The sequence below is a fragment of the Denticeps clupeoides genome, chromosome 16 (assembly GCF_900700375.1).
Source record: "Denticeps clupeoides chromosome 16, fDenClu1.1, whole genome shotgun sequence".
Lineage (NCBI taxonomy): Eukaryota > Metazoa > Chordata > Actinopteri > Clupeiformes > Denticipitidae > Denticeps > Denticeps clupeoides.
This window is the reverse complement of record NC_041722.1, coordinates 6,449,033-6,510,441: the sequence shown is the minus strand read 5'-3', so window position 1 is coordinate 6,510,441 and position 61,409 is coordinate 6,449,033. Positions and strand designations below refer to the sequence as shown.

Sequence of the window (61,409 nt, the reverse complement as noted above, 5' to 3'; positions counted from 1 at the left end):
GTGGAATTCTAATAATCAGCTGACTATCACAAAAACCCAACATTGAAAACACAAGCACCAAAAAAAACCTGTTACGGTAACTTTATAAAATGACGAAGCTCATCAGATCTCATTTGAGGTCAAATTTTTTTTCTAAGAGTGTCACATGTGCATATGAGGGTTCACTGGATTAAAGAAGAAGTTCAAATCAGCTGTCAGTCACAACGTAGCATTTAGCTTCCTCTGCATCTGTGAAACGGCCCCAGACCGTGACCCCCGGGCTTTAAGCTCCTCACCCAGAGCCAGCAGTAGAACGGTGTGGAACTTGTTGCCCCGGCCTTTAGCGCGGTCCACCTGGATGCGGCTGTAGTTGCGGTGTTTGGTCAGCAAAAGGTATTGCCTGTCGAGAGGCATCACCCAGTCCTCCATCTCAGGATGGTTCTTCATGACCTTCAGTACCTCCGGACTCAGTTTATTGCTGTCGGCAACACACTGCAGACATAAGGGGGTGGGAGGTTAATTTAGTTTGAAATGAAGTTCCATCAGGTTCTGAAGCTGGGCATCCTACCTCTCCAGGCCGCTCTACAGGTTTTGGTCCGCTTTGACCTTTAACTGCCGAACTTGTGAAGACGCGGTCAATGTCGTCCATGGTGTAGACACACACGGCTCTCATTTCCCTAGAGAAGGACACAGTTTAGGTTCTTACTTCTGCCCATCCCTGCCTGTCAGACAGTGGAAGTCAGCTGCTTTCAGCGACTTTGACGCTCTACTTTTAGACTTCCCAGCCGCAACGTCTGTCTAATGTTCATGTCCTTGTTTGGTCACATGTGGGCAGAGTTGTCATGATGTCGCAGTACCAGCCATTTTTGAAGAGGCCGTAAACTCTGGTTTGTTCCTCTGTCTCCAACAGGGCCACGTCCAGCAGCTCAGTGAAGTGCAGCTTCTTCTCACAGTCTCCACAGAAGAGTCGGGCCTTCAGCTGGGACGTCCAGCTGTACTGCATGTGGTCTTTTCGGCCGCCGAGGTCAGACTGCGGGCATTCGTGGCTTAGATATCATGCAAATAGAAAACAGGGGGTTCCATGTAGGAGGTTCCATGCTCACCTCGCAAACTTGAGACACACAGGGAATCCAGAGGTGAGACGCCAGGTTCTGGTCGGAGTTCTTCTCGTTGTAGAAGGCAAATATTTTGTTCTGCAGAGGATTCGTTTCTTGCTTTCTCTCAAAAAGCTTCACATACCTGTGTTCTACACGACAGACAGAAGAAACTCGTCACATGGTGCCTGCTTATGGTTGGTTACAGAGTCGGCTCACTACCTATGTGGTTGTTCTGCTGCCATAACTCATTTCTGAAGAACCTTTGGATTCCGACTCCGTCACCTACACCCGATCGTGTGGCGTAGAGCTGATCGCCTGAGGAACAGAGAACCTGCATCAGTGAGCGCCATCCTGAGAACGATGACATGTGTGCTGAATTATATATAACAATAAAGCCATGTTGCCAGGGCCGGCGAGAAGCAGGTTCAGTACCCCACTTTTGGGCTTTGAACCCACTTTGAACCCTTTGATAGAGCAAAGGGGACTTTAAAAAAAGAAGAAGTAAAGAAGACTTTACCATCAAATACACCGAATGGTGGATGAAAAAGGTTTGCATCGCGAACAATGACATGTTTGCTGTATTTCCTGATAATTTACTGTTGTGTTTGAATGAATTCGACTCACCGACAAGTAAACTTGGATCGTCCTCATCAATAGCAGTTCCTTGGTGTTCAACGCAGTTTGCGGCTGATCCATTTGAGGTCTGTGATGAAACAATTTTAAACAATCTCTCTCTCTCTCTCTCTATATATATATATATATATATATAAATAAAAAGACCATCAAAGACAGTATTGAGATGATATTTACCACATCGCAGCACCGGAACATGTTTGCTTCTGTTGTACAGATGTAGATGGGGTGTTGGCCTCTGCCTGTTTTCATCAGGACCACGTTTTGGCAGCTCTGGATGATAAAAAATATCCATATTATATATATATAAACTCTTTTATTACTCCTCAGTATTATCAGTCGACGCTGAGAACTCACCGACGTGAAACTCTTGCAGTCGCTGAACACCTACACAAATGGCCGAGCGAGAACCAGAATGTGACACTTTAAACCACTTTTAAGCACTTTGGGGACAGTATGTCGCTTTACCTCCTCATGGAGCCACGAATTCAGCCGAAACAGGTTCCGTCCGCGGACGTAGACCAGTCCGTCCGTCCCCAGTGCCATCGGCCCCGCCAGCTCGTCCATCTCCACCCGCGGCACGTCGCCTGACGGCAGAAAAGCAGCGTTTTAACGCGACGTCCCCGTCGCCGCCGCGCCCGGGGGGACGGCGTCTTACCGCGTCGCACCACGATCCTCGGGTGATGTCGCCTGTGCGGGGACGCCAGGAGCGGGGACAGCAGCAGCAGGAGCGCGGCGGGGTACATCGCGACGGGAGTGACAGCTGAGAAGAGGCGCGACACCGACGGGAGGAGGGACGGAGGGAGAAGGAAGGACGGAAGGACGGTGACACCAGACGCGTCTGCCATTCTGCGGCGGGGGACAATAAAGAAGCGGGGTCAGTACCCCACTTCTGGGCTAGCGCAAAGAGGACTTTAAAAAAGCGAATGTTCAAATTCACGGTACGATATGCAGTGAAACGATACAGACCACAGTATTGCAAATATTGCAAGTATACAATGAACCAATATGCAAATATTGCAAACATAACTGTAAAGACCAACAAAGTAAGACTTACAGTAATATAACGTAACCGCTCTTATTTTGATACGCCCTGTGAGCGGAAGTACAGTAAGTACAGTAACAGGACTGAGCTCGACGTAAGACTGAAGGCGCGAAGTAAAGCAGGAGAAGGACAACCGAAAGAGTTAAAAGCAACAAATCTAGCATCAGTTGATAAGGGAACAAGGTTTGTAACTATGACTAAAGTATATTTGAGCATCTTGTAATGTTTGTGAGAAAAGACGTGATTGGTTATGCTAAGGGAAAGAAAGATACTAAAGTAAGGTGCTGTGCATGACGGGGGATGGCGAATGTGATCGTAATTTTTGGTATCTGCTCTTGCTTAGCTCTTACGTTGGTTGATGACACGGACGGCTTCAATAAATCATCATTTGACCATCAGTTCTGGCCTTCTCAATATTACATTTACATTTACAGCATTTATCAGACGCCCTTATCCAGAGCGACTTACAATCAGTAGTTACAGGGACAGTCCCCCCCTGGAGCAATTTAGGGTTAAGTGTCTTGCTCAGGGACACAATGGTAGTAAGTGGGATTCGAACCCGGGTCTTCTGGTTCATAGGCGAGTGTGTTACCCACCAATATTGACTGAATGCTACAATAACCAAATATTACACATAAAACACCAAATATGTGTAACAGGTCGGGTGAAGATGTGCAAATGAGTGAAGTGAAAGTAAAAAGTAAGAAAATAATTGTGCAAGTATTCTGGGGGGATTGAGTCCAGAAGTGATTGAATGTTGGATGAAAGAGTTTAGCATGGCGCTAAGTTGGGGGGGGGGGTATGCGCTCTGCATTAGATGAAATGTTAAGATGTGGTGGTAGTAGCCTAGTGGGTAACACACTCGCCTGTGAACCAGAAGACCCAGGTTCAAATCCCACTTACTACCACTGTGTCCCTGAGCAAGAGACTTAACCCTGAGTGTCTCCAGGGTGGGACTGTCCCTGTAACTACTGATTGTAAGTCGCTCTGGAAAATGCTGTAAGTGTAAATGTCTCAACATCCTCCGTGGTTTCACACAAGCAACACTGCTTTTGCAACGTTGGTGTTACTGCGTGGCCTTGCACACTTGCTGCAACTCCACGGTTAGTTCACAGCACACGGTGTCCAGAGAAGGGGTGGGATCTTTTCCCACGCCTCGGAGCGTTATATCGTACGAAATATCATCGTCCCTATGAGCCGTGACAGCTTGCCGGTTGAAACCAGGCCGGTGTGATGATGACAAGGTGGGACCTGAGACACGGACCTTCACTTTGTCCAAAGAAGCACAGTTTCCCCAGCAAGTGGAGGACATGCTGACTAGTCTCTGTTTAAGGTTGAAGGGTTTTAAAGTGATTTATAAGGCCTTACAGCAGCATCACATGAGGCACATTCACGGCCATTTGCAGTATTAAATAAACGAATAAGCACAAAAATTATTCGATATGTGGTAGCAATGTAAATAAAGGGAATAATGAGTTTTATATCTCATTTCACGCTGAGGAGACCAGGCTATGCCGTGAAGTAAACGGACTCTTCAGTAGGTGGCAGTGTTCACTTGGCAAATGAACACGTCAGAACGGATGGAGCGCTTTCCAGCGGGGTCAGAGGTCGGCTGTTCAGCGGTTACGACCCTAAAGTGATCCAGGCGGCCAAGAGTGGAGGGGAGAAAAACACACTTCCTAACACGCGCAGTCGTTGTGCTCAGGTCAGCTCTGCTGCTCAGTGTGGGTCCGTATGAAGGGGGAAATGTCGCTGTGGAAGATCCGGTAAGTTGTTCTTGGCATCAGGTGCACGGTTTGACCACGGAGCAACCAGTCAGCGTCACGGCATGATGGGCAGGGTCTCGTAGATCCCGGCAGTCAGTCGAGGGAATGATGGAGGCCATCCTTATCCTGATCTTCACCTGGCTTCCTCTGGGGAAGGTATACCCCCTCCGTTTTCACTCTTCTTTTGGGGGGGGGGGGGTCATGCATTTCCCTGCTGTTATTGTTCAATAAAGTGTGAGCATCACCCTGCATTTAGGCATTGATCATGGAAACTTTTCACTCTGGACTGTACTGGCTAAATAGCTGAAAGAGCACATTATTTATTGCATTGTGACAAATGGGAAAGCCGGATCAAAAAAGTGTGTAATCTTCAAAATATCAAAATCAAATTGCAAATCGGAGGTCGATGTACATTCCACATTCACACCACTAGCCCGGCACAGAACTGTGCAATGTAGCAATCGCCATGCGGAGCTGTTGAAGTGCATTATTGGGCGCACAAGCACTGATTAATTGGATGTGTTATTTTTGAGTGGACCAACAACATGATCTAAGGGCTGGGGTAAAGCACACACACACACACACACACAATTACTCACCCATAACTTAACAAATTCAGGGAAGCGTATCCTCTGACCAAAAGTGATTTGTTTCCTCCCCGGAGCGAAGCAGTTTCTTAAAATAGTTACCCTCAGTCTTTTCATATGACGCACTGAATTGGAATTTGAAGTGGCCGCCTCATGCACAGAATCAGAATCAGGAATATGATTTAATGGCAATAGCAATATAGCTAATGATTACAATAATGTATAATATCAATACTAATTGTGGTTAGTATTGTTAGATGTGCCCATATATGTACAGCTTGCTGAACAGCATCACAACCCAGGAACAGTTGTAGGTGGTAGTAGCCTAGTGGGTAAGACACTCGCCTGTGAACCAGAAGACCCAGGTTCAAATCCCACTTACTACCTTTGTGTCCCTGAGCAAGACACTTAACCTTAAGTTGCTCCAGGGGGAGACTGTCCCTGTAAATACTGATTGTAAGTCGCTCTGGATAAGGGCGTCTGATAAATGCTGTAAATGTAAATGTAAATGGAACTGCTGACACTCCAGCCACATGAGGTCTAGTACTGTCTTGCATCAGGAGGACCCCAGGGCCAACCGCACCAGCATATGGTCTCACAAGGGGTCCTAGGATCTCATCTTGGTACCTGACGGCAGTCAGGCTACCTCTGGCGGGCACAAGGAGGTGCTGTGTGGACCCCCCCCCATGCTGTGTGGACCACCCCATGCCAAACTGGTCATGCTGGAGGATGTTGCAGGCACCAGAATGTTCTCCACAGTATCTCCAGACTCTGTCACATGTGCTCGGTGTGAACCTGCTTTCGTCTGTGAAGTGCACATGGCGGCTGCATGGTGTTGGGCTATAAGCACAACCCCCACCTGTGGGCGTCAGGCCCTCATACCACCCTCATGGAGTCTGTTTCTGACCGTTTGAACAGACACATGAACATTTGTAGCCTGCTAGAGGTCATTTGCTCACAATTATAATTTAATATCTAATTTCATCAACGCGGCAACTCACCTGTCTCCCACCCGAGGGTCGTCGCCGCTCTCCGGCGGCTGATATTGGCTGAAGTCGCGCTGGCGGGTCTGCGCGCGCGTGCCCGTGCGCGTGCCCGTGCCCGTGCGCGTGCCCGCGCGCTCTCTGGGTGACTCAGTGCGGCCAGACTGCGCGCGACAGAGAGATTATGGGTTCACCGCAGTCTGCTGTTGCCTCGAGTAGCGCATCGCACTGATTCCAGGAACATGGAGTGGGAGTTTGGAGGTAAGATGATTCGATGATGGTGCGTGTGAAATTACATTTCAATAAAAAAACAAATGGTGTCTGAATGATCAAATTAGTGGCTAAATAAGAGGATGTGTAAAAATCTGTGTTGATATTGGTTACCAGGGTTGCTTTGAACAAATTCTACATAATGTTATAAAATCAGATTATTTATTCATGACTACATGCATAAGTGTTTTTTATCGAATAGTTTAATTGGTTTCAATGATGGAATACAACCTGTTGGCAATAAAAATAATGTTTAATACTTATTATTATTTTGGCTTTGGACCATGCCTCACTGATGCCCAGACACGGAGAGAACTGCAGACGTGCCCTCTGTCGCTGCTCTGCTTCAGATCAGATCACATGAAAGTCACGACTTTACCGGCTTTTTGTGTCTGAGATGGAACAGTTGCTTACGATTAAGGTCCAAGGACATTTCCTGCTGCCCATAATTAGATAATGGACCATGGGTGTGGATACTCAGGAGAGTGATAGTTGTTGAATAAATAAGATAAATGGTCCTTATCCTGTCTCTGGTAAAACATTTAAGTGTGCCACGTGTCTCCTAATAAACAGCAATAGATGGATGGATGAAAATGTACATTAAATGAAGCGCTTGCTGATGAATTGTTGCTATATAGACCGAACTCTGCAGACTGTGTTGCGTCCGCAGAGCACCTTCAGATCCTGCTGGCTGTGGGCCTGGCAGTGTTCTGCTTCTGCCTGGTGCTCGGCTGCATCCTCTGCTGGTGGCGAAGCAAGTCCGGTCCCCCGGGGGACAAAGAGGCGGATCTGTCGGTCCCATCGATGCCCGTCGATCAGGTCAACATCACACTGAAAGCGTCCCCTTCAGTGGACGCTTTGCCCATCCGTCAGCAGTACCAGGAGCTGGAAGGAGAAGTTCTGGAGTTCCCCTCGTCAGCCGGCGCTTCCACACCCTCAGAAGACGCCGCTCCAGGTCTTCCTCTCCAGCTGCGTCCACGCTCGTCCTCGGACCAGAAGGAGACGCCACATTCCTGTTTCCCTTTGCGGGGCCTCAGTTCGCCCGCTGCACCCGCATCCCCTCACAAACCAACAGCCTACGGCCGCACCTCCCTGCCCTCCGTCCCCAAGCTGGGCCTCGTGTCCAAGACTCGAAAAGCGCTGGGGCGCCGCAGCACGGTGACCGGCGACCTGCTCTACACCGAGAGCAGCCACCTGACCGGGCTGCCCGTCGCACGATCCCTGCCTACTCCGTCTGAGTCCCCGCAGACCCTCTACGGTTCCGGTCTGAGCTCCACCTCCATGTCCTCCAAACCTCCACCCCTGCTGCACTTCACCCTGCTCTTCTCCTCCCCCACTGCTACTCTCACCCTCACCATCCTGGGCCTGTACGGAGCTTCCCGCCGGCTGGGAGGAGCCTTTGCTCGTGTCAGTCTCCCCCCGGTGTGTCCCAACCCCATGCAGGTGTCCGGCCGGCGCCGGAGCCTGAGCCCCGAGTTCCAGAGCCAGAGCTTCCTGCTGCCTGTCGGCACGGCGGAGGCGCTGCGCTCGGCCACGCTGCGGCTGGCCGTCATCAGCAGGGACTTCTCCGGCCTGAGAGAGGCGCCGCTGGGAGAGCTTGAGCTGCCATGTGGAGAGATAGACTGGGAACCCGACACCACCATCACCTGTATCCGCGAGCTGAACCCAGCTAAGAGACGACTGAAAAAGGTACCGTCTCGTTCTAGTGACAAAGATCGTTTGTTTTAACCAGATTAAATTAAAAAAGTATTCAAAAAGTATTTTAAGTTCATTATCAGAAATGGTCACGATGGCTGGACATGGCGAGGAAGAAGGACGCATATGCACAATGTCACGACACAGGTTTAATACATGGTGAACAGGACAGGGGAAACATCACCAAGCAGACATGAACTGGGCAGCTTTATACAATCATACACAAGTGAACACAATCAGGAAACATAATAACAGGACCAACATGAAACTCCGGACCCGGAGTGGCCCCTGCCGGACCAGATCGTGACAGAAATATTCATAAGACAGAAAGGTCCTTCAAATGAAAAGTAGGGAGTTGTGACTGAAGTGTCCTGAAGTGTCCCATACACTGCTCCCCGGTGTTGATAGGTTAAATGCAGAGGACACATTTCATTGCTGCACTAGACATCACAATGACAAACACAGTCACTCTCACAATTTCGTTATTTATCCTCAATACTGCTGTAGCTCTTTGAATTCAGATCTTTTCACCATACTGAAGCGCACCAGAAAGTGACTGTCCCTGTAAACCTGTATCATTCTTCTGCAGTTATTGTTTGGCAAATTCCGAGCGCACGGCCGGCTTTAGAAATAAACCACCGTATCTCATCAGACCTATCGGGCATGTGAGAATTCCAGCTAACGTGATAATCAGAGCTCTGCGTTGTTGACACTGTCTTTTTCCACTTGTGCTGAGCGCAGAGATAGAGCGGCCAGTCTGGCCAGGTGCCCGCGCTTTGCCCTCCACAGAGACGTGCAGACAGCACCAGAGGGCGTTGGGGCCAAACTCTGTCCCCGCCGAGGCCCCCACTCTGATCCCAGGGGGTGTCAGGGGAACGCTGCCCTGTCGAATTTTAATGATCCTCCGTAGCAGGTTCAGAGCAACAGAGTGGGCAGGAGCATGACCGGCCACACAGGGTGTCAGGACAGGTTAAGTACAACTATTGTGCGTATGATGTAATATAACGAGTCATACAGAGAGGTGTGTGACAAACACTCACACACACACACACACACACACACACACACACTTATTATCATCGTACCAGAATCAGCATAATCCAGTGAGTAATTCACCGCGCTCACTGTCCACCGGTGTAAATCCGCCACAGTGCACACAGGCAGCCACCAAAAAGTCTGGCCCACGGCAGTCTGCCCCAGAGCCGCTAATAGAGATAAGAGCTTTAGTTCTGAGATAAATTTCGGGTAAAAGATTGCTGCCTTGGATCTGTGGGCTGCGAAAATCTTTATCAAGCTGCAGTCGTGATTATGCAATCTGAGCTACTGCATTAAAGCAGCTGTCACACGGCACTTTAGAAAATTGGGGTTTCTCTTCCAGCACGCTGGCTTTCCAAGAGCATGAGGTGATTTGCAAAAAGCCAAGTGTTTCTTCCAACATAATGTGCTTTTAGCGAGCATTTTCAAGCAACAGATAAAGCCGGAATCATTCACTGTCTATTGGCTGCCCGTTCTAAAAATGAATTAAACTGGGCTCATTTGAAAATAAATGTTACTTCAGCCGGAACGAGCTAATACATTTGAATACATTTTGAATTTTGACGGGGAACCTGTCGACATCTCGCTCTTTCTTTGCTGTTTTACCAGAGCATGAGCTCCCAAGATGCACTGAGCAGTCGGAGGATTTCGGTTGGTGCTCCCCAGGCTTTGGGCCAGCTCTTTATCCTCCTGCAGTACCAGACACTGGCCCATCGCATCAAGGTTATGGTGCGCAAAGCAGAAAACCTGGCCAAGATGACCCGGATGCCTGGTGCACCAGGTACATAACAACGGATGACAAGATATTCCATTTACACAAATTACACACTAATAACATAATGACCTCATATTGAGTAGATCCCCATTTCTCTGCCCAAACAGCCCTTATTTTGTTGAGTTCTTTCTTCCCATAATACTTTTACGAGCCATTTCTTGTAAAAAAAAAAATCTTGATTAGAAATGTATTTCAACAGCACTTGAGGTCAATTTGTACACAAGAGACAAGACTTTTGTCAGGGACTGTACAGTTGGCTTCTTTTTGGCCCCCCTCTCTCTTAGAAGAAGGAACCTGAAGAGAGATTTCCGTACATATAAAGCTGGACGTCATTTGCCATGTCATTGTTTCCTACAGATCATTACGTGGTGATCAACCTGCGGCACGGAGGCAAAGTAGTCTGCACGAAGGAGACCAAAGGGGCAGCAGGACACAATGCCGTGTGGAACGCACCCTTCCTGTTTGATCTGCCGTTGGGTGATATAACTCAGCTGCCCCTTGTTCTGGAATTTATAATCATGCAGGTAGGTTGGCAGCAAGGTAGTAACACTTTTCCATTCAAGCAACTTCCCTAACCCTTGTCATTGTAATTTCTATTTGTTATAGGGACGTCTCTATACAAAAAGTAGCCTCCTGGGCCGAGTCCTGATTGGCTATGAGGGTCCGGAGTCAGGGCAGCAGCACTGGAAGGAGATGTGTAGCCGGGGGCAGGTAGAGACTGCACGCTGGCACACCATCCAACCGGATTCCCAGACAGAGTGACACTTCCCTTCCACACACCAGACTGGGCGGGGACATCAAAGTTTCGCACAGAGCTGAAGATAGACATTTAGTTTCAGGATTAGTGCACTGGAATGGACGTGACATTATGGTTTGTTTGTTTATATATATATGTGTTCACTGCCATAACTGAAAATATCAAAACATAGATGACCGACACATTGTGGGTCCACATTTTTATTCATATTATTCTTTGTGCTGAATGTGTAAAAAAGTTAAGAAAGCAGCACTTATCTTCTGAAGACTCCAGACTATTGGACAAAGATGAGCTGCTTCTGTTTGGTTTAAAGTGTTTTAGCGCTGTGTTGCATTTATTACAGTTTCAGGTTTGCATGCTATAGATGAACTCTTGTGTATGAGATGAGCTTTAACTGTGATTTCCCCAAGACAGTCCCAGCTTCTGCTGTTATTCTTTCTTGATATGTATTTGTTGTAATTTGTTTTAGTTTTTTCTTGCTGTATTTCTTGATAAACTATTTTTTTAAACAAAAACCTATGGCATTATTATGTATTTTGTGCTAGAACATACAATGGTACTGCAAAATCTTATTTATTAAGGCATTACTAATAGTTATTGTAAAATAAATGTACTGCATCACAATAAGTCTGTGTATGTTTCACATTTCATTTTCGGACAACTCTGAAGAAGGTTAACACACCTCAGTGTTATTAACACTGGACAGTTCAACTCATCGGCCCATCTCTGACATGAATTTGCATCCTGCATCCATCTACTGGTGAGCATCCGCACCTCATTTCCGGGTTATTACTCCAGTCGCACTAACATGGAACTGGAGATATTTTTAAACCTTGTAAGTTAGTAGAGATAAGCTCACTCACTGGATAACATTATTCGCTTCATCTGAACGCATCACAGCTTACTTGCTTCTCGTTGCATAGAAATAAATGCAAATATCCTCCACAATTATAATTTGTTTTCCGGTGCACTGGTTTAGACGGAAACCCATTTTGAATGGTTGGCTTCATAACAACTGGCCGTCCATAATTTTAACATAATTTCTGCCAAACACCATGAAAATAAATATTATAGTCTTAGAATATGGGAAAAATGAAAATGTTGTCTCCTGTCTAAACTAGTTTGTGCTGCTTTTTTTATTCCATTAATGGTGGAATTAGAACATTATATCAGGGGCTGGGTTGGAGGATGCATGTGTAGACATGGCAGGGTGGCAACCTTAAACTACCCATAACCCTTACCATGAATAAAGTTGGCCTATGTGTTTTGTCTATTGATTCCGTCTACTGTGGAGATCCCCCGTTTCACATTACTGTGGATGTGATGTGTTTCCATCTACTGTGGAGCTCCACACCTCATGCTCTTGGCCACCATTAGGGTCGCTCCCTAATTTACAGAAACAATAATGTAATGTCTGATTAAATGAGTGTCATTATGCTTTTCTTTTTATCAGAGTCAAGATTACGTTTATTGACCAAGTATGTGAGCAAGCACGCACAAGGAATTTGATTCTGGTCTATGGTTTCTTTTCAAGCACAATAGTATAAATGAACAAAAACTATATTTCATTAGACTGACAGTAAAAGAATATATATAAACCCAACAGCAACATAGCCTCTTCATGATTTTACAGATCATGATGATGTATAATATCTGCGCTCCTCTCACACTCTGATTCACTCCTCCACGCCTACTGCCCCCTAGCGGCAGTTTAGCACCCTGACACCTCGACCAAAACTACCCACTCTGGTTTCATGCAGATCTGTCCTGTGTGGCTGGGCTCTGTTTCAGAATAGCATTTAATGTTTAGAAGTTGGGGCTATTTGGCCGAAGCATTCATATTTAAAGCTTCAGGTTAGTTTTCTAACCACATACCAAAAAAAACTCACCACATACCAAAATTTAAAGTTTTTGTCTTAAGTAAATAAAGAAAGCCACACAGTTGCCTAATGTAGCCATCGGACTTAACCTACTGCATGTCACAAGGATCATGTGCGTTGTGGCAGAAGTGGAACTTGTGTCTGCCATGTGTTTATCTTTTGGTGTGACCATTTACTGCGTTATTACTGTTTTCCCGTAAAGACGATGAGTTCCACTTCCTTGGATCCTTTAGCTATCGATCCCTTGGGCTGCTGGTCCGAGGTCTGAGTCTTTCACCACCGGCCGCTTTGTAATTAATTATAAAGATTAACTGGATGGTATGAACACAGTGACTCTTAATTCTACTGTTTGTCAATTTATGCATGTTCGTTATAAGAGGTAGTTTGCATGACATAACCATGTAGTTTGTGAATAAAACATGTCCAATATTGCACAAGCTACAGAACAGGCCAAAGATTTTGGACACACCTTCTTGTTTAATGTGTTTTCTTTATTTTCATGACCATTTACGTTGGTAGATTCTCACTGAAGGCATGAAAACTATGAATGAACACATGTGGAGTTATGTACTTATGGTCTGCAGCTGTTCCAACATGCCTCAAATCCACCTCCATTGTACCAGTGCCGAAACATTCTAGTCCAACATGCCTGAATGACTACCGCCCTGTAGCACTCACACCCATAATCATGAAGTGCTTCGAGCGGTTAGTCCTGGCACATCTGAGGGACTTCCTCCCACCAACTCTGGACCCACACCAGTTTGCGTACCGTAGCAATAGGAGCACAGAGGATGCAGTCTCCATAGCGCTGCACTCTGTACTCACACACCTGGACAAGCAAAACACATATGCACGGATGCTGTTTGTTGATTTCAGCTCAGCATTTAACACTGTCATCCCCTCTAAGCTAATCTCTAAACTTAGAGCCCTGGACATCAACACCTCACTTTGCAACTGGATTATGGACTTTCTGACCAGCAGACCACAGCATGTAAGGTCAGGCCACATCCGCTCCACTACTGTCACGCTCAACACTGGTGTACCACAGGGCTGTGTGCTGAGCCCCTTCCTCTACTCCCTCTTCACCCATGACTGCCGACCTATGTATGGATCAAACTCCGTTATTAAGTTTGCAGATGACACCACGGTGATAGGTCTCATCGACAACAACGATGAGACTGCCTACAGGAAGGAGGTCCAGCATCTGGCCACTTGGTGCACAGAAAATAACCTTCTTTTAAACACCACCAAGACCAAGGAGCTCATTGTGGACTTCAGGAGGGAGAGAAGAGGCTCGCATGATCCCATCCACATCAATGGGATGACTGTGCAGCCTGTTACATCCTTCAAGTTCCTGGGGACCCACATCTCAGAGGACCTGTCCTGGAGCATTAACACCTCCAGCCTGGTCAAGAAGGCTCACCAGCGCCTCTTCTTCTTGAGAACATTAAAAAAGAACCAGCTACCCACTACCATCCTGTTGAACTTTTACCGCTCTACAATAGAGAGCATCCTTACCAGCTGTCTCACAGTGTGGTATGGAAGCTGCACTGTTGCTGAGCGTAAGGCGATGCAGCGGGTGGTGAAAACTGCCCAGCGCATCACAGGGACTCCACTTCCATCCATTGAGGAAATCCAGAGGAAGCACTGTCTGCGTCGAGCTCACAGTATTCTTAAGGACTCCTCCCACCCGGCCCACGAACTGTTCTCTCTCCTGCCTTCAGGCAGACGGTTCAGGCTACCACGGACAAGAACCAGCAGACTTAGGAACAGCTTTTTTCCCAGAGCTGTTTCCTTGCTGAACTCCTCTGCCCCCCCCATTCACTCTTGATAATCACTGCACTGCACATATCACTTTGTACTGCACATATCACTTTGTACTGCACATATCACTTTGTACTGCACATATCACCTTATGTATAGCACATATCACTTTATGTATATATATATATAACTTAACTTATTTGAACTGTATCCTGCACTTGCTGCTTATTGCACTTCTGGTTAGACCTAAACTACATTTCGTTGCCCTGTACTTGTACATGTGTAATGACAATAAAGTTGAATCTAATCTAATCTAATAAAATGGAGACCTGGCCTCCACAGTCACCGGACCTGAACCCAATCGAGATGGTTTGGGGTGAGCTGGACCGCAGAGTGAAGGCAAAGGGGCCAACTAGTGCTAAACACCTCTGGGAACTCCTTCAAGACTGTTGGAAAACCATTTCAGGTGACGACCTCTTGAATCTCATCGAGAGAATGCCAAGAATGTGCAAAGCAGTAATCAGAGCAAAGAAACTAGAATATAAAACATGTTTTCAGTTATTTCACCAAGTACATAACTCCACATGTGTTCATTCATAGTTTTGATGCCTTCAGTGGGAATCTACCAAAGTAAATGGTCATGAAAATAAATGGTCATGAAAATAAAGAAAACCCATTGAATGAGAAGGTGTATCCAAACTTATGGACTGTACTGTATATTCAGTTGCATCATTTATTTCTTTTGCAAGTTGGTTTATCAATACTAGTGAAGATGATTTGTAAAGATCAGGCAATTACCGATGGACCGGCTCCATCGGTAATTGCCTGAACAGTGGGATGCAGTGTAATGGCGAACCATTTCCTTGTTGGGGGGCTTAGTGAATTTGTCACACTGCCAGCAGAACGAAACCTCGCTGCTGATGAGTCACCATTCAGAACAACCTTGACTCTCCACCAACCCACTCACTGACATTTGCAGCTCATTTTACCAGCCGCCTCCTTTTAGGTCCTCGTTTCTCCATTGAGGGGTAGAGGTGGGGGTGGAGGCATCAGACACTACATTGAGTTGACACATCCTCGACCTCTAAACCCCACACCCACCACCCACCCCAGATGAGTCACAAGTTAAGAGAATCGACCCCTGATTGATGTGCGTGTCCCCCAGCAGCTCACCACAGTGCGAGAAGTTGTCACTTCCATGTATTTCTTGGTGCTGCAGCCCGCTGCTGACTGGGGAAGGGGTGACAGCTCGACTCCTCAAGCCTGTTGAATCTGTGTGGGTGATCAGTACAGGAGGAGAGGGAATTTGTTCCACCTTGTCTTACTCATTTAATGTCTCACAGTGGACCAAGTCCTACCCCTGACTGTCCACGCATCTACAGTCCTCAGAATCAATAATGTAGAATGACTTGATTTAATGGACTGCTCTATTACAGGCAAATAACCCTTTTTTCTACTAAAGTAAATCAGGGATCCAGTATGTCTGTCTTTGATTATTGGAACTTGCTCAGCTCTCGTTTCACCTCCACACTTGTGAGTTAATATCAAAGCAAATTTCATTAGAGGCAACGGCATTAGTGTAATTGGCAATTTAAGTCGGGGTAATGGATAGACAGTAAAGCTGACCAGGGCCTGCATCTAATGACTGCTGTCCGAAAATTTAAGGGGCATGGATGAAAACAGCCCCGTTGCCATGGCTGTCTGGAGATAATGGGATGTGGTCACTATGCTAATTTGTGCTAATGCTTACAGTGACACATGAGGGTCCTGGTCTGTATTTATGTGTATATCTTTGAGGAATAGGGAAATGCATTTTTATATATGAAAGTGAAAGTGAAGTGATTGTCACATGTGGGGCAGTGGTGGCCTAGCGGTTAAGGAGCGGCCCCATAATCAGAAGGTTGCTGGTTCGAATCCCGATCTGCCAAGGTGCCACTGAGGTGCCACTGAGCAAAGCACCGTCCCCACACACTGTGCTGCTGGGTTAAATGCAGAGGACAAATTTCACTGTGTGCACCGTGTGATGTGCTTCTGTGTATCACATGTGACAATCACTTCACTTTTTTTTTACTTATTTGATACACAGCAGCACAGCACATGGTGCACACAGTGAAATTTGTCCTCTGCATTTAACCCATCACCCTTAGTGAGCAGTGGGCAGCCATGACAGGTGCCCGGGGAGCAGTGTGTGGGGACGGTGCTTTGCTCAGTGGCACCTCAGTGGCACCTTGGCGGATTGGGATTTGAACCGGCAACCTTCTGATTACCATATCAGGTACCAGGATGTCTGGGTCTTGGGGCTGGGCAGATATGAAGACACCGGAGATCTGCAGCGTCCCATTCCAACATTCAGATGGTTATTAGTGTAGACCTGTAGGTATTTCCCTAGTGTACATAACTCCACATGTGTTCATTCATAGTTTTGATGCCTTCAGTGAGAATCTACCAATGTAAATGGTCATGAAAATAAAGAAAACACGTTGAATGGGATGGTGTGTCCAAACTTTTGACCTGTACTGTATTCAAAGTCATGTTTGTGACGGGGGGTCCAGCTGTGAGAACGGTGCAGGCCCGGGATCTGGTGTCTTCCCCAGGGGTCTGGGGCGCTGGTCAGCTCCACTCAGCACATGACTCACGCAGGGCCTGGAAATTGCTTTAATGGATGTTAGCAAGCAACTTCAAAGTGCTCTGGCCTGAGTTTCTGCTGCCGAACAAAGGTTTCCATGCCTCCTTCCTTTTAACCTGACATCCATGCCCTGGTTTTCATTACTATAATGCCACACTAGAATCAAGATCAGGCAAATGGACTGGATTTGTTTTCATGCTTTGTGGTTGATTATTTTTGTTATTTATGAAGGGCTTGTGAATGATTGCTTTCCAGAACAAGTAGCACAAATGAATGAATACGTATGTGCCATAACCTCCCTGCATCCAGGTTGCTGTCTCAGGCTGCATCCACATGAGAACACTTTTCTCAAAAATGGGATTTTGGTTTCTAAAAAACTTGGGAAGGTTAATTGAAATGTTGTCATCCAGACAAAGACACAGAGAACATCCCGAAATGTGCAGAGAGGATTTCTTGTAGTCACTTTATGAGGTTCTGCAGCTGCTGCAGCACAACCCCGAACGTGTTATCTGCCATTGTCGTATGTATGACAGGTTTGGGGTCAAAGGTCAGGTTGGAGGTTGGACACGGAAAAGAAAAATTCACTCTGGAGCGTTCTGTTGTGGACGGGGCCTCAGAAGCCCTCCTCACGTTTCCAGCAGCCCCGTCCATTTTGAGGTCACGAAATAAGAAAATGACTGAATAAGGAATCGCATCTGACATGTGCGTGACTCTGCCGCAAAGCAGAAAGTCAAAGCGGCGTAAACACATAAACAATCATCTGATTACTTCACCGCGACAACAGACACATCTCGGTGTTGGCATCCTGCTGTTCCTTTCTCTCTCTGAGTGCCTCCATGTGCAAGAACAGCAAAATGTGGTTCGGCTTAAATAAAATGCAGCTGTCCCCTCTCTCACTGAAAGACTTTATTCAGATTTTTTTCAGTCTTTAGTACCGAAGATTTTTTTGTCATGACAGCAAAATCCTTTGTAACCCCTTTAGGGATATATACAGCTGACTTGAGACCCCAACTTTGTTTACCACCTGGGGTGAAACAAGGCAGCCATAGCATAGCATAGCATTTGTCTGATATTCACAGACCATTCCTTTTTGTTCTTTCGGGAAAGATTTTTACAAGGACTCAGACATACAGTGTCTGGAAAATATGTTGCCTCTGAGGACATGGAGCATTCAGGGACAAAGGCTTTTAGAGGCCTGAACCACAATGCTAAGCCTGAACCACTGTGTCTTGTTTATCACCGCAAACACATGGACCTGGGCCATTCCCATCAGCCGACTCAAACCCACAGGCAAACACACTCACACACACACACACAAACAATTGTGAATTTTTTATTTTTTTTTACTGTGATTGTAAACGCACAGATCCATTTTTTTCCTGACGTACGCGGCAGGTGATGAACAGGTGCTGGGAAAACATGCAGATGTGGAGAATCGATGCTCTTTATATGGATAATCGTTATTGTTATCCGGATTTGGTTCCTGTCAGTGTGGTTAAGTGGAGCTGGTTTCACCCAGATTGTCCTCCAGCATATGTGGTAGTAGGAAGATTATGCCAAAATCAAAGTGTGTGAGCGATTACCGAATGCTCTGTGTGCATGGCTGTTAAACCTTTCCCACTGCCTGTCTCGATGACATCTTGCAACCATTACATGAAAAAGTAAATCCTTGGGTGAATAGTCAGGAATAAATTTTCCACTTCGTACAGATTATGACGTATGTATTACAAAAATGGGTTTATGAATAAAGTAAATGCTTTTATATTTCCAAACTGTTCGTTCTCACACTAGTTAGCTTGTGGGCTAGGCCATTTAACTTTAAATAAATGTTTCCTCAATGCAGGGCCGGCTCATGGCATAGGCACAACAAGCAAATGCTAAAGAATCCATCCATCCAGGAGGTGCCTGAGGAAACGGAGGAAAAAAAAGTGTATCATTCCAATATTCTTAAAAGGAGTTGGTGTAAATGTGTCTTAATATGAAAAGAACCAGCCCACATGAATTTACCTGCTTGGCAAAGAATATCAAGTCGTAGTAGTAATAATAATAATGATACGATCGGGTGAAATCTAGGTTGAGATTGCCAACTTTGTGGGTAGGGAAAGACTTGCCAAGAGATTGGTAAAGACTGTGACTCTTGTCATTAGGAAGATTTTTTTATTTAATTATTTTTCTGGCCTGTCAGTAACACAGTTGATAGAAGATAGAAGTCAATGAGAAAAACTAGCATAGGGTCATCATCGGGAAATAAAGCCAGGAAGACAGAACTCTTTAATGAGGTTTCCCTAATGAGCCAAGGGATGGGGAGATACAGAACAATGATGTGTTTAACTAGATATGTATTGATAACAGAACAGAATTGGAAGGAAGATCAGTTGGATTGTGCATCCTGAAACAAACCGCTTCGCTTTGCCTCTACCAGTAGTGCAAAGAGAGTATGAGAAGGTTAAAGCAGAGGAGAGAAAAGATGGGCTAGCGCTGTTCTCAGGAGAGATCCAGGTTTTGGTGAGTGCCAAGAAGTCAAAAGAGTGAAGTGATGCCAATCCAGAGATGAAGTCGGCCTTCTGAACTGTGACTGGCAGTTTCATAAAGCACCATGGGCCACTGTGGTGATCGCTGCCAATAGAAGAGGCTGGGAGATGTTCCTGGAATTTCATCTCTTCCGATGTGGAGTGTGTATGTGTGTGTGTGTGTGTGTGTGTGTGTGTGTATATATATATATATATATATATATATATATTAGAGGTGAGCATAGATTAATTTTCTTAATCTACATTAATCTCACTGTAATTTTGGAATTAATCTAGATTAATCTAGAGTAAGAAAATCTAGATTAGTCTAGATTAAAATGGCTCATTTGAATTCTGCCGAAGGCATTCAGAATATGTGTGCTACCCAAATAATGACTAAAAGTAAGTCTTTGAGAACGGGTTTCTCAAGCCAGGTGGCGCATTAGACCAGGGGCTCATCTCCTGTTTCCAAAATGCATCACAAACTGCTTGAGAAAGCTGTTCTACTATGATAATTGGTGATGAAAATAAATTATGTTCAATAAGATGTACTTGTGTTTACCAACTGTTTATTCAGTTAAAGAGCTGCATCCATGTTACCACGTCACGTTTGATGTGGTAATTTCACAGTTCGAAGACTCGTTCTCGCCCCCTACAGTGCAATTCGGCTAGGTATACATCCGCGCTAAAATATCAAGGTGCAAGTAATCATAGTGTAGCGGTTCTTCTTCTGCGTTGTGTAACTTTTTGATTTCGTTTCTTGAACCACAAATGATGAGCTGACACCCAAGAGATTTTCTTTGCAAAGTGTATTCTGTACAAAAAGCAAGGTCACGTCAGAACATCGCGTCTTTCTGCACCTCTCTCTACAATATACAGTATTAAAAGAACAAAAAAATATTCACAAAATAACAGACATGCAAAATATTCCTAACATGTACATAAATTAAAATGAAAGAAATAACTTTTTGCACACAAACCCCACGCACCTCTCACAGCTCACGCCATGTGTCCAAACGACCTGAACCGGGTCTCAAAAACAAAATAAAAGTCTTAGATTAACGGCGATAAAAAAAATATCGCCGTTAATCTATTCACAAAGTTGGGTTGGGAGCTGGGTCTTTACTACGCAAGCTATTGTGCCGGAGTTCAATGGTTACACTAGATTTATAAATATATTTCTTCTTTCTTGTGTCTTTTAGTTTCTTATTTCCTGAAGACTTTTATTTTGTTTTTGAGACCCGGTTCAGGTCGTTTGGACACATGGCGTGTGTGTGTGTGTGTGTGTATATATATATATATATATATATATATATATATATATATATATATATATATATATATATATATATATATATATATATGGTGGGCCGTCTGCGGGATAGGTAAACAGAAATCTGCATGAAACACATTTTGACATAAATAATTAACGTTAATATAAAACAAATTAAAATTATGAATTTGTAATGATCTATGTGCATGTCCAGATTTTGAGATGGATGTGATAATCCAGCAATCTGGGTATGGTACCAACCATCTCCTAAAATCTTCTGTGTTCACACTGTCTGTTCAACTCATTGTGCTTCATTTCCTCTTACTTTCATGTCTGATCAGTAAAATAGTTTTTTTGTTTACAAAGATGAATGCAAAAAATCTCCAAAAACTCCTCAAAACTTACAAATATAAGTTTATAGGTTTATTTAAATATAAATATAAATAAACCTATAAATTAATTCATTAAAACAGAGAGACTTAAATTGTGCATACAAAGGTAAGTCTCACGTTTTGCTTTTTTCCTGATATATATGATCACAAACGTTCCCAGACAAGGCAGGAAGAAGAGTCACACGGAAAGGGCCACAATCCAGGCCAAGGTAACATGTTCTCTACTGCCCCCTACAGCACACCAAGCAGCAGTACATACCAGCAAACATGAATTTCACACCCTGGAAGGTAGGTCTTTTGTGAAGTACACACACATGGTAGATATATTGTGCACATGATAAAATGACCACACATTTGTGCATTTTTGGTGATAAAACAGTACAGTCTTAGCAGTAATTTTACAGTATTTGAGATAGGGTGGTAGTAGCCTAGTGGGTAACACACTCGCCTATGAACCAGAAGACCCGATTCCCAACACACATTTGAAAGTGAAGTGTCATTGTGGAACAATGCAACACAGCACACGGTGAGACAACAATATGTGTCCTCTGTTTTAAACCATCACTTTGGTGAACAGTGTGTGGGGACAGTACCTTGATCAGGGGGCCCTCAGTAGCACCTTGGTGGTTTGGAATTTAAACACGCAGCCTTCTGGTTCCAGGTCCGCTTCCTTTCCCACTAGGCCACCACTGCCACATTGGCTGCCCGATCTGCACTACTCGGCTCTGTGTGTATACGATGCTGTATGAGTTGTGAAATGATGTCTGGTGGACTTTAATGTGAACATTGAGCAAACAGGTAGCTGGAGTCAACTCAGCCTCTCTTATTCTCTGACATCTCAACATGTATCACACATCTCAACATTCACATATTTACATCCGACCTGCTCATTTCTCTGGACATTTCCTTTCCCTCTTACAGTCAGGTTGGCCACAACAATGTCGAGCAGTAAACAGGTTTGTACTAGTTGGGCTTGGGCCAACTTGGGCTTAACTGTTTAGGCCCAAATAAAGCTCTGGTAGTGACTGTGATTGGTGAAACTCACAACATCATTGCAGGATTGTCCAGAATTATTGTGCTGAATTCACACGGGCTGGTTGAATTTGCATTACGTGTTTTTGCATTACAAAATCCGACATAGAAAGTAAATATAGTGTTGGAAAGTATCCTTGAATAGATTGGGCATTTTATATTTTCTAGACATGCATCATTTACACCTTTACGCGCTATAAATGTATTTTTGGTGATCTGGCAGAGGACCACAAAGGTGAAAGTTAGGAGAGATGTCCAATAGTGAAACCGAACATTTATTTAATAAGACCTGGGCTTCGGATGAGGTTACTACACCAGCCTCCATCTGTTTTTGCTTATCGTTGGCTTTACTGTTGGAGCAAATGCTTCTCACCCTGTTCCGAACGGACTCTGAGACTCATCTAATAAAGTCAGCCTTGTTAAAGGCCCAGGGATTTATTTGTTGCCTGCGGTCCAATTTGTTCTGTATTCATTTCTGTTACTGCAGACATGCAACCCATCAAAGCACAGCCTTCACTGCCTCGCTTGTTCATGTCTCCTTTGACAGTAAATTGTGTTATGTGCCTGTAGCCCTCAGCTACAGTTTCAACACAGTTTTAAAGTCTTTTTTTATTTAAAATGTTATGTAACATACATATTTTCCTCAAAAAGACAAATGTTGGTTATTCGCTTCTGAACTAGAAAATAATGAATCCCTGATTACTTCTTAAAGTAACTGAGATGCCAAGAACTAAAATAAACCCTTGAGCCTGGACAGTAAGTTTCCACGATGATGAATGATGCATCTGACAATGAAGAGGAATGATGAAGGAAAGGATGTGTGTGATAAGCCTGTGAGTGACAAGCATCCTGTTTTGTTCCCTCATCATCACGGCGACGGCCTGTCATCGTTCAGTCTTTACCTCATTAAACCCCCGCTGCTCTGCGCCTTCGCTCAATTAAACGGCGACGGTGAGCCAGTTCTCGCTGTCCTTGGCCCACACTCAGAGGCTGCAAACGAGAGATTTCATCACACGGAGCAGGCTGCATGGACCGTGTTTAACAGGTTTTCTGTACTCCTGGTTATCAGCAGCATCTGCAGCAGTCGTCCGTGCCTTTTTCTGTCACGTGTCTTGATTCACGGTGATGTGAATCATTAGGAGTGAGAGAATATTTGCTCCCTGGGGTGTTTCCCTTCTCGGTAAGCAGTGGAAGGAGACCGTTGCAGACCTCTGCTCTTTATTACTGCATATTATTTGTAATTGTATTCAGTCTTGTATGCGGTTCAGTATCAGTATGAAACAGTTCCCGACTTGGTTGGGATTAGCTGAAAAAAAAAAATGCATGGAAAGGAGCGTAAAGAATCACATCAGTTGAGCGCGGTGGGTATACGCCCTCTCTCCAGGGGGTCTGAGACGTCCCCCCAGTCCGGTGGGGGAGACCAGGGTCAGGTTGTCACACCAGCAGAGGAATTCCAGACGAAGGCAGCGCTCGACTCGACTAAGCCGCACTGATCGCCGCACACACACACACACACAAAGTGAGACGTCGCCCTGCGGCGCTACTGTGGGTTCAGCCCCGGGTTCTCCAGCCAAATGCCACCATACATCATGTGAAAGGTGATATGGCCACACGGCTCGTGGAAATATGAAATTGATGCACCTGGCTCCAATCAATAGGAGCTCAGCTACCGAGAAAATGAGGGGAAAATGCCTGGTGATGAACAACGGTGCATGATTTCATTGGGGGAACTTGAACGCATTGTTACCGGCCGGTCGCTTGCTTAATTTTGCCCTGCGTACTGTAACTGGAACATTCTTTTCTCGCTGCCAGTAACACACGGCATGTGTGCTTGGGCTTGGCCTCCAGATGAGCGGAGCTGCTCCCAGTGGCAGGACACCTGCGGGACCCGGGGAATTATCCTCCTCGGAAAGCCTGCAGTATACATCAAAAGATAATGTGGAAGACATCCGACTCACGGGGAGTATGGTGGAATTGGGAAGATTAGAGCAGGACTGTGACGGAGCACTGTGTCTCTCTCTCTGACCATGTACTCCTTTTTTGTGCCTTTCTTTCGCAGTTCTACTATAAACTCCATAATGCTTCACTGCAGTGACCTGTATGCAGGCCTCTGGCCCCAAGTCATGTTCCAGACGCCAATCAAACTCTGGGTTATGCCAGAAGTGTCATAAAACGAGCATCTGGAGGATAGCCGTAGAATCCAGATGGGATGACCAATGGCATTCAGAGCAAACCTTCCAATAAATCCGACGATTCACAGATATCTGGACAATTTTCAAGTGATATAAATACAAATGACCATGACCAGAACAGATTTTCTGCACAACTGCCAGTAATATAGGTACCTCTGGTGAGGTTTACAGGTGCTGCAGTTCTGTAGTACAACTCAGGTACTGAGACATCGATGAATCGGGGGCAATAGACCTCTGAAGGTCTCTGCTAGTCCTGTATGATGTGAGGTGGCACCTCCATAGATCAGACTTGTTCCGATACATCACACAGATGCTGTTAAAAGAACTGATCTCTGATTGGTCAATGCATTTGTGACACTAAGCAGTTCACGACGCTGCCAAAAATCACACAAGAGATTTGTAAATACACATGAAATGAAAACAACAAAATTAATACAAGTATTCAATTCTAAAAAAACATTTTTTTTTGTGCATGAAGCACAGCAGTAGCAAGTCCTGTATGTTGTGAGGTGGCACCTCCATAGATCAGACTTGTTCCGATAAATCACACAAATGCTTGATTGGACTGAGATCTGGAATTTTTGGAGGTCAAGTCAACACCTCAGACTCTATGTTGTTTTCCTTTCTCCTTTCATTGCAGTGTGGCAGGGCGCATTATCCTGCTGAAATAGGACACTGCTGCCAGCGAATCTATTGAGGAATCCATGAAGAGGGGCCAACAACAATGTTTAAGTACATGTCAAAGGTCAAAGTAACATTAATATGAATACAGAACCAGAGCCTTCTTTCCGTTCTGCATCCTGGTGCGATGTCTTCCTTAGTGATGCAGATGCACTCAGCCATCCACATGATGTCAAAGAAAACATGATTCTCCAGACCTGATCACTTTTACATTTACATTTACATTTACAGCATTTATCAGACGCCCTTATCCAGAGCGACTTACAATCAGTATTTACAGGGACAGTCTCCCTGGAGCAACTTAGGGTTAAGTGTCTTGCTCAGGGACACAATGGTAGTAAGTGGGATTTGAACCCGGGTCTTCTGGTTCATAGGCGAGTGTGTTACCCACTAGGCTACTACCACCCTTTGACTTTCTCCCATTGCCATGGAATTTCATGCATAGGTTTACATGCCAGTTAACCATCTACAATGGTGTTAAAAAGTGTTTGCCCCCCTCTGATTTCTTACCCCTTTCCATGTTAGTCACATTAAATATTAGTCAAAGACAACACAAGTAAACACCAAATGTGTTTTTTAAGGGAACGATAGTTTTACAATACCTCAATACTACCTAATACCTCACCTTCAATGACAAAATGTTCACCAGCTGTCTGATGAACCACACCCACTGCCAGGTGTCAGTGTGACAAGAAAAACATCATTGTTCATTTCATCCTGTCAGTGGTCATAATGATATTACAGTATATGTGTCATTCAAAACCAGCTGTCAAAGTCAGAGCTTCGTCTCCCAGGACAAACTGCCATTTGCCATTAGACACCAACACAATGGAGTGTTGAAACAGAAAAATACAGTACAGGCCAAAAGTTTGGACACACCTTCTCATTCAATGTCTTTTCTTTATTTACATTGGTAGATTCTCACTGAAGGCATCAAAACTATGAATGAACACATGTGGAGTTATGCAGAACAGGCTGCAGAAAATAGAAATCAGATCCTCTGTACATTGTGTGCCTCAGACAAATGCGACTCAGCACAACCCACTGCCAAAACAAAATATTAATACAATACAAGTGTAATATTAGCTAATTTAGTCAGCGACAAATTTGTCTAATTGCATAGCGATATGCCGACAATGTTGAACGTCGACCATGTTCCTCAACGCCTGCCCGGCTGCAGAAGATGTGCAGAGACACTGGCTGTTAAAAGGACTGATCTCTGATTGGTCAATGCAGTTGTGACACTAATCAGTTCAGAAGGCTGCCAAAAATCACACAAGCGATTTGTAAAAACACATGAAATGAAAAAAACAAAAATCATACAAGTATTCAATTCTAAAAAACATGAAGCACATGATGCATTATTGTGAGCATTGCTCTGTGCTTTTGTGGCCACGATTTAAATGTGTGGATTTTGGTGTGTGCATGTTTAATGGCTGCGATCTGATTCCATACGTTAACACATACAGGTAAGATTCATTTCATGCGTCGGTTTTCATCCAGGCCTCCGCTTTTCGAACAGCTACTCAGATTTATTAACCACGTTGACCTCAGGGTAGTAATTGTGTTTCATGTTGGCTCTTTCTTGGGAAATGATTTTAACACGGAAAAAACACGTGGGAAACCAGTCGGGCAAAGGCCTGTGGTTTTTTTGTAATGACCATGAATGGGAGTGTTTCAAATATTTCCTTTGCACTGTGGTTGCGTAATAATTCTTTTCCCTCCGCATTATTCGTTTATTTGATTCTGGTGGGAATACAACGATGGGCAAATGGGGAGGCCATTGCATCCAGCGCGTTCCAGCAGGCAGGCGTTGCTGTGGATAAATCCATCTGCTGCTACTGAACACTGGCCAGTGCTTCCAGTTAGAAGCATCTGAGGAGGCGATGGAGGGCTTACCTGACACTGCTCTCCCAGGCGGCCGAACCCTCAACTCAGACGGTCACTTAGACGGTTTCTAAAATTTACACTCGTCCCCAAGCCAGGACTGAAGCCCACACTCGTTCAGTTGATCTCCTTTACCTCCTTTTAAGAAACTGATTCAGTGAATCAGTATCCCTGCAAGCAATCCCAGATCTTCCATGTTTAAATCCCAGATCTTCCATGTTCAGAAGATTTTTTAAAGAAATAAAAAAAAGCTAATTATTTATGTATTTATGGATATATATATATATATATATACACACACACACACATACACACACACACACACGAGCATTTCTTGTTCTTAAATCTGCTTTTATGGCTGACTGACAGCGTTTAATCCCACTTTAATAACCCCGCCCCGCTGCCCCGCTTAGTCCGAAGACATTTGGTCCACAATAAAGACCAAACGCGCGGCTCCCGGCACAGGACGCGCGCAAAAAGGGGGTCCACGCAGGAGGACGGCGCGGAGGTCCAAATCGCCCCTGGAAAGATGGAATGCAAATCCGGCGGGGATTAGGCGTCCGAAGGGGGGCTGTCCCGCCACGGCCGAGCAGCAACTCCGCGCTCCTCCGCGGGACCCGAGACCGACGTGAGCCGGGGACGCGGGACATGGGTCCGTTTTACTGCGCGTTCGCCGTCGCCGTTTTACTGCGCTGCTCCGGCGCCGACACCTCCGGGGTGAGTAGCGGTCCTGCGCGAACTTTCATTTCAGACCAACTGTTGTCGCCTTATAAAGATTAATTAAGCAATTAACAACATGGATTTCTTATTTTATCCCACAATCACGTACCGCATGTCTTTATGGGCTTATGGTTTGTTCTGAAGGATTTAACTCACACAAAGTGACTTTTTTTTTCAAAGTCTTGCATCACAAACATAAGTGATTTTAAAAAGCTGAATGTGGTTCCTGTCAAACACATTTTTATACTTTCAAAAGATCGGTAATGTTAACAGTTCTCGACCGCAACTCCTACGTTTCTGACCAATTCATTGCTCCAGCCAATTATGCAGTTACGCAGCCAGACCCATCAAAAGTTCGCAAAAGCTGCTCATGTTGTTACGGACACACAGTTCACTTTTTTAAAGAGGGCCTGCATATCACTGTGACACTCGAACCCCAGGCACCGGCGCGCCGCTGGGCTCCACGTGTGAGCTTGGGCCGTACGCAGATGCAGCGATAAACATCTCTGAGGAGGAGCGCCACGGTACAGTACGGTATGGGGAGATCCATCATTGTGCTGGGGTCAGCGACACTTTGGACTGCAGAACTGCGGTTAACCAGAGGGGAATTGTCATCTGGACCTTCAGATGGAGCCTGATTTCGGTCGGATCACTTTAAAAGACGCCGCTGTGTTGTTTTCTGCCGGCTCCGCACAGGGAGGAGTGTCCGGAGAACAAGATTGTGACAGAGGAGTACACGTGCGTCCGTGCCGGAGGGAAGAACAGCACCTGCCTCAGGTAAAAGCCCCTCCTCCCCGTCCCACCGTCTGTTTCCCATGACCCTCTCCTGGCCTCCGCTGCCTGTCTACGAACCGCAAGGTATATCCGGCATGCCAGTCTGGGCGAGAGTTAGAACGCCGCTATTCTGTTCTCCGTCAAAGCGGCAGGGGCCGTCTAGTTTTGATCGATTCTTGGCCGAGGAGGAGTTGGGCTGCTCTCGCTCGCCCTCTTTCTCGTTGCATTTCAGGGTCAGGAATACCTTGAGACAGACCAGCTCTCCGAGTCCAATTACCCACCGCGGCTGTGCGTGAGAATGGCAGCACACTGGCGGTGGGCTACCAGGCTCCCACGTCTGACCACAGCTGACATGCCGGTGCGGGCATGGGCCGGGTTCAACAGAGGCCGTGAGCACTGGGCCCACCCTGTTCCTCCACCCTCCCCTCACGTGGGGAGAATCAGAATGCTGCCATCGTGTAACGCTGCCTATTGGCAGAGCCGAGCCAGCCTGGCACAGCTGCTCTCTGCGTATTGGGTGTGTGTGTGTGTGTGTGTGTGCGCGTGTGAGAGAGTGTGTGTTTGTGTACACGCTCTCTCTGTGGCTGAAGAGTTTCCCCTGGAAGATGGCAACTGCACTCCGATGAGCCGTTTCCTGGCCGGGTCTCATGTTTGTGACGCTGCTCTTGTTTAAACACGCCGCACGGGTCATTTTCTCGGAGGAAGGCGTGGCGCATCGGCCCTCGAGACATGGCACACGAAGACAAAGACTTAAAAATGCGACTCAACCCGCAATATAACATTATTGTAACACCTTCATGTAAAAGCCTCCATAAAATTAAGCCCAGCGCAGATTTATGTGCTCCCTGCTGATTCAATTTCCTGAAGATCTAGTTCCCCCTCAGTACCGGCGGCACCTGAGGCATTTACAACCGTGCAGTTCAGAGTTCTCTACTGTGTTCGTTTAATATAATTAATTTATTTCTCATTTTTACGTCGTTTCATGAAAGCTTCAAAAGGCATTTAGACTTTTATATGGATGATATGCAAGATAATTATGCAAGTGAGGTTCACGTTTCACTTTGGACAATAAGATAAGAATGGCTTCTCACAGCCATCCTGCAGATCCATGTCCTACACGGCAGTGGTGGCCTATTGGGTAAGGAAGCGGCCCCGTAATCAGGAGGTTGCCGGTTCGAATCCCGATCCACTGAGGTGCCACTGAGCAAAGCACCGTCCCCACATAAAAGCAGTAATATTCGGTACGTGTGATGTCCAAATTGGTCACGTGAAAATACGTGCAGCGTAAAACATGTTGGCTCTTTCTTGGGAAATGATTTTAACACGGAAAAAACACGTGGGAAACCAGTCGGGCAGAGGCCTGTGGTTTTTTCTAATGACCATGAATGGGAGTGTTGTGGAGTAATTTGTGAATCAGTATCACTGCAAGCAATCCCAGTTTGTGACATACCTTGTTAAAGTACAGAGAACGAAGGAGAAAGGGAGGAGATGTCATGTGACGTATCGACAGGGCGTTGTTTAAATTGTCCAGAATGAGAAGGCAAGGTGTGTGAGAGCTGTCAGTCAATGCTCTGATCTCCAAGTGCAGATTGACGTTACGCAAAGATCGGGTTACTTATGCAGTCAGCGCGACTGGCGAACTTGCTATTTGTGCAAAGACTGATTTCCTCTGGGAACATGGCTGTGAATCGAAAGAAAGAAATAAAGGAGAAAAGAAAGACCCCAAATTGGTGTCCGCATAGTTTTCTTTTTGCTCTCTCTGGGCGAACTTAGCTGAACTGTACCAGCGCCGGGCCAGCCTTTCATCCAGGCCCTAAAACAACACCCATTTACATAATGCACGGCCCCGCCGCCCGAACCATCTCCGCTACGAAAGAGCTGCCAGCACTGCTGTGGGTGTGGATTACACACACACTCTGATGCACAGTGACACACGCATACCAATACGCACACTGCCGCCACGGAGAGACACTTACATGATCATACCCCCGTCCATCCTCCTGCGCAGTATTCCGGCAGGGCAGGGGGTCGTTTCCCCGCTTGGGCAGACGAAACCCAGATCCCTGCCTGTGTGGATTCGTGCGAAAGCGGGCCAACCCCGTGGGGCTGCCGGGACGGGGATGTTGAGAGGGTCAGGTGTCATTGTCCCTCCGAGGGTTGGAAGATGTGTCGAGTTTCAGCCATTAAACCCGGAGATTAAACCCCAGAGGGAGACAGCGAGTCTGGGGACGGAGAGAGAGAGGATGGGGGTGAATGGCACTTGGTCTCTCTCTCTGAGAGGGTCTGGTGTAAAGAACCGGGGTCTGGTTTTTATAAAAAAGACAAATTAAGCCATCAAAATGGGCTTTTTTTTCCCTGTGAGTAGATCATTTTAAGGGTGATTATAACCACTGACTCTCTGGATGTGAAAAGGAGTTCAAGATGTATTTAAAAGACATTAAGGAAGGAAAAGAGCGTTTGCTGCATTGGAGATGCTTTTGCCAGGGAGAAAGTGAAAGGGGCACTCGAGTGCGTGTTTGTCATTTTTGGCCCTGACAGTCGCTGACAGCGGGAGATGGAGGTGTTGATAAGTGTATATACGCCTGTCTTTACTGGCTTCCTGTCAGCCTTTTACTGCAGCGGATCAGGATTCTCGAACCCGTTGTGCCCTAACCTCCAGCAGAAGGGCGCGCTGTAAACAGGCCCACGATACGTTCCGTGCAGGATATAGAAGCTGGGTCCAAATAAATGGATGGGGGGGGGGTTCAGTTCTGATCCAAAAGAAATAAAACAGTATCCTGGCGACAGTAAGCCGACTTCTACAGGAAAAATATTGATATCGTCATAAAGAGAAGCATAGTGTGGGGGTCCTGCCACTGGGATAGATGGTACAAACTAAAAGGGACAAAACCAAACCAAATGATGACAATAAAACACAAACCACACATGCATGCTTACCACAGAACAAGACAAAAGACAGAGCAAAGACAAGACATGAGCCTGGACAAATGGACAAATTAGGCAATCGGTGACGACAAGGCAAAGCACAAATGGCATTGTGGCTTCTTGGGGGAGGCCGGTTTTCCAGAGTTCATGGTGACTTCAATAGTCACATTTATGCAACTTACTTTAAAGCCATCCAATCAGCCATCATGTGTCATAAGTGAGACACATGAGCGTACATAAACAAAACACGGCTGCATTAATTGTGTTCATTCATTTTAAATGTATTTACAATATTTAAAATTAACTGCAAAGATTTGACAGCCGTACTAAAAATATTCTATTGCTGTTGCATGTAGTTGATAAATTTTATGGCATTTATCATACGCTCTTATCCAGAGCCACTTATAGTTAGTAGTTACAGGGACAGTCCCCTGGAGACACTCAGGGTTAATTATTATGGTAATAAGTGGGATTTGAATCTGGTCTTCTGGTTCATAGGCAAGTGTGTTACTACCACCCAAATAGCTTATTAACACTGTGAGTAACAACAAATTGATTTATTTTCTGTTTCATGGGAGCCAAACTCCCCTGAGCTTCCTGTAATTAGTATGTTGGAGTGATCTTCAAGGCCCTGGTTGCCTAGGTAAACTCATCTGTCAGTCATCAGAATCCTGTGTTTTCATTCATAGTTGCCTCAACTGCATTGCATGAAGTGGAAATTAGTTTTACTCACCACACCCATCCACTTTGCATTGCCAGTGATTAGTTGCTGCCTTTCCTGTTCACTCCCCCTACTCCTGTTCACTGCCCCTACTAGGGGTAGTGGTGGCCTAGCGGTTAAGGAAGTGCCCCCGTAATCAGAAGGTTGCCGGTTCAAATCCCGATCTGCCAAGGTGCCACTGAGCAAAGCACCGTCCCCACACACTGCTCCCCGGGCGCCTGTCATGGCTGCCCACTGTTCACTCAGGGTGATGGGTTAAATGCAGAGGACAAATTTCACTGTGTGCACCATGTGTGCTGCTGTGTATCACATGTGACAATCACTACACTTTATTTAAACTTTAGTATCTTCGTGTTTGTGAACTACATAAGGATTGTAATTTTAATGTTGTTATCCTTATTCCTGCATTTTATTGTGGGATTCTCGTCTGAAGACCTTGAAGGGGTACGTAATATGTCATAAATAACTATGACCTCTGCTCTTAGACTATTTAGCAGCAGTAGAATACAGCCCTTCATCTCACTACCTTTGTCCCATGTTCTCCTTTAGTACTCAGCGTTGCCCTCATTGTGGCTGCGCAGCGTCAAAACTGCTTGTTTCAGAGAGGAAAATTCTCTAATTCTCCAGAATTCTCCAATTCCCTTGACAGAGGCAGACACTAACATACCTAAAAAGACAGAGTCGAGGTGGGTGATGGGATTTATTGTTAAACAGGATGCATTTCAGGCTCATTTGTGTTTCAGATTCAGTATCCTGCGCTTAAGTGTATGTCTGTGTGTCCGTGAGCCTGTGTGTATCCAGTGGTGACTCTTGTTGAACAGTCTGAAGGACATCTGTGTTTCAAAGGCAAGGAATAAAACAAGCTTTAATTTGAGCAATGCATTATGGGTTGTCATCATTGTAATAGTGTGTTACTAGACCACATGGATGGGTCTGACATAATGAAATAAGGTGTTAAAACTACTCACGTCAGGTCTTAGGCACTAGAGAGAGAGAGAGAGAGAGAGAGAGAGAGAGAGAGGGGTGGAAGATGGAGTTGATTTAGCTGCACAGGCTGCAGGCTACTAATGAACACCACATGTGTGTTGTGTATGTGTGTGTGTGTATGTGTGTCTGTAGTCATGTGCATGTGATCCAAAGGAATAAAGGGCAGATGGTCTTTTAACTTCAGTTTGGTGTGAATTGCACAAAATGTGTTAGCAGTCAGTGTCTCACAGCCGTCAGAAACACTCACACAAACACAGTTGCGGGGACCATGGGAACACATATAATGTAGCATATTAAAGATTCAAGATTGGTTTATTGTCAGTACAACAGTATACACAGTGTACCGTGTATTGAAATAATGTTTTACACAGACCCCCCCCATAGTGTAATCATAAAAGAAGAATATATACTTATATACACACTAAACTAAACTATACTAACTAAAACTAAAGCTCAAATACTGTACAGGTTATCTCTATCGGTGAAAAGTGCAACATGCAATTAAATTTGTTGTTTTGCCTAAAGAAAATCCTTTTTTTTTTACAAATTTTATCTTTGTAAAATAAGTCTGACAGCATATCTGTGGGAATGAAACATCCCGTATTGAGACGCTGTCTGAATTATTAAGAAGAATGTTTTCAATGTATGTTTTATTTTTTATATTTTTTATTATTTTTCTCCTCATTTGTTCTCATTCTGTTTTGATTTTAACTAGTTTTCCCATGATGCCTGGAGATTTATTGGTAATCTGCATTTTCTTTTTTTCTCTTTAAGGGCTGAAATCACACAGAAAGGTTCCACATATTTATGTTTTCTGTTACAGCAAAATCCCACATCCAAATCCTGTTCACACTGTGGTTATTAGTGACAGGCCATCGCTGTACCCCATTACCCACCCGCTTTCATTTCCTGCCTTCAACTAATGACGTCTAATCATTTAAATTTTTATTGTTTTTGGAACCATTAACAATGTTCTTAAAGGGAACAATCATCACTTCAATTCCTTCACATCTTTCTTTCATTAACTTCCACCCGATTGGCTCTCCCCTGCTAATACTTATTTCTCAAAGTTGTTTTCCTGAGAATGGGCCATTGACACAATAACAGCACAATCAAAGTTAAGTACAGAACCAGCAGCAGAGCAGTTGTGTTTCAGGCATGGGTTGGAGTAAAATCCAAAAAATCTCACTGAGGAACCATCAAAAACATCAGAAACAGATTCGCGTCCATGATATGGACCAAAAAACATATTGTAAAATAGTTTTTTTGCTGAACACCAATTGTTATCAGTTTTTTTTCTTCGAAGTGTAACCCTATCATGTGATATGTCATAGAAATGTTAAAAACAATACAATTCAATATTTTTTGCCATGATTTTCTTGCTGGTATGTGTATTACAACTAGTAGAGCCCCATGTTGCCGGGTCGTAGCAGCTTGCCTAACCTCGGGATGTATTTTTATGTACAGGTATACAGCAGTTAACTGGTTCAAAATGTCATTGCTTAGTATTAGAAAGTTATACTTATATATTAAAAACTTCCCATTCTGCCAATTTAGCTAATTAAGCTCTGCCACTTTGAAATCTATGCCGCAACAGTCTATTTAGTTGTATATGTAGATACTTACTAGTTGAACTTACTGACATAACAAGCTTTTTATACAGTTAAACGGCAGTGTTTGCTGATGAGATTATATTAACACGGTACTGAAATTACAGTGTTATTTTTTTATTTGGTTGTGGAAAATGAAAGAAACTGGAACAAAATGAAAAACCTTTTGCCTGTGGTCCCCGGTTCCAGGAGCCATACGGCTGTGATTAGGGGGCTGCTGAGACGGAACAAATCAGTATAAATCCATCCGCACACGTAGAGACGGCTGCCTCAGAGCCCAGACGTTCACTCCCCTTTTCTCCGGAGCTCAGACGCTCTTATCAGTTCATTAGCGTTGAGTGAGAGTGTTGAGCTCCTGTGTGTCCCAGACCTCAGCGTCACTCCATCAGCTCAGACGTGCATCACCAGAATGGCTCCCGCTCACTGTTCTTTCATCTCAGCGCAGGGAACGCCATCTTTCGCTCAGCCACCCACTCGCTCAGTTCAGGTATGACACCAGACCTCGGTGCTGTGAAAGGGCAGGTCACATGACTGCTGTTTAGGGTAGCAGAGGGCTTGCTGTGGTCAGAGTGGGGTCGTCAGTGGCACATTCCTGGTGTGCCAGGGGCTGAGAAGCTCAGAGGGGACAGGACCCTCTTCATCCTGAGTAAGGATTAGGACGAGGAGCCCCAGGGGGGACAGCAAGAGTGAAAGAGTCAGTGAAAGTGTGTGCGCATCTGTGCAAATGCAAATGAGTACTGTTGTATTTGTACAGATCTCTCTTCACGCATGTGAGTGTGTTTTCTTTGTGTGTGTGTGTGTGTCGATAAAATTCAACCAATTTTTAATGAAATTAATATGACGGTGCTGGTAGTGCAGTGATTAAGGAACCTCAGACCTCAGGAGGACTGATCCTGTAACTGGTGATTGTAAATGAGTGTGTGTGTGTGTGTGTGTGTTATTTGCATCTGTTTACATGTTTGTTTGTAGGGGTTGTGTGTGTGTAACTGGGCTCTTGGGTCATGGGGGAGCCCCCAGTGGGCGGATGTGATGGACGGAAGGGGGGGGGGTCAAGGTGGAGGAACTCAGCCACGGCTGGTGGCGCGCTGCTGAAAGCCTCCTCTGTTACAGGGACAGCCCCCCTCGACTCTGATGGGTCCCATGAGCCCAGCATGTTGGAAGTGATCTGACAGAGTAAATAAACACGCGAGCACCCTCACACACACACACACACACACACACACACACACACACACACCAATACGGGCGTCACCACACATCTTAATATAACTGTCCCAAAAATTGGATTTGCATATTTACAACCGGTGAACCATACTTGATTGGTGACAACCCCACCTACTACCATTGTGTCCCTGAGCAAGACACTTAACCCTGAGTGTCTCCAGGGGGACTGTCCCTGTAACTATTAATTAAATGTTGCTCTGTATAGGGGCCTTTGATAAATGCCATAAATGTAAATATGAAGTGCATTTGTAGCAGGGGGACGTTTGAAATATTTCAATTTACACTAATTGCTTTGATCAGATCGTGGCGAAATCCTGCATGGTTTCACATGAGTGACCCAGAATGATTCTGGGCATTCAGTGTGACAGTGGGGCAGTGGTGGCCTAGCAGTTAAGGAAGCAGACCAAAAATCTTAAATTTCTAATTCGAATTCCGAATGGCCAAGGTGCCACTGAGGTGCCACTGAGCAAAGTACCGTCCCCACACACTGCTCCCCGGGCGCCTGTCATGGCTGCCCACTGCTCACCAAGAGTGATGGTTAAAAGCAGAGGACACATTTCATTGTGGCACCGGGAGCTGCAGTGTTTCACAATGACAATCACTTCACTTTCACTTCACAAACACGTCCTCTGGTCCTTCAGTGTGGAGGTCAGTGACCTCCTCAGACTCCCACTTCCTGTGCTGACAGCATTTTCTCCTGGCATCCGGCATCCTCTTTCCAACTTCTCCAAGAATGTCTCTCTTCGCCCATTTTCTTCTGCCATCTCTTTATCATTGTTGCCATAACAACCTCTCCTCTCCTTTTCACTCCCCTCTTCCCAGCTGCTGCAGTTGAGTGTTAATGTGACCCTCGCCTGAGAAAGCCCAGATACTGACAATCCAGATCTGAGCTCTGTGTGGTATGAGAATGTGTTGAAATGACGGATTTTAGTCTGAGGGGCGCTTTTTTATTTTCATCTGCGTAAGTCTCGCACAGGACTGTGCACAGGACATGGTGTCTACAGTCTAGAGATGGGGACGGAGTAAATGTAACAGGGAGCGAAGGACAGTATCTGTGCGGAAGAGAGAGTCTCGGGCTCATTCACTCATTCTTCCAGATTGTTCCGTATATTGTCCTCACTCATAACTCTAACATAACATAACATTAACAAGCTGTCCCCAATCACTGCCCCGTGTCCCCAGCAGCTAACAGGACACACACTTACAGTGTCATCGGCCTAATGTGTGACGTACTGAAACGAGACACGAACACGTCTCTGCCTGTCTCTGCGCTCAGATCAGTGAAATGCTCCCCGGCCGGCGACCGATCCCTGACATTTGATTTCCATTACTGTCCATTCCTCGATTACTGTCTGTCTGTCCGACCGCTGGATGCCGTGTCATGTCTGTGATGCCTTACGCCTTTACAGGTTATTTTTCATTGCGAAGGGGAGGAAGGAAGCGGGGAGAAGAATGAAAGGGAAGAATGATTTAGGGTTGTGCTGCATGGATGCTGGAGCTGATTTAAAGCAACTTGTCATGTCGGAGGAAACGTTTGGACAGGGCAGTGTGCTAAATTACCCTTGACAGGAGCATGTGATGTGCAGGAGAGGAACAGTGGAATTTTCCAGCCTCCCCTCGTATTCCATCTGTTTTAGTATGAAAGCAAGAGACGGAAATAAACAGAGTGAAACGCTGACGGCCGGAGAGACAAACAGTCCGAGCAACAAGTTACTGAGAGAGAGAGAGAGACAGATGGACAGATGGACAGATGGACAGAGGGAGAAAACAGGCAGACAGACAGTCAGACACAGTTGAACAGGCAGACAGGCAGATTGACAGGAGAGAGAGACCAGCAGAAAACACATACAGATAAAGTGATTACTGATGGACAGACAGGGAGAGAAGACACACACACACACACACACACACACAGAGGTATAAAGACAGCAGGGCAGCCAGACGCAGATGAAGAGATCCAAAAGTAGACAGATAAATGGAAGAAAACACAAAGACAGACAGACACACAGACAGACAGGTAGAGAGAGTTTACACACTGACAGACAATATAGAAACCTGATTAATCTGCAGTGAACTGTGTGTGTTTCAGGAGGAGATGCTGTGAGGGCTACAGGTTTGTCATGGGCCAGTGTATACCCGAAAGTAGGTAAACAAGTTACTTTTCACTCATACTTACAATAATCACTCTAGCCTGTAATATCAGATCACATACCAATATAAGTGTGTGTATTTATACCGGTTACATTTTCACTGATGCACTAACACAGTGGAACCACGAGAGGGAACTATTACATCAGTGGCTGATGACTTCATTAAATACATAAAGCACTAAAGCTGCTATTGTGAAAAAAGAATACATATAAATACATATAATGCATGACATGTCTCACCCCCCAGCTGTCGATGTGTGTGCCGGGTCACCGTGCGAGCAGCAGTGCACTGATAACTTCGGGCGGGTGGTCTGCACATGCTACCCTGGATACCGCTTCGACCGAGAAAGGCATCGCAACCACCGGCACCCCTACTGCCTGGGTCAGTCCTAGCTCACATGTAACACACACACGCACACACACACACAGCCTCAGTGATACACTCCATGAGCTGTGACTTAACAAAACATTTGTGTTCTGCGGGGGGAGGCCCGGCTTCACCATTCATCCGTTCCACCTTGTCATGTTGTGTGTGTTTTGGCTTTACAAGGAATGACACATAAAACCATACCGCGAATCACATCAAACGTTTTCTACATGACTGCGGGAAGTGTGGTGTTTTCTTCAAGCCAATGAAAATGATTTGACCTACATTTATACTTTTATATTTACAGTAAGGGCAGGAATCTGGTTTTACAAGAAATCATATTCATATTTCAATATTTGGTTGGAACTCGATAATCCCAGACAGCTTGAATGAGATGTCGGCGCTCATGGCTTTGTGAAAATAGAACGGTCAATGGTCCAGTTACATGAATGATGTTTAATGATGTGCTGTGTTTATCCCGGCTCCATCAGACGTGGACGAGTGTGAAGAGTCCAACGGGACTGTGTGTGAGTACCAGTGTGAGAACACGGCCGGGAGCTTCCGATGCCGCTGTCCCAGTGGCTATTCCCTGGCCCCAGACCAGCACTCCTGTGTTCCCATTCAGAACTGTACGTTCACATGTCTTCTGCACAGTTCTGCATCGGTTTTCTGTGCTGACAGAAGTCTGTGAGCCATGAAAAGTAGAGCTGGAATATTCCACAGACCTCACAGCACATCATATTTTTTAGTCTTAGATCCATGTTTTGCAGTTTTTGCTTTTACTTGTGTAATTATTTCTGAATATGAATAAAGTTTAACGTATTGCAAGACACATTATTAGAATGTTTGACACAATTGTAAGAAAAAACATCCCTAAAAATGTCTGTGAATAGATAACATAGCAAGCAATTGATCCCCAAAAATATCAAATTCAGATCAGCTCAATCTACTAGCAGAAAGTGCAAGGTCCTGTCTCCTCTCTTCCTCCTGTATGCCCCTTCATTTTATTTACTCTTTTATTACTCTTCTTCACAGCATCCTCAGTGGACAAATCAAATCAGAATCACGTCAACCAAACCAAACATGCAGGCATATTATCAGAGCTTTATTCAAGGATTCTGACAAATAGAGAAAAAAAATAGAGCCAGGTCAATGAGTTGGGCCAGTATATGAGGTTGTGTTGCTAACTGTACCCTGATTGCATCCTCCACCCGGACCCAGTGAGCTCTTCCAGCAAGTCTGACCCGTCGAGGAACGCTGGCTCCTGCTCTCTGACTTGCCAGGACATCCTCAGCATGAAAAACAACCTGCTGCAGCTCAAAGTCCGGCTGGCCACGCACTCGCCTGGGCAGGTAATGCAGCCGTGCACACGGGTTACATGGAGGACAAGCAACACGCATGACACCTTACACTGTTCACTTGGCGAAAACCCAGGTAGCTTCACACCCATGAGCATATATACACATAAAAAGCACCACTAGAATTCACTTTAACATTGTGATTCATACAAAGTTTGTAGCTAAGACGTCTTCCTTAGGGTATCCTGGGTATCTGGGTTCTGTCAGAGTTGGACCTTCTGTCCATGTTGTTTCCACTGAGCGCTCCAGTTGCTGTGGTGTTTTTTCTGAAGGTGCTGCCGCCCAGTCTGCTGAACAGCAGTGATAAGCCTCCTATAGGGAAGGTGGGGAAAGTTTCCGAAAACCAAAGCCCCCCTGGTACACCGTGTCTTCCTGGACCACCTGGACTACCAGGTTCATAAGTCTGATACAGTTAAATATGTAACTGTTCTGTAATAACAATAACAAAAATAATAACTAATTTGCCTTATCATAGGACTTCCAGGAGAGTCAGGTGAGAAAGGTGAGCCTGGACCCATGGGGCTACCTGGCTCTCAGGGCCCAAGAGGCGATATGGGCCCCATGGGTCCACAACCAGACCTGGATCACATTAAAAGGGGTCGAAGAGGGCCAGTGGTATGTGGACTGTGACATTTTTAGTTTCACAACGATCGGGTGTGAACGTGGAGAATGATTTTCTCAGTTCTTCTGCGGTCTCAGTGTGTCCTGAATTTGTCCCCACAGGGACCTCCAGGTGCTCCTGGGAGAGGTGGACTAAAGGTTAGTGAATTTTCCTGCAGTCTTTTGTTATAACCTTATGATTGATAGTTATGGTACTGAGTGCTCTTGATGTTTGGATGATTAAGACATTTCTATTGTTGTGAGGACATTTACTTTATGACCATTCAGAATATTTACTATTATTTACTAGTAGATGCTTCTATTTTCTAGGGAGACAGAGGTCCACCTGGACAGAGAGGGCCACCAGTAAGTCTGCATAAGACTGCTTCTATTCATAGTAATAATCTTAATAAGCATCATTATGTTTTCATGCAAATTATAAGACTCATTATATTAATATAATATAATATTTCTATGCAAGCAAGAAAAAACATATTAGTAATTTACAGTATTTTCCATAAAACTTTGGGGATTTTGTTGCATTAATGTTTGCCATCATAGTCATTCCTCATTGATTTCGAATATCCAGGGTCCACCAGGCTCCTTCGACTTCTTGTTACTGATGATGGCCGACATTCGTAATGACATCATCGAGCTGCAGGAGCAGGTTTTTGGGAAGAGGCGGGGCCTGTCTTTGGATGCTCCTCCCACTTCCAGTGGAGAGGATGGATTTGGTGACTGGTCTTCAGGACAAGGGGAGCTGCTGCTGAACACATGACCACTGCCTAAGGTTCACTGTTTATCTGTGAACCCACTAGTGAAGAGCCAGGATGGATTTTACTGTTCTGCCATTCCACAAATCCATGAATATTTCCCATTCTAATGGGACGAGAGTGGGGCTGTGGTCACTAAGGAAATTAATCTCCAGTAAGTTGGAGCAAAAACACTGAAATGTGTGTGCAGTTCTGCTTGGCTTCAAACGTTTCTACACATCTACTGTGAACAGTCTTCTAAATTAGGCTTAGAAATGTAAAAAAAAAACATTTCAAAACATAAATGTCATTGTATTTTATGATGAGCAAACACACTTGCCAGTATCTCTGGAACTATCTCTGGTACATGTAGATGAGCGGTTGATAGCAACTCACTGCAGAGCTGCAGGTTCTGCACAATGAACTTTCAGCTCAGTTCTGTTTCTTGCATTCACTTTATACTATGGCTTCCAACCTCTAGGAGCCAACAGGTTGCAGGCTCAATAAAGGTGTTATGGAATATGGGTATATTCCATTATGAAGGAAATTGTGCTAAATTTAGGCCTACATACACTTTGATACACATGCATTAAAATCTGCAATATTATTATATTTAACGTTGCCTACTATTATTAAATTAAAACTGTGTTATTGGTTATATCTCTCAATCTTTCTAAAACATCAACATCATCTTTGTCCCAGCTAAGCCATTGCAAGTGTCCACAATGGAGAGTACAAGATAAATGTCCTGGCATTCATACACACACCATGGCAGTCCAGCATGGCTTTGCCACACGTAGACTTTAGTTTCTGCATTTTTGTAATTCTTGCTTGTCTACATCTCCAAAATCATGCTGCTGCTTCTAAGTCTGAACTTTGCGACCTCTGTGACCAGTAGGGGGCATTACATCACAATGAATGGCCTCAGTTGTTACATAATGTAGATAAGTGGTATACCATGTTAGCAGCAGTGCCTTAAATCGTCCTCATGTGCACCTAGAAACCTTTTACTACAAAAAATGCACCCAAATAACAAAGATTCTGGTATCCCGTATGGAAACCTCTTAAATAGAAGTATTTAGTAGAGGTCAGAAATGGGGGTGATTACTGGATCTTATTTAATAAAAAAAAAGATTTAATTTAATAAAATAAATTTAAAGCAAATTCTATAAATTATGAGTGATGATGATAATAATAATAATAATAATAGTACAAATATAGTGCTGTACTTAAGGAATCTGTTTGACAGGCCCATCACCTGACAGCTCCACCCCCTTCCGTGCCGCCAGGCCTTCAAGGAGATGTCGCCAGGCAACAAGGAATCAGGAAAAAAATACATGAGACAATCTGAGAACTATGTCAGCCAGAAAGAAAGAGAGATTATCTCACATCCTTCCCAGCATTTGTCATGCAATCGCTTTGTAGTACAGCTTCCAGCCGTTCGGAGCAGCAGAGTTCACCAGCTCAGGTTATATGTGTGGCCAATAGTAACACAAGCAGCTGCCTCCGCAGGTCTGGAGTTCTTCACATCTTCACTTGCTTGAACAAAGTGTGCAAAATGAACGGGAAAAAAACATTAGTAAGAAAAATCTAAGAATCTAAAAATATTTCGGCATAGAGGAGATTTAACTTGTTTTACACTTTAATTCATATAAAGTACAGGCCAAAAGTTTGGACACACCTTCTCATTCAATATGTTTTCTTTATTTTCATGACCATTTACGTTGGTAGATTCTCACTGAAGGCATCAAAACTATGAATGAACACATGTGGAGTTATGTACTTAACAAAAAAGGTGAAATAACTGAAAACATGTTTTATATTCTAGATTCTTCAAAATAGCCACCATTTGCTGTGATTACTGCTTTGCACACTCTTGGCATTCTCTCGATGAGATTCAAGAAGTCGTCACCTGAAATGCTTTTCCAACAGTCTTGAAGGAGTTCCCAGAGGTGTTTAGCACTTGTTGGCCCCTTTGCCTTCACTCTTAAGTACATAACTCCACATGTGTTCATTCATAGTTTTGATGCCTTCAGTGAGAATCTGCCGATGTAAATGGTCATGAAAATAAAGAAAACACATTGAATGAGAAGGTGCGTCCAAACTTTTGGCCTGTACTTTATATGAATTAAAGTGTAAAACAAGTTAAATCTCCTCTATGCCGAAATATTTTTAGATTCTTAGATTTTTCTTACTAATGTTTTTTTCCCGCTCATTTTGCATTTGTTAACTTTTGGTCTGTACTGTACATATGCCAAAAAAATCAGTAATGCTATATGTTTGGGTGAACAGAATTATTTGACTGTAATATGTCATTTTGGCTCATCAATTTAATCAGTAATTTTATTATCCATATATTAAGAATAACAGTGTATTTATTTGACATGTTCTAGTGCATTGTGTCATTTAATCACACACCCACAGCATATTTTTAAATCTTTTTTTGGTCAGATTGTTTTGTAACAGTTTTCTGACATCAGTTTCTATTTCTAGCTCGGCTATAGAGGAAAAAAAAAACAACAATGGAGAATAGCAGGTATTTGCCCTGGCCCATCTCGCAGTTATGCATTGATTTGAAGGTGATGGCAAAGATAAGCTCATGCCAGCAGGGACAGCAACCAATGCAACTTCAGGCACGGAGCACACGTTCCTGCGCCAGGCAGAACCCTCACACACCAAACATGTGTGTCTGAGGAGCTTCCCTGGCTCTTGCTAAAGCATTACATTTGGGTTAGTATACTGGGAGAACCCAAGTGTTTTTGGCTGAGGTGAACCTTCATTGACCCAGTGTTTGGGACACCTTACCTCATCACACATTCCTATATATTCCAATCTCACCATCACCAACGTAACCTCTGATTCCAAGCCTGACTACTGAATCCAGCCCATTTTTCAAGTCCTTTGTTCGATTGTTCATTGAGTTCCAGTGCGAAAGAAAATGATTCTTCAGTTTTAGTTGAAAAGAAAAACTCTTAGAACATAAAAATCTCCTGTCAATTATCTTGTCTCAGTTACAGCCCCTTTTCAACCTCTTGAACATCAAAGTCCCAGAGCCACCTGTCCATAAGGGAAGGTCTGAAAGAAACAGGAAGCTAACCTAAAATCAAAGGCACTCCAGAAATGATTTGTTGTTCCTCTGCTCCACGCATGGCTAGAAGAATCTGCCATTTGTGCCGCACTACCATCACCAGCTTTCTATGGTGTTTACCTTACATGAACATAGGTGCAGTAGGGGCTGAGGGGCCAGGGGACGGTGTGTAGGACGAGCCCCGAGTTGGGGGCCATCAAATGACCTCTGTAGCTCAGGAATTCACCTGCGTGCAGAGAGAGCGATGGAGAGCAAAGCAGCGGAGAGATACATTCACTCCCTTTCTGTCTCGCTCTCACACACATACACGTAAAGGCACACGAACATGACTCCCTGCACGGAACACAGGCATGCCAGCGAACACCTGACAGGTGCAGGCGTGGTCTGCAGCGAGACAAGCGATCTTGACACGCTAACTCATTCTTAAATCTAGGCTTCCTGCCTGGGGCTTGCTGGGCTTCTCTCCGCCCCCCGACCCCACAGACACACCCACCGCCGGGCACTCCGCACAGGCCAGCACAGGCAGTGGGCACTTCATTAACTTTCTCCTCACCATGGCTACATTCAGGTCTCAATGGAAACTTTTTAAAGGTTTAGAACTTTTTACCAACCGGTAAGATCCGACCAAACTTTTGCAAACTGGTTGCAGGTTCTTGCACCACAATTTGGTAAAAAAACATTTCAAAAGAAGTTTGTAAGCATTTTTTTTTTTTTTTTTTTTTTTAAGGAAGTTACACTTCAGCACATGCATGATGTTTAGTAATAAAAAAAGTAAAGCTGGGGCGTTGTGTAAACTCCCCTACCCTCGGGCGATCCATCTCTACACCTCAGCTTCCTCCAACATTTTACAAGCAGTTTGCATGCACGGCAAAGTGTAACATGCGAGGAACCAGTTGGACGGGTCGGTGGAGCATCAGAGTTCAATCTTTCAGGGGTAAAGTGTGTCGCCTCTGGGTCCAAGGCTGCCTGGCTTGCGTGAGGGCAGACGCTTTATCTTCTCAGCTCTAATGACCCTACACCTGGCTTTTGATGGTCGGCATTTTTACTGCCTCCCCATTTCATCTTTGCATTTATTTTCCCAAACGCCGGCTCAGCTTATTGATCTTATCATAAAATGGGGTCGCAGATAACATTTGCTATGAACTTATCTCCAATACATTTTCATATCGAGGAGCCAAAACATTGCAAGCAGTGAACTTAAATTTATCACTATCAAAGCAGGATGTGGAACATCAAGGCATCGATGTACAGGCTATAATTTGATGTTTGCTTGCTCCAGTGTTTTATGTAAAACTGTTTTTAATAGGGCTGTCAAAATGAACATGTTAATCACTGTGATTAATGTCTAAATATATAAAAATAAATGTTAATGCAACTCAATTTGGTTTGGTGGTGTTGGTCTGAGTTTTTTTTTTTTTTTTCAAATAGAGGCCCAGGGCTGCTGCTCTCAAAAACACAGGAGCAGCACCCTTGTGCAGATTTTTTAACACACACTGTAGCATGTGACACAGGATATTAGGGCACATCCTCTGAATCAGCCCTTAACTTGCACTACATTTTATTTAAATTTTATTTCCTGCTAATCTCTTTTATTTAAATGCATTTCAGACACTGTCCGCGTCAGTCCATGTCTCAGCCCGCTTCCTAATGCTTTTCCTTGGCATTTTAGCAGCTTTAGTCTTTATAATTAATTATTTATTAATTATTAATTATTCAAGAAAATGTTATGAACAGACCTTATTAAAGACCTTATTATATATATATATATATGTGTGTGTGTGTGTGTGTGTGTGTGTGTGCGTAGGCATGCACCTTTATCAATTTAACCAATAAAACATGAAAGATTGCTTTGGAAGAATTATGATGTTTACGTGAATAACGGTTTCATAACATATCCTGTTACAACCCTGGCAATGCTCCCCTCCGACGCAGGTTCGAACATGCAGCTCCAATGCTGTTTACATTGTTTATCTGTGGATGTGCAGTGACAGTTCATCACTTGTGCGCTGCCTTCCAATTATGTGTCATTTGAAATTGGAAAACATTTGATCCTCTGGTGCCAAGCCACAGGAGGAACACAGGAGGAGCGGCGGCTCTGAGAACACGGGCCCAACAGGACCCGACTCACTTGCTGGAGTGGGCAGACGTTTTACTCCCGTTTCCACTCTCCTAAAGGCCCAGACGCTGGCGCACCATCACCCGAGCCAACCCGAGCCGGTTTATATAAACACGCCAGCCGCTAAGACTTGCAGGCTCGATCAGATCCTATCACAACACACGGTGAGAAATTGGCTCGCGCAGGAGCGAGGGACTTGGGGGGATTTGGACACAATACGTCTGTTCTTGTAATTGCAAACAGTGGCTGTCATGAGGTAATTACAAGCTCTCCACCGCTCCCCGAGTGTGTATACAACCACCCCGGTCTCTGGTGAGGAACGTGGAGGTTGTGAAAGGGCCGTCTGGCGTGTGGAATCCTGCCTGGCTCTGGCTTGTGGCTCGGTGTAATTGAATTATCATCAAGTGCCGGGCATTTGGCATCTAGGCGGCACTCGTCCCATGCTGGCCAAAACACGTTCGCCGTTCGCACAGAGAGATTCGCTGGTTTCTGCCAAGCCATCGCTCGCTGGAGGTCTGAAAAAAGGTGATGAATGCATGATGGGATTGTCAGAGTCAGCTGAGAAGGCGCCTAAAGGACAGGTTTCAGGAAGGGAGAGTGATCTGGGACAGGAAAGACGCATGATGGCGACCAGCTTCCTTGTGTCACTAGGTGATCTTGAGGAAAGAAAATGAGATCTTACTGATTTAGGAAGGGGAGGACAGTAGGAATGCTTAAAAAAAGAAGTTGTGATTTAGTATTAGCCGTCAGGGAGCTTCTGGCAGTGTCTAGTGTGATGAGAGCGTTATTCTTTTCATCTTCACCGCTACAGGCTATTTTCTCACCAGTTTCATGTCGCGTGAAAGTTCAAGTAAATAAATATTCTCATCAAACGCTGACTTAGAAGTTAATGGTTTTGCAGGAGAGGAAAGAAATGATTTGAAGACGAGCATGCGGCCGTTTAATCATGGGATCGCCCTTTGAGCTTTATGAACCCTCACAACCCATCATTACTTCTGAGTGCACTTCAAAAACAAAGAAGTTAAAGGAACAGGAACCTACTGGAAACAGTGGTGCCTCTCCAGTCTATCTTGGCAGCCAAATGGAACGAATTAGTTGTGGTACCTTCCAGTTCCATTTCATGTTAAAGCTTAACCGATATTTCCAAAATGGAATCATTTGGTAGTGAAGAAAGTTGAATGCGGCGGGAGGTTGCGCTAATTGCTCGTTGTGATGCCCTAAAAAAAAAAGGATGTGGTGAAAAAAAAAAGGAGGATAAAAAAAAAGAATGGTCCGTGTAACCGTATCCAGGTGAACCACTTCCTGTCCCCTCACCAGTGTACATTACATTCCTCTCTGGTTGCACACACAGATCACTTGCACAACATCCACCAGATCACACGCACACCTGGGCTTCAGATGAAGGTGTTTCATAAGTTTCCAAGCCAAGCCAGAAATCTTTTAAATGTTTCAGCATCCCAGGAACAGTCAGGCTTTTGTCACAAATCTGACAAACAGGACTTTGTTCCTGAGCTTTTTATATAAACAGTTGAACCTGGATTGCAGAAGTTGGTTTACTTGCATTTTAAATTATTTTATTAAAAATAATATCAATGCAGGTAAATGGTCTCAGGAGCATACAGTGAGGTTCACAGGCCTAAAACAGGCCTAACATTTTTGTTTTTTTCATTTGAATTGATCACCCCGTACATTAAATTAGGACCTTTATTACGCTGTGCGGTTTCCATCATTGCCGCTCCAGAACTTTCTTTGCAGAGAGTACCTGCTCAGGTTGCATGGGTAATGAGCCAGAACCTTTCTGAGAGGAGTTTATCTGTTTCTCTGAAAATCTCGGTCCCCCTCTCCCCCTCTCGCTCTGTCCCAGCAGCGTATGCCATCCTTCCCTCTCCCATGCATGCGCTTTCTTGTCCTCTGGTGCTGGTGATGGACAGGCACTGTGCTGGCGTGAGAAGCCGCTCCAAAATGCAGACTCATGACAGCGGCTTCCCGAGTTGCAGGCAAGCTAAAGCAGGTAAATGGGGTGGGGGAAGTGCATTCTGGGTAATTTCCCCTGCATTGCAGCCCTGGAAGGTTATGCCTAAATTCAGAGCGAGGGCTGAAAAAAGAACAGATTCCCATTCTGCGCTCAAACATAAGATCGGGATCACGTGTCACACGGCGTCTCACGGCCCCAAATGTGCAGAGTGCCGAGCCTTTTGGGTGCACATGCAAGAGTTGTCACTCAGGCGCAGAGTGTCATTCATAAAAATAAAAAAAAAAGTTATTCTTCCTGTAGTGAATGGGAGTGCCAGATTGTTTAGTCAGCGCAGGCTTTGAAGAGCTTGTAAATCTTATGACATACATTCCCAGTCTGAGTAATGCACCTGACAAAACTGTGCAAAGTACACTAAAGAACAGAGAGAGGATACAAAAAAACAGAACACTGCGTCCTCCCGAGCTTTTGTGTTATTTGATTCACAATCGCGTGAGTGGACCAGCTTAATGTGCAGATTTCTCCCGTTTTAATGCAGAAAAAAACACAATGAGTAGTTTAATAATTTATGCTCCATAAAGTTGCTATACTGGTAGACAGGTGTGTGTCCATAAAACAAAGAGATATTATTTGCAGAATAATATAATATATCATACAGATTTAGAGTAATTATACAGTATATGATGAGTCTATCCTGGGATGTTGGGCACAAGGTAGGAACTCTTTGCGGGACTATATTGTTAATAATGTTACTATCGGTTACACACAGCATATTATGTATCTGTATTATATGTACCATAATTTAGATTTGATTATTATAATTACATAATTACAGTGTAGAATGCCTTGTCACGCAATGCACGCACTAGTGTGTTGGGGAGTGGATAAGATATCTTAATGTACTGGTCATGTACTATTTACCTGCAGCGCACCACGGTGCATCACATGTGCGTCAGGTATCGGTGGGCCCAAAGATCATATTCATGAATTACCGTGACAGATTTACAAAAAACGCTGGCAGGACAGTTCAGTGTCTTCAGCACCTTATTCATGGTGAAGGAATGTGTGAATTGTATGGAATACCTGTGCGTTTATTCACCGGGGTGCCTAGGGGAGAGAAAGGGTAATGATCTTCAAAGTAGCATAAAGGCCTAATCATTCTCACACACACGGTTGTACATGCATTCATTCCGCCAGTGCTCTACCCAGCACGAATTTCACAATGATTAATAAATAATCATTTATTATTGTTTTTCTATGCATTTACTCCAAAAAACTTATGTCTTTGCCATATTGTGGACAGTTCAGACCAAAGCCAATATCTAAGGATGCGTACGTGCCTCTGTAGCATATATAGCCCCTATCCTCCGCTCCATCCGGCCTGGCAAGCAGCATTTAACAATGCATATCTGGCATACAAAACTCACACACACACACACACACACACACTTCTCACTTTCTCTTTCCATCACTTTATCTTTCTTTTGCACAGACTGGTCTTGGCTCTTGCTTGAGCAGAACTGGGTCTTGTTATTTCCCCCAGCTCGGCCTCCTGAAGTCAATAAAACAAGACAAAGACCCGAGGCTGAACAGTAGCAGTTGCGAGCTCGCTTTATTTATTATAATTACAGTTGCGCTTAAATGGCAGACTGCAGTTTGGGAGCTGGCTGACAATCAAATCTGAATAAGCTGTTTTCTCCTGTCATGACGAGCGGTGGGCCCTTCGGCGGCTCGTTTTCTCAGACGTTTTGACGTAAATGATCAAAATTGAAGCGATGAGAGATGAGGGGCAGGGATTAGGGGTCACCCTGGGTGACTTCTTGCATCTTCCCAGTGTCTGGGCCACCATTTCTGCAGATCGGCCGCGCACAGCTTTCATATGTTAATCAGACCTAAGCTGGAGTTGGGCCTCTAATTTGTTATATTCATCTTCTCAGCACTGCAAAGTGCCTGGGGGGTGTCAAGTGTGGGGACCGGGCCAAGAAAGTTGGAGACGGGGGTGGTGAAGGAGGTGTGAGAAGAATCGTGCTGTAATCCATGAGAAGAGCCTGGCAGGTGCTTAGGCTGTTTTCCTGTTTGGGTTTGCATGTTGCCCATGAGCCAGTGTTAGAGAGGGTGGAGGTGGAACGGCGATACCCTGTGGGGACGGCAGTTTATTTAGGGTGGGCAACACCCAAAAGGCCTGTGTGAAGAGAGACAGATTTCCTTTTTTTGTCCTCTTCTTTGGCATCAACACACAGCGCCACATTATAAACACCCTGAGAATCAATGGGTGCCCTGGATGTGTGTTGTGGACCCTGTGGACAGCTTTGTCAGGTCCTCAGAAGCCCCTTATCCTTACACACCTCCTTCATCACAGGATTACCAGTCACACACACATCAGAGACTGTACATAACAATTACTCAATTCTATTTAGCACGCAGTATGGGATAAAACCAGTTTAAGTATTTAAGGCATAGTTCATCGATCCAGTACTTGGGAACGAGCCTGAACTCCAGACCGGGCTGACTGCGGGAGAGTTGCAGCGCAGCACAGGATGAAAACACGCCTGCGCCTTGGTATTCTGGCATGCCGCGGTGATTAACTGCCAGCTAATAGAACTGATTCAAAGATAACATTTGGCAAAGAGCAACATTAGCAGTCGCTTACCCCGGGCCTCCTCACGCAAGCCAATCATTTGTCTCCCTTTTATTTCACAGCGCAGCTTTAACCAAGCTTTAGCAAGCCTTCACAAGGTGTGTGCCTTTGTGTGTGTGTGTGTGTGTGTGTGTGTGTGTGTGTACTGTATGCATTGAGTCCATCACTGAAAGCAAATGAACATATTTATTCTCTGCTTTGGTTCAGGGTTTAAGTTCACTTACTGAATGAAACAGGAGGTCCCCCATTTTTTCACTAGAGCTTTTGGTGCATCCAGCCTGCCACATTCATCATTTACCTGCCATCTTATACAAAGTGTTCCAATTTAAATGTTCTTTTGGACAAAAACTAGACAGAATGTGTGTGTTCAGAATTTACATATATTTTTTAAAGTAGTAGTTGCAATATTAAACGTAGCAAAACTTGTCAGGTATTGCCAGAATAATATTTAGGGTAATATCATATTTTCAATTTTTTAATTTTGTACAGTGAAAGTAAAAGCTAAATTAAATGCAGATGGTACGGCCCAGTAAGAAGCGTCTCCCTAGCACGTACACACAGATGCTGACCTGAATGCAAGGTATTTCAAAGACAAGAGCACAGACACACACACACACACACAGAGACACACATAGGAAATATACACACATAAGCTGGTTGTGTGACATCCTGTCTTAGTCAGGTCAGAAGGTTTTGTTATCTTGGAACACTGTTCAGTCAATTACTTAACATGCCCCCGAGGGATAAAGTTTTAGCTCTGTCCAAGAAAAACACTTGGCAGCAGAGATATCTGCCTGACCGTTGCTCCATGTCCCGCACTGTCCCATGAAAGGGATCAATACAGCAAGCCGCCTTCGTGGACCTCCTGTAGTTCGCTCTCTGTTCGCTGTGTGAAAGAATGCATGGCATGTCAAAACTTTCGGTTGTGGCGCTTCTGTTTTTTAACGGCCAGTCTGCTTTTTTTTATTATAAGTACATAATATATTGTGCACATGGCCCTTAATACAGCTCACTTGCAAATCCCTAATCACTAGAAGATTTTGTTAATTATTATTTAAAGGTCAACTTGAGTGGAAAACATGCATAGTGAGCGCTGCCAGGTTCTTTATTTACCCGGCGGTAGCGTGCTTCTCCTCTGATTGTTTTGATGAAACATGTAACTCGTGAGGCTGGACGATGCCCCCCTCTGCCCTTTCCGCACACGACCTCACGACCCTTGGCAGGGCCCGAGCAAACACCGTCTGCACGCGATGCTGGGACTGTGCCTCAATCATTAACCCACAGAGGCACTCCGGGTAACCCCACCCCAACACGGCACAGCACAAAGGACCCAGGGGAGGGGGGTTTGGGTGTGTGTTGCCAGGAATTGGGCTACTTTTGAACTTTTGAACAGATAGATGTCCTCTTTGTAATTATGTAATGCCGCTTTACTGGATTCACTGAGATATTTCAGATCAGCTATTTGGATGCAGTGAAGAAATGACCCTGTTGTACATACCCTTACTCAGTAAGTGCACTAGTCTCAAGCATTTCTCATACTGGCCAGTCGTTATCTCACCTGGATGGCCATGACCTCTGAGGCCGTGCAGGTTGGCCATCCTGACCAGACGGGATCATCATGAGAATTTAATGATCAGTGGTGTCACAGTCAATACCAGCATGCAAATGTACAGGTTAACAGCTAAACACGTTATGAAGGGAACACATATGTACACAATAAATTAGCAGCATTTCAATCACACTTGGATTTATTTAAAATATAATTATATAATAAAATATAATATAATTGTGGAAGTGCTGGAATTCTCTGCAGAGCTAAAATATATACAGTTTTGACTGGTCATTTTAATGGCTCTAAACTGAAAAAAGTAAACACCGGATAAACTTAAGAAACCAATAAATAAACCAATCAAATCTGCTGTAACCTGTCCATTTATATTACGTCAATGATAAAATATTTTTTTCAGCGTAGGTCACCAGGCAGGGTTGTCACCCAAATCTGGCAACACGGTGAGCGGGCAGTGGCTTTTGTGCGTGGCTTGTTGTGCGTGACAAGCATGTATGTATCTGCTTTATTTATTTCTTTTTTTTTTTACACTCTTACACGCACGCTCTTTTTCTTCTTCTTTATTTATTTATTTACTCAAAAAAACTGAGTCAGCAAAAAACAAAGGCACCTTCGTGGCACCTTCGTGTCCAAAAAAGAGTGAGGTGACAAGCAAGATGAATGGCCCAGATAGGGGTTTCCGCACGCAACCATTGTTGCTCCCAGCGAGAGGAATAAAACCAGCTCTGCGGAAGGACGGAGTTAGCTCACTTTCTAATCTGCTCTGCACCGCTGTCAGGGGGGGAAGGTGATATAATTGACAACCCCCCCCCAGTCAAGTGTTTAAGCTCAGTGCCAGTGAACAGTGATGCCCTGGCCACCGTCACTTCTGCATTGTGACGTGTGAGTAGCCGTGTGTCATGCTGGGTTTAGCCCGTTTTTATCCACCTGAGGTCAATGATTAACCGCATACATGGCCTGCACACACAACACAGCACCATTTTAAACATATCCACGCCTCTGTGAGGTAAAAAACACAGAATAACATTCATCATTTTTACTCTAAAAACCAAATAAAAATATCAGTGATCAAATATGAGTCCCATTTTAAAATATGAATAATGCAATGGACAATCTGCACCAACATTGTACCAAACAATTTTTTTTTTTAACCAAAGTGGAAAATTTGTTTTTGACTGAAATGCATTTGCAGCAACAATTTTGACTACAACTGTGTGACAGTTAGGTCTGCGAAGGATCCATTGTACAAATGTGTGTGTTCATTATGAGGGAGCTGCTGATTTGGGCATTGTTGGGCCACTTATGTGATCCCAGAACGATGCGGCCTCCTACTGAACTCGTACACGTTAGATGCAAGCGCGGTTAGCCCACGGCGGTTCATTTCAGAATGGCTAATCCAGTTCATAGCCTAATGGATAACAAAGGGCCCGCCAGTTATCCATTACCTGGCCTTAGCTTGCCTTGACAAGACACAGTATGCTGGTCCAGAGGCACAGACAAAAGGGTAATATTTGTGTGTGTTTGGGGTGGGGGTGCGGGGTCATGACCCTTGCAAAAAATTATGTTACCCACCCAATATAATCACATCATTCACATGAATACATATACTAATTATCTCGCATTAATAACTTGTTGATTTTCATGATACCCGTTTCACGATAAATTTGCCGGCGTTCTGGCATTTATGCCATTTTATTGTAAAAGATTCCTAAGTGGTGAACTGTGGCTGCTTTGCCATTCCGTACGTACGACCCATCACCAACTCCACCCCGCCCCCATTCGTGCGTGCTAAATCTTTGCTAGCACGGCGAATGGCAGTCACCCGGGGTGACAGTGCGGTTCAGTGTAAACACTCAGGAATTCCTGGTGCAGCCGCTTCACTTCCATGGTCCCTGCTGTACACACCTTTCCACCCGCTCCTTCCCCCTTCTTGTCTTTTTTTTTGGGGGGGGGGGTTGCACACAGACGGAAGCAGGCTCCCCTGTTCCCACATACCTGGTGTGTTTGCAGGAAAACAACGGCAGCCAAACGCTCATAACTCAGCCGTCACCCACCCTGGAAAGGTGGTTGAGCCAAATCGGCACCCGCTGCCGCACGCCATGCGCGCCCAGGAACGCACTCTTGCAGGCACCGGGCCGAGAGGATGTGACAGGTGCGTCGCTGTTGCGTGCTGAGGCTGTCTTCACACTTGTTTGAGTTTCATCCATCCTGCACAGACAGCTAGGGACATTCCTTCAAGGCGCACTGTGGCCAAGGCTGCTATTGATGTTTGGTTCATACGAATGAAAATATTCTGTGCTGCTCTCAATTGCAAAAAGAGACATAATATGTTATTAACAATATTATATCAATGAATGGCTACAGAACAGGTTCGAATCCCGATCCGCCAAGGTGCCACTGAGCAAAGCGCCGTCCCCCCACACACTGCTCCCCGGGCGCCTGTCATGGCTGCCCACTGTTCACTCAGGGTGATGGATAAAAGCAGAGGGCACATTTCGTTGTGTCACCGTGTGCTGTGCTGTACATCACAATGACAGTCACTTCACTTTAGTGGGTAAGGAAAGGGACCCGTAATCGGAAGGTTGCCGGTTCGAATCCTCATCCGCCAAGGTGCAACTGAGGTGCCAGTGAGTACCGTCCCCACACACTGCTCCCCGGGCGCCTGTCATTGCTACTCACTAAGGACACATTTCGTTGTGTGCACCATTTGCTGTGCTGTGCTGTGTTCCACAATGACAATCACTTGACTTTCAGGGTGTCGCCACCTTGGAACTGTTGGCCGTCGGGAGGATGGAGAGCCTCTGCACTTTAAAGCAGGTGATGGATGATTCCTCTACATCATCTCTCACGCCACAGTGAACAGTTTTAATACCTCGTGATGTTCTGTATGGGTTTGGCAGGCTGCGCCTATTCGACTGTTCACACGCGAAGGGACCGCCGCGTTTGGCAGCCTGTCCCCACTGTCGCAGATTTGGCGCTCTGGGGATCTGAAGTAGGTTGCATGCTAATATGAAGCGTGAGTGACAGATCGCATGACTCCAAAGCCCAAGATCCTCGCTTTACCAGAAAGAAAAGCTGCGCCCTCCTCGGTGCCCAAGTTTGGAGAGAGAGAGAGAGAGAGAGAGAGAGAGAAAAGCCCCTCTCGTCCTGCGCTCTTTGTTCTGCTAGTTTAAGTCCCCCGTGTCTTTCCAGAGCCGATGACTTCGCGTGACTGACCCAGCAGATTTAGGATCGCCCCGTGGACCGAGCCCACCCCTCACCGCGCCCTTCTCACGCGAACACCGACGGACGGTGCGCGTGGCTGCGGCGCCGCGCTGCACCCATTCAAACAAGTGTGTGTGTGTGTGTGTGTGTGTGTGTGTGTGGGTGTGTGTGCTTGAGCGAGAGAGAGTGAGTGACTTCATGTATGAGATACAATGATTATTCTTATTATAGTGAGTGTAAGGAATATTGGACACATATTGCAATATTGTATATACTGGTGAGCGCTGCTTGTTCGTAGATCCTTTTGATTTGTTATATATATGTATATGTGTGTGTGTGTGTGTGCGTGCGTGCGTGTGTGTGTGTATATATATATATAAACAAATCAAAACTATACGAACAAGCAGCACTCAGCAGTATATACAATATTGGCAATATGTGTCCAATATTCCTTACACTCACAATAATAAAAAAATTGTCTGTCATTACGACACGAGATACACGTCATCGAACACAGATCGCAAATTATTTGATTTCATCTTTTAATCTGCGCATAAGTGACTTTCTCAGCGGGGCTGTAAGAGTTACGCCTAGGCGCTCTGAACGCGTTTGACCTTTCACCCCCGCCTGGATCGCCGCGTGTCCCCCTCCCCGGCCCCCACCCACCCAGAGCGGGGCTGGAGGCGGGAGTGGAGGCTCTCACGCAACCTGGACAATCTTTAACCGGCTTCACACGGCACCGAAATCGCTTTATGACTATTATTACGCACCGATACGTTTTTTTTTTCCTTTTAATAAATATCTGCACCCCCCCTCCCCGATAACTAATCAGTAGATATATCGGCAAAAATGAACAATGCAAAGAATATGTAAGTTAAATAAAGGAATCAACAGACAAATGATGGCGAATACGAGGGAATATGAGCGACACATTCATGTTTTATGCAGATGTTAATATTGAAGTCTATCGTCATATTATTATTCTCCCACATAGAACATGAATAGACTAATTTTCTGTGGGGTTTTCCCCCCGTAATGCCATTTTTGACACTTTTCCTGTTGACATGAGTGAAATTTACCAGGCTGTCAGAGACATTTCCCCTGAATAAACCCCCCGGGCACCAAGTTCCGAGCTTTGCACGCTATCAGACCTGTTGCTTCATGGAGTGTCCTGGCAAGAAGGCACCAATTCAGTCGCTCTCCGCTGATCAACTCTTAATCACATTTCATTTTTTTCCAATTAAGTTAAATTTACAACACAAATCGACATGACAACCACGACATATATAATAAAGAACCAAGCATACGTACATATGCTTATAAAATACACATGCATATAAAACACGTACATAGTCAATTTCAGCATGAAGGGTGATACGAATCAATAATTAAAATGGGATAGTTATTTAAAAAATATTGTAGAACCTTTTATGATCAATTTGATTGTGTAGCGTATTTTTTGCAGCTTTCCCGAAATTCCAGAAATCAAGAACGCACGACGTATTTGATAAGATTCTAGTTAGCAAAAAAAAGAAAAAAAAAAACACGCACACAATTCGAGAAGAACGTCTTCCGAGCAATTTGTTCTTTTTTCATATCACATACTTTAAACAGAATACGTTTTTTTCTTATTATAAAGGTTATATAAAGCTCTCATTTCCCCCCATCTTATCGGCTCCTCGTGATTAAATATTGAAACAGCGCAGTACCCAGCTCGGCACTAGACAGATAAAAGCGTGTCAATAGTTGTTCTAATTAAGGCGTAATCTGCGGCAGTAGCCTGGCTCCGCTGGAGCGCGTGCGTGCGTGCGTGCGTGCGTGCGTGCGTGCGTGCGTGACGCGGCCCGGGGATCGGCCAATGGGATTATAGAGCGCTGCATAAAAGCAGCAGCCCTCTCATCATGCAGACAGTCTGTCGGAACTCGAACTCGGCAATCGTTTTTTTTTCAGGTAAGGTCAGCATTACATGTACTATTATTATTAGTATTAGTATTATTTTCACCAGCATTTCCTCTGTTTATGTATTTTAAAATTCATCTTAGGCATTCGGTTTATGAACGACGCAAATTCAGAGTAAAGCATTACATGTTATTCTTTTTTATGCTTTTTTTAAACGGTCTGTTTTTGTGCATGTAGTCAGCATGCAATGTACAGGACTGTCACATGGAGCACTACAGCTGGCTTATGTTATACTTCCAAAAATATATGTACTTTTTATGAAATAGTAGTTTGTTTTGTGCTGCTGAATGACATAACTTATTTCTTAGATTATTGTTAATGGTGCATCAATCCTGTGTTGTCATTCGTTGCAGAATTCAGGCACGCTCTGGGAGAAACATACAGCAACATACAACATGGCACTCATGGTTCTGCCGCTGGTGGGCCCGGTCTCTGTTTCTGAGAGCCTGGTGGCCATGGCAACACTGTGCATAGTCTACCTGCTCTTGCAGCTGCGCAAAAAGATTCCAGATGGGCTGAAGCCCCTTCCAGGACCAAAGCCTTTGCCCATCATTGGGAACGTTCTGGAAGTGGGGTACAACCCGCACCTCAGCCTAACTGCAATGACCAAGCGCTACGGCCACGTTTATCAAATCCACATTGGCATGCGACCGGTGCTGGTGATCAGCGGGATTGACGCGGTACGGCAAGCTCTCATTAAACAAGGGGAAGAGTTTTCTGGTCGGCCCAATCTGTACAGCTTTCAGTACATCAACGATGGCAAGAGCCTGGCCTTTAGCACCGACCAGGCTGGGGTGTGGCGCACCAGACGCAAGCTGGCCATGAATGCCCTGCGCTCCTTCACATCCTTGTCAGGAAATAGCGCCAAGTACTCCTGCAGGCTGGAGGAGCACATCAGCAAGGAAGGCGAGTACCTGGTGGAGCGGCTGAAGAGCGTGATGGATGCCAGCGGCAGCTTTGACCCCTTCCGCCACATTGTTGTGTCCGTGGCCAACGTCATCTGCGGAATGTGCTTCGGGAAGCGGTACAGCCACGATGACCAGCAGCTGCTGAGCCTGGTGAACCTGAGCGATGAGTTTGGACAGGTGGTGGGCAGCGGAAATCCGTCGGACTTCATACCGTTCCTGCAGTTCCTACCAAGCAACACCATGAAAAAGTTTGTGGACATCAACGCGCGCTTCAACACATTTGTGCAGAAGATCGTTCGGGAACACTATGCCTCTTTCGATAAGGTGGGTGATGGCTGTATCACCTGTACTTGAATCACATGCAGAAAATGTGCATTTTTGCCAAGCTTCTCTTTTTTTGTCCCCCCCGATTAGAATAACATACGGGACATCACAGACGCTCTCATTGATCACTGTGAAGATAGGAAACTGGACGAGAATGCAAATGTCCAAGTGTCTGATGAGAAAGTGGTTGGCATCGTCAATGATCTCTTTGGGGCTGGTGAGTATGAATTAGCATGCCTCATTGAGGCTGTATCAGTGTGCCATGATTAAAGGCCTGATCCATTCTTCGTGCTGTTTGCATTCCTTCAGGCTTTGACACAATCAGTACTGCTTTGTCCTGGGCTGTGGCCTATATGGTGGCCTACCCAGAAATCCAGGAGAGACTTCACCAACAAATGAGTAAGCAGGATATTTTTTCCATCGTGACACCCCCTGGAACATGACCATGCCAACAACTTGACAGTGAATGATCATATGTTTTCTTTTCTCCCGTTCTGTAGAAGAAAATGTTGGCCTGGATCGTATTCCATGTCTCGCAGACAAATCCAGACTTCCACTTCTGGAGGCATTCATTCTCGAGATCTTCCGGCATTCGTCATTCCTGCCATTTACTATCCCACATTGGTGAGCCAGGGTTCCCTCATTAAGCATATCATTTATCCATTTCATTTGCACAGGTTATCTATACATATATATTTTTTTTCTCATTTACAGTACATCTAAAGACACGTCTCTTAATGGCTTCTTCATCCCTAAGGATACCTGTGTATTTATCAACCAGTGGCAGGTTAACCACGACCCGTAAGTTTCATTTTCAAATACAGGATTTGCCCAATGAGTCTCTTTTCAGTTCCATCTAGTTGCGCAGAGATGGTAAAAGATTGCACACTTTTTGCAGTGAGTTGTGGAAGGACCCTGCTTCCTTTGTACCTGAACGTTTCCTGAATGCTGACGGCACGGAAGTCAACAAGATGGACGCGGAAAAAGTAATGATCTTTGGCTTGGGAAGACGCCGCTGCATTGGAGAAGCCATTGGACGCACGGAGGTCTTCCTCTTCATGGCCATCTTGGTCCAGCGGCTGCAGTTCCAAGAGATGCCAGGGCAGCCATTAGACATGACCCCAGAGTATGGGCTCACAATGAAACACAAGCGCTGCCAACTGCGGGCAAGCTTGCGGCCTAGGAAGTAAAGCTTAAGCTGACTAAGTGCTTGTTGAAGCTGAAATATTTGGCGGTAAACAATGGGCTTCTTACCAGGAAAATGGCTGCATAAACATTGATTTATCTCTGAAAAGATAGGTCTAGTTGCAGTATGCTCGAAGATGCATTGACAGAGGGAGAAAGTGATGTTTTAATTCACCCTTTTGTGGCTCAGTCATTTGTGGAGGGCAGCTTGGGGTAAATCTTGTTCACCGACTTCACTCGCAGTGCACAAGTAAAATGGTAGAGGAAAGTACTGGTCAGAAAATAACCATCTTTCATGTAAAACCTTTACGATTGAGAGGATAAGTTGGTTAAACTGGCAAACTTTATTGCCTTTATGTATTCTGGACATATATTTGTATGAATTACGTCTTTGTTCTGCTGAGAAAAATTGTTTGATTAAAAACAGCGAAGCTATTGTGAAACGGGTAAGCTAACCCTAAAATGTGATGCATTGCATAGGCCTTTAGGGGCCAAAATACAAAATTGTAAAGGCAACAAATGTGTAAATGCAATAAAGCTATGATACACTGTAAGATTTTATTATAATTAATTACATTGTTCTTGTGTTGTAATCTTTTGCTACTGTATGTTTAACTTATATCAAAGGTTTCTTATAATGAAGGATTTGCAGTGTTTGTTGTAAACGTTTAAATGAAAAAAGAATTCTTTTGTAATGCAATATTCATGTATGTTAATAAAAACAAATGAAAGAAAACAACTTCCATTAATAAGGTGTTTTATGTATTCATGACATAAATGTTCGATGCCGAGACGTAATGTGTCGCGCAGCAAGCACAGGAAGTGATGTAGCATAAGCAAAAAGTGACGCATCAGGGACCGGCTGCGTTCGGGAACGCAGATCTGCATAGTAATGATTTACCAAATTACCGTCCACAACGTAACTGAGTATGATGTGTATATCAGTGAAATCGCGCAGGTAACGTTTACGAGGCACAATTTTGCAGAAGATACTTTAGCCGGTACATCGAGGAGACGTTTGCATCTTTCGTGCAAAGAAGTGCAATGTCTAGTTTATCAGAATAAGTCTCCTCCTCTCATGTTGGCTGCTTACTGGCTGGAGAACTGTTCAAGGTGACCTAAACAGAACTAATATAACTAGAAACTTGAAAGACTATACATTGAAAAGGACAATGTACAGTAAATTATGAATACATAATATAATAAAAGTAACTAGATCATCATGCCTCTTCATGCACCTACCTCCAATGTCCTGTCACTAGTCGCCCAAATCCACTGTCTGGTGACCAACATGCATCATGATGCCGCAAAACCAAAGGTTCCCAAAGTATAGCCTAGTGGTAAAAAAGCAGCCCCGTAATCAGAAGGTTGTCGGTTCGAATCCCGATCCGCCAAGGTGCC

General features: G+C 44.7%; 4 protein-coding genes across 4 annotated transcripts in view; 3 read left to right on the top strand and 1 right to left on the bottom strand.

Annotated features, from left to right (window-relative positions):
• Positions 1–6,334, bottom strand: part of LOC114766355 (semaphorin-7A) — an 8,822-nt gene extending 2,488 nt beyond the window's left edge. The window contains exons 1-12 of the mRNA XM_028957090.1: positions 6,320–6,334; positions 6,109–6,254; positions 2,368–2,558; positions 2,178–2,296; positions 2,067–2,096; positions 1,887–1,982; positions 1,701–1,779; positions 1,296–1,391; positions 1,083–1,225; positions 837–1,009; positions 548–656; positions 276–471 (exon numbers count right to left, since the gene is read on the bottom strand). Of these exons, the coding sequence (XP_028812923.1) occupies positions 276–471; positions 548–656; positions 837–1,009; positions 1,083–1,225; positions 1,296–1,391; positions 1,701–1,779; positions 1,887–1,982; positions 2,067–2,096; positions 2,178–2,296; positions 2,368–2,558; positions 6,109–6,254; positions 6,320–6,334 (1,393 nt within the window). The remainder of the gene's footprint in view (positions 1–275; positions 472–547; positions 657–836; positions 1,010–1,082; positions 1,226–1,295; positions 1,392–1,700; positions 1,780–1,886; positions 1,983–2,066; positions 2,097–2,177; positions 2,297–2,367; positions 2,559–6,108; positions 6,255–6,319) is intronic.
• Positions 5,621–11,249, top strand: LOC114766194 (synaptotagmin-11). The gene is made up of 5 exons (XM_028956844.1): positions 5,621–6,351; positions 7,031–8,049; positions 9,700–9,871; positions 10,223–10,389; positions 10,472–11,249. Exons 1-5 carry the CDS (start codon positions 6,333–6,335, stop codon positions 10,625–10,627), a joined length of 1,533 nt encoding a protein of 510 aa, XP_028812677.1. The 5' UTR covers positions 5,621–6,332; the 3' UTR covers positions 10,628–11,249.
• Positions 11,250–27,287: 16,038 nt separating this feature from the next.
• LOC114766018 (collagen and calcium-binding EGF domain-containing protein 1-like) lies at positions 27,288–41,659 on the top strand. Its single transcript, XM_028956608.1, has 11 exons — positions 27,288–27,576; positions 28,277–28,356; positions 37,910–37,962; positions 38,218–38,352; positions 38,829–38,966; positions 39,559–39,689; positions 39,968–40,088; positions 40,171–40,310; positions 40,419–40,454; positions 40,626–40,661; positions 40,885–41,659. The coding sequence occupies exons 1-11, from the start codon at positions 27,394–27,396 to the stop codon at positions 41,071–41,073; spliced, it is 1,242 nt and encodes a 413-aa protein (XP_028812441.1). The 5' UTR covers positions 27,288–27,393; the 3' UTR covers positions 41,074–41,659.
• Positions 41,660–57,684: 16,025 nt separating this feature from the next.
• On the top strand, positions 57,685–60,562 carry cyp1a (cytochrome P450, family 1, subfamily A). Its single transcript, XM_028956169.1, has 7 exons — positions 57,685–57,705; positions 57,945–58,823; positions 58,914–59,040; positions 59,133–59,222; positions 59,324–59,447; positions 59,538–59,624; positions 59,722–60,562. Exons 2-7 carry the CDS (start codon positions 57,987–57,989, stop codon positions 60,011–60,013), a joined length of 1,557 nt encoding a protein of 518 aa, XP_028812002.1. The 5' UTR covers positions 57,685–57,705; positions 57,945–57,986; the 3' UTR covers positions 60,014–60,562.
• The last annotated feature ends 847 nt before the right edge of the window (positions 60,563–61,409 follow it).

What these genes read in the sequence shown, in the direction of transcription:
- LOC114766018 (XM_028956608.1), top strand. Translation starts at nt 27,394, where the DNA reads ATGCAAATCCGGCGGGGATTAGGCGTCCGAAGGGGGGCTGTCCCGCCA. An exon ending in CCACGCACTCGCCTGGGCAG is followed by an intron (nt 39,690 to 39,967) that starts GTAATGCAGCCG and finishes TTTTTTCTGAAG; the next exon opens with GTGCTGCCGCCCAGTCTGCT. An exon ending in CTGGACAGAGAGGGCCACCA is followed by an intron (nt 40,662 to 40,884) that starts GTAAGTCTGCAT and finishes TCGAATATCCAG; the next exon opens with GGTCCACCAGGCTCCTTCGA.
- cyp1a (XM_028956169.1), top strand. Translation starts at nt 57,987, where the DNA reads ATGGCACTCATGGTTCTGCCGCTGGTGGGCCCGGTCTCTGTTTCTGAG. An exon ending in GAGACTTCACCAACAAATGA is followed by an intron (nt 59,223 to 59,323) that starts GTAAGCAGGATA and finishes CCCGTTCTGTAG; the next exon opens with AAGAAAATGTTGGCCTGGAT. An exon ending in TGGCAGGTTAACCACGACCC is followed by an intron (nt 59,625 to 59,721) that starts GTAAGTTTCATT and finishes CACTTTTTGCAG; the next exon opens with TGAGTTGTGGAAGGACCCTG.
- LOC114766194 (XM_028956844.1), top strand. An exon ending in CTAAGAGACGACTGAAAAAG is followed by an intron (nt 8,050 to 9,699) that starts GTACCGTCTCGT and finishes CTGTTTTACCAG; the next exon opens with AGCATGAGCTCCCAAGATGC. An exon ending in TGGAATTTATAATCATGCAG is followed by an intron (nt 10,390 to 10,471) that starts GTAGGTTGGCAG and finishes TATTTGTTATAG; the next exon opens with GGACGTCTCTATACAAAAAG.